This window comes from Taudactylus pleione, unplaced genomic scaffold (assembly GCF_031769625.1).
Source record: "Taudactylus pleione unplaced genomic scaffold, aTauple2 ptg000095l, whole genome shotgun sequence".
Taxonomy (NCBI): domain Eukaryota; kingdom Metazoa; phylum Chordata; class Amphibia; order Anura; family Myobatrachidae; genus Taudactylus; species Taudactylus pleione.
Genome location: NW_028284497.1, coordinates 25,094,582 through 25,166,670, shown reverse-complemented (window position 1 = coordinate 25,166,670; position 72,089 = coordinate 25,094,582). Strand labels below are relative to the sequence as shown.

General features: G+C 43.1%; 1 protein-coding gene across 3 annotated transcripts; it reads right to left on the bottom strand.

Moving 5' to 3' along the window:
- Nucleotides 1–56,584: 56,584 nt before the first annotated feature.
- LOC148526682 (teratocarcinoma-derived growth factor-like) lies at nucleotides 56,585–65,658 on the bottom strand. Of its 3 annotated transcripts, XM_088470265.1 has the most exons (7): nucleotides 65,458–65,475; nucleotides 65,301–65,370; nucleotides 61,693–61,742; nucleotides 60,053–60,199; nucleotides 58,889–59,003; nucleotides 58,701–58,801; nucleotides 56,585–57,522 (listed from the first exon to the last, which is right to left on the bottom strand). In XM_088470265.1, exons 2-7 carry the CDS (start codon nucleotides 65,312–65,314, stop codon nucleotides 57,407–57,409), a joined length of 543 nt encoding a protein of 180 aa, XP_088326391.1. In that variant the 5' UTR covers nucleotides 65,315–65,370; nucleotides 65,458–65,475; the 3' UTR covers nucleotides 56,585–57,406. The 3 variants fall into 3 exon arrangements, with proteins under 3 accessions (XP_088326391.1, XP_088326390.1, XP_088326389.1); XM_088470264.1 differs by having other exon boundaries at nucleotides 65,301–65,658; XM_088470263.1 differs by lacking the exon at nucleotides 65,301–65,370 and having other exon boundaries at nucleotides 65,458–65,658.
- Nucleotides 65,659–72,089: the final 6,431 nt, after the last annotated feature.

Below are 72,089 nucleotides of genomic sequence, written 5' to 3'. Positions count from 1 at the left end.
CCACACTCACCCACCCAGCTGCTAATAAAGTGACTCACCAAGCCGCTGCGCAGTGGGTAGCATCCTGCAAAGTGTCTCACTGCTGCTGTGGGTGGCTCTTGTCACTGTATCCAGGCTCTTGCTGCATAGTTATTTCCAGCAGGTCCCTGTTCGGGCACCAAATGTGAGAAGAATTACAAAGACCGGGTAAAATCCATCAGTAGCTTTATTGCTTATCACAGGCAGGTACACAGGATATGGCAGTTTCTCAGGCAAGATGTCACACAAAGTCTTCAAAACAGAAATATTTTTTCAGTGGCCTCGCAGGTCCAGGAGCCCTAACACTAGTCACCACCGGGCGACTATTTCACAGTCAGGCTCAGTTTCCCCAGTGTCTCTGCAGTTCATAAACCAGCCTCACACAGGTGTCTGTAATCAGCTGCCTTCCAGATCCTGATTGAAGCAACACCTGAACTGGACATTACTCATTCCTAATGCCTTAGCTCTGCCAAACCTGGGAGATCTGGATATTCCACATTTACCTCATGTGGAATTATGCTGACCCTGTCAAAATATATATATTGTATATACATATAGTTATATACACACACACATGGATGGTTAATGGCTAGCATTACTGCCTCACAGCACTGAAGTCATGAGTTCAATTCTAGTCATGGCCCATTTGTGAGGGGTTTGTATGTTCTCCCTGGGTTTCTTCTGGGTGTTCTGGATGCCTACAACACTTCAAAAACAACATACTGGAGTTTTAATTGGCTTCTTAAAAAAATATCCCTTGTGACCATATGGTAGGGAATTTAGATTGTAACTCCACTGGTGCAGGGAGTGATGCTAATGACTAGCATTCTCTTTAACGAGCTCTGTAATAGTTGTATGCTATATAAATATGTATGTTTCTTTGTTTAATTTTTTTTTTCAAGCAAGCCATTTTCTTTTCTTATGCTGGCCATACACTGTCAGATAAAAAGATCTGTCTGACCAACAGACCAATTTAAAAGCAACAGATATCTTGCCCATACACTGACAGATATTTTAACACAACCAACAGATTTTTTCAAACAAAAATCTGCCAGGCTCTGTCATATTTTTGTTCCCTCACAGGGGAGGGACAAAAGAATTTGCACTTTAGCAACTATAAAATATGCTGACCCCATTTTCAAGAACCCCAAATTTGCTGGGCATAGTTATTTTCACCCCCCAAAAATTCTAAATGCTCTTCTGCATCACTTTCTTCAAAGTCGCATTTATGCACTTGCCGCGGCAATTATAAACCACGACTTCGTTCAGTAGTTATAAATGGGGGACCCATAGTGATCCCCCATGTCTACACATCTTTAGGGGGGTCCCTAGAATATTTCCCAAAAATTCCCGTTTTTGTTGAACCTGTAAAAAAAAGTAGCAAAAATTTACAAAAAAAATGACATAAGGTCACCCCCCAAAAGGCAAACCAGCCCCAGGCTTGCCAGCCAGTGGTGGTTTCTAAAAATACGGGGAACAAAATGTGTAGGGTTCAACAGTATTTTAGAAACCAACACCAGGCTGCAAGGACTAGTGCTGGTTTTAAATATAGGGGGCAAAAAAGACGTGGGGTACCTCCTATATTTAAGACCAGCACCAGAGCCAACCGACCGGGGTGTAATGCCACAGCCCGGAGACCCAATCACCGGGACTCCAGGTCCAAAGCATTACACCCCAAGTCAGTCAGCGCAAGCCGGTGATCTCGGGGGAGTCGGGGACCCCCCAAAAAAAGGGTCCCCCCTCTCCCGAGCACCACAGGCTTACGATGAAGCCTGGGGCTCATCCCCATACCCCTGGAGCGGTGGGTATGGGGGTAATAGGGGGGCCAAATAATGTAGCACTATTGTACTTTACAGTGGAACTACAAGTGCCAGCATGCCTGCCATTTTGCACTTGTGGAACTACAAGTGCCAGCAGACATGCGGCACGTGTAATTTCACTGTAAAATAAATAGGTAAAAAAATCCAAAACACACACACCGTGCCCAGTATAAGTTTATTACATACACCTACCCATTCACACATACTTACCTATACCAGATGTTCTGTCCCCTTCTCCACGTAGAATATCCAAAAAAAATGGACCTGCAAAGAAAGATTTCATACTCACCTACATCCAGCGCTGGTCTCCGCAGTAATCCATGGGTGTTTAAAAACAAAACAACGTCCTTACCCGATCCACGAAACACAGCTATGTGTATGTGTGTTGTCACACATAGCTCCCGAATGGCAGCTCTCGGCTCTTCACGGGGCATTGCAGTCCCGTGAGCCAATCAGCGGCAGCGCTCACTGTAGAGCGCCCGCTGATTTGCTCCGGCAACTGACAGTTCCCACGTGGGCTGAGTCACCACGTGGGAACTGTCAGTAGCCGGAACCAATCAGCAGGCTCTCTACAGTCAGCGCGACCACTGATTGGCTCACGGGACTGCAATGTCAGAACAGCGCTGTCTTACCATCTACTCACTGCCTAGACTTCAACTAATCTATGACGCCGGAAGTGAACAGCGCCTACCGGAAGTTTGTCAGCTCAGCGCACAGCTCTGCAGTCGCTGGGGATAGAAAGGTGAGTACATGCACATGGAGAGAACTGGGGGAAAAGTTGGTCGCTCGGGCAGTGACCGCATGCACTGCCCGATGCGGCCGACTACAAACTTGCAAATATCGCATCAGTCCGACATGCTGGTCGATTCGGCATGCCAGACCGATCGATATTTTGATATTGGTCGCCCCCACACACAGTACAATTATCGGGGCGATCCGTGGATATCGGCAGGATCGGCCCGATAATTGTATAGTGTATGGCCAGCATTAGTCATACAAGATATTGTTGTGCATTTCCAAAGGATTAAAAATGTGTTCATATCCACAGTTTCACTTTGACTTTTTACACTGTAACGATGGGAACAAAAACCTTTATTTTTTACTTTATTTGTGATGGAGCACAGGCTGACAGAAGCTTCAAAACAATGCACACACTCTCTACGATATGGCTGGGAAATAGTCTGGTTAGTACCGTGTCTAGTATACCAATAGAATACCTGAAAATATAAATTCTCACCCACTCTCTCCATGCTACATGTCGTGGAACAGAGCAGAGTAATACTGAGAGAGAGGCCACTTTCTCCTCTCTACTATATTAGTCTTCATTGCTGGACTGGAGCCCTATGTAATTATTCCCAGTATGGTCAGACTGGCCATGTGGCAATTCTCTAAATGCCAGAAAGGACAATGGTAAGATGGGCTGGTCCGGCTATGAGCGAATGCCTGGCCTTCCTGTGCTTGGCCGGCAAATTAAGATGGGATGACATGATTCGTGGCACGCCCCTTTTCCCTTGGCTAAAGTGGTTAAGGTGGTAAGAACATAATGGTGCCCAGTCCATATTTTAGCATACGGGTCCTGCTTCAAATAAAACAGTTTGGTGACAAGATCCTCTGTAGTGGGAAAAATGCCTGGTTTTGCATTTATTTTCATTTCCGCTTTGAATTTTGGTGACAAGAAATGGTGGCTTATAAAAGCCACCACTTAAGGTGGGTACACACCTGACAGATATATCTGCAGATGTACACACTGAACGGCCATCATCTGCTTGTGCCCTCGGGTCCCGGCAACCGGGGGACGGGACCCGGTGGGCGGGTCAGGGGCATGTCCTGCCCCCCTACTCGCGGCTGCTGCGGTCTGCCGCCCGCCCGTACACACCTGCCGATGGACAGATATGTCTGCATACATTTCTGTACATCGGCTGTGCAGCACAGCACTGCAATATGTCGGTGAACGATGACGTTCACCGACATATCGCGGGTACACACTGGTAGACGTGCAGCAGATATATTGGCCGATCAATTGATCGGCCAATGTATCTGTCAGTGTGTACCCAGCATAAGTAAGCCTGGTCCATAGTCACTTATGGAATAGTGCCTCAGTGACCACATTATAACAGGAAACAAGGTGAAAATTATTTATTAGTATTTACTTTTAATCAGAATAGGCATTACTTAGAGTTGAACAGAAGTCTGTGTTTTATGTCTAAACAACGTATTGTTGTACTGTGCATACACATCAAAGAATCCATATTGAAGCGTCTTTGCACATACAGTAACTAAAATATTTCTCCTTAAATCTGGATAAATGGAACAATGGAGGGAAGGGGCATGCAAGCATAGGTCAAATGTTGTGAGGCCTTATAAATGTACATTATAATTAGAGGTTCACAAAAAAAAATTAGCCTTACCACAATCAAGGCTCTCTTGATAAAAGGAACCTCGAGTGTAATATCTGTTCTCAAACGTTGTATCATCAGATCATTGTAAAATGGCCTTTTCTGCAATGAAATTCAATTTGCACTGTAATTGGCTTGATTCAACAGTTGTTGGACTGGCCCATCCAATTACATTGGAACACTTTTGTTGTAATTACCATAGGGTGTACACTGGAGCACATTCAGACCCACTCGCTATGCTGCGCTCTCTTGCAGCTGTCAGGGGGCGGATATGCCAATTCCGTGTTTGCACGGCCTGACTTAAGGATGCCTTAAATGTCTTACCATGCGGCGGCAAAGCGATAGCAAGCTGATCTAATGCCGCCCCCTTTACCATTGCAGCACACGTCATCTCCAGGAAGTATATTAAACCATCTATACCATCGAGAACCATAACTAGCTGAAGTATGCTGCGTTGCCCGGGGTTGAATCTTCAAGTGATTAAGTTTTATTATGTGATATCGTCCAAATCCATCCAGTGAAAGGCCCAAAACAGGCTCTGTGGGTCAAAGTTCTGCCCGGCTCACATCACCGTGAGATCCGACTCGGACCCCAACCACTCCATAAGGCATCTCAGACCAATTGCCACCCCTCTGTGGAGTTTTCATCCAAATCTATCCAGTGGAAGGCCAAGAACAAGCTTCCCAGGTCAAATTTCTGCCCAACTTATGCCAACGGGAGGTCCAAGTGGGATCCTAACCCCCTAAAACTTGGCCAGGATCCAACTGGACCACATCACGTTGGTTTCATCCCAATCGGTGCAGGGGTGTCCGAATTCATTATTGGACAAACAAACAAAAAACAAGCAAACAAACAGACCAATGAATTTTATATACAAGATGGTCTTAATTTATGTCTAGCGGTTGCGCACTAGAGATGAGGGGAGGACCCGCCCCCTTCAAAAGTCTTCGTACTGCTAGACACACATAGGGCCACATGCCTACGGGGGACAGGGGAGAGAGGGAGAGATGGAGGAGAGAGATGGGACAGTGGTAGAATATGAAACCCTTCCCAATAAGTAGCGACTCAGCGAAGGACAAGGCCAAAATATTAGTTCCTTAACGGAATGACATAAGAAAATATTACAAAGTTTAATAATTCTGTCTTCTACATGAAATTCATCTCAAATCACAAATTTCCTCTTTGTAAAACCTATATAGTATTTCTACGTTAACAAATGTATGTATCCTAAGATATTAGCCTAACAGCTGTTTCCACTTTTTTATTCCCATGTTGATCCGCAATGTATTTAAAATGAAGTAATAATAACAAGGTATTTTTGTTGTGAAAATATAAAGAGCAAAGTATGCAAAATATATTGAACAAAAAAATACTGTTTTAAGTGAGTGCTGTTCCTTTATTTGAAATAAGATTAAAATGGAAATGCAGCAGATTATTATTACTACATTTATAGTTGTTTTACAGACACATACGGTTTCTGCAGTGTAATGCTATGCACAGCACCATTGCAAATAGTGCTAATGATTTCTGAAAGAAGACACATTTACATGTAAATAGCATGTCCGATTGTTCTATCATTGTCTACTGTCTAATTTACAAAGTGATGGCAATGAGGACAGGTTTTAAACTGTCTACACTAGGACAGATTGGATGGGAATAAAATTAGATGTTAATCACAGTAGTCATGATCTAATTTGATATTACATCTGTGTACATGTTTCTAGTTACATAGGGGCCTATTTATCATCACTTAAATTCTACAAAAGCAGGTGAAAAATATAATTTTCACCTACAGTTGTAGAAATTAAGTGTCTGGGCCATTCATCAAGAAGGTAAAGCAGCACATATCACAGATATCTCCTACTTACCTTTCTCTCACGGTGTGGCTCACTGTTCCCATACACTAGTATTTGGACAAAATTCATTCAGCTCCAGAACTACAATATTTTCGGAGCTTGACTGATGGCGTTTGCTCCCACTCGCAACTCGCTCCTTCCCTGCTAAACTCTCACATATTCTAAACTTTCACCCTTACATTTGGCCCAAAGTGTTTTTAACTCTTTCATTACCTCCATATCTGTTAGACAGAGTGCAGAGAAGAGCCCTGGTGCAATTGACATCAGGGCTAGTTATACCCAGGAGGGTGTCTGGCACACCTGCAGCACAACTTCCCTGGGTAAACCCGCCCTAGTTCCCACTGACCTGTGTCTGTCTGGAATCATTGTGCAGGGAAACACTCTAGGGATTCTAGCTTAACTGTTGCTGTGGAGTTCTAGAACCCTGATCAAATCTGCCAGAACACTGATTGTGGCCTTGGCTACAAACGAACACACACATGAAAATAATCTTTTATGTGTTGAAGCCAAAAACTTTGAATAACAACTGTGTTTCTATAGATCAATATAAAGAACTTTGAAAATGAATAACACTGCAACTATGTCATTACTACTTTCTCATAGAGCAACTGGTTGCAGTAAGCAGAACGTCTAGTAATAATAACATGCAAATGGCAGCAATGTTAAAAATGTATTTATATAGATAATTTTGCATTGATCCTACTGCCTAATTACCATAATTGCAGAATCTTTCCACAGACAGTTTAGTTTTTATTGCTCCTCATTTTGTTTCTTCTGTGCATTTGTCACAGAACACATTAATAAATAGCTGTTTGACAACAGTGAGTGGCACTTTTCTTTATCAAAAATCAATTAAATGTTCCTTTTTCATTTGTCAAAAGATACCTAACAACTATATGTAACTTAAGTATATCTGTGTGCACATATATATCTAAAGCAGTAATAATGCAGCACATAGCGATGCCACAGTGCATGACAATCCCTATATAGCAAAAGCTTCTGTTAATAAGTTTAGAAGAACAGATAAGGATTATGAGTCATCTCGAACAGAGAAGCTTCTCCTGAGTAACTTCCTGGCTTCACTGGTCCATCTACTTTCCTGCTGTGCACAGCAGGAGCCGGAGCCAGTATTTAGACTTCTGTGGAAGGGATACCAATAGCAGTTTGCTCATTCTAATGCATTACACTTATTTAAACATTTTTTTTTGAAAAACAAAACCATAAACTATATGTAAGCCTATTTATCATTCTAGCAGACAAGCGCACTCATCTAAAATATACATCTGCTATTGTGTTTCATCTGAAAGCTTTATAACAATGAAAAAAATCCCTGCACTTAAAGTGCCTGCAGCTACAATTTTAAGTAAATATAAGTGAAGTAATGCAGAGTTCTACAACTGTCACAATTTGGGGTGTGCACCGGCCACTTTTCGTGTTTTGTGTTTTAGTTTTGGATCTGGATCTTTCTTCGTGTTTTGGATCTGGATCGGTTTTACCAAAACCACGCTTCCGTGTTTTGGGTTCTGGATTTTGGGCCTGATTCAGAGCCGGAATCTCTGACCAGAGCGCTCGCTCTGAATCAGGGCCCTCCTCCATTAAAATGGAGCGTCCTCCTGGACGCTCGTATAGCTGTGGGTGACCACCCACAGCATATACGAGCGTCCAAAAAGATGGTCACGATGGTCTTGACCATCGCGACGATCGGACTTGCGACGGAAACCCTGCGGTAGGGTTTCCCAGCCACAAGCCCTGGAGTGATTTTGGCTCTATCAGAGCCAAAATCACTCCCACTGACATCACTAGTGATGTCAGTGGGGCCGGCTTCAGACGGTAGGCGTTCCCATGGGAATGCCTCCGTCTGGCAGGCACGCCCCCGGCACGCCCACCAAAGGGGGCGTGCTGTCAGTCACCATCGACAGCACGCCCCCTTTGGTGCGAGACCCGGAGCGACAGCTTGGCTATCGCAGTCCGGGTCTCTCGCATGCGCACGATGGAGCTCCCTCCGTCGTGCGCATGCGCAGTGGGGAACATCGACCCACTTGCGAGCGTACTGCCGCTTGCGAATGGGTCTGAATGACCCCCTTTGTGTTTTGGATCTGTATTTTTTTGGAAAAAAGCATAAAAACAGCTAAAAATCACAGAATGTGTGGGATTTTCTGTTCATATGCTATTATTAACCTCAATAACATTAATTTCCACTCATTTCCAGTCTATTCTGAACACCTCACACTTCACAATATTGTTTTTAGGCCAAAAGGTTGCACCGAGGTAGCTGGATGACTATGCTAAGCGACACAAGTGGGCGACACAAACGTGGCCCATCTAGGAGTGACACTGCAGTGGCAGACAGGATGGCAGTTTGAAAAACTAGGCCCCGAACAGTACATAATGCAAAAAGAAAAAAGAGGTGCAAGATGGAATTGTCCTTGGGCCCTCCCACCCACCCTTATGTTGTATAAACAAGACATGCACACTTTAACAAACCAATCATTTCAGCGCCAGGGTCTGCCACACGACTGTGGCTGAAATAATTGGTTCGTTTGGGCCCCACAAAACAAGCTGGCAATTAATCTGTCCCTGCACAAACTGGCTCTACGGAGGCAAGATGTTGTCCTCATCCTTCTCATCCACCGATTCCTCACCCTCTTCAGTGTTGTGTACATCCTCATCCTCACAGAGTATTAATTCGTCCCCGCTGTAATCCACCACCACAGTTCCCTCTGTACTTTCTGTAGGCTGGTCTCCCTGGAAGAATTGATAATTCATTTTAATGAACATCATCTTTGTGGAAGCAACCTCCTACACCTTTTGCTGACAAGGTTCCCAGCTGCACTAAACACTCGTTCAGAGTACACACTGGAGGGGGGTCAACTTAGGTAAAATAGTTTGTACAGGGGCCTCCAAATTGCCTCTTTTTCCTGCCAGTACAGGTACGACTTTCTGAAATGCCTACTTGGATGCTGTCACCGATGTAATCCTCCACCATTCTGCCAATGGCAGAAGACATGTGACAGTAGCCATGTCAGAAATTGTTGCCAGGTCCTTCAGTCCGGACCAAATGTCCAAACTTGGTCCTATCTGCCCTGCATCACCGTCAATGGGTTGCTTAGGATACCTAAGTTTTCTTCCTGGCAGCCCCAGTTGTGGCAGAAAATGAAGAAGGAGCTGTTGACGTGTCACGTTCCGCTTCAGCTGACAGTGTTTTCACCAACAGGTCTTTGCACCTCTGCAGGCTTGTGTCAGCCAGAAAGAGAGACACCACGTAGGCTTTAAACCAAGGATCGAGCACAGTGGCCAAAATGTAGTGGTCTGATTTCAACAGATTGACCACCCTCGAATCCTGGCAAAGCGAATAAAGGGCTTCATCCACAAGTCCCAAATGCCAAGCGGAATCACTCCATATTAGCTCCTCCTTCACTTTCTCCAGCTGCTTCTGCAAAAGCCTGATGAGGGGAATGTCCTGACTCAAGCTGGCAGTGTCTGAACTGACTTCACGTGTGGCAAGTTCGAAGGGCTGGAGAACCCTGCACAACACGGAAATCATTCTCCACTGCGCTTGAGTCAGGTGCATACCCCCTCCTTTGCCTATGTCATAGGTGGATGTATAGGCTTGAATGGCCTTTTGCTGCTCCTCCATCCACTGAAGCATATAGAGGGTTGAGTTCCACCACGTCATTACCAACCTCTTGCTTCAGGTGATGGCAGGGCAGGTTCAATGTTTGCTGGTGCTCCAGTCTTCGGCAAGCAGTCGCTGAATGGCAAAAGTGGCCAGATATTTTTCGGGCCACCCAGAGCATCTCCTGCACACCCCTGTTGTTTTTCAGAAAATTCTGCACCACCAAATTTATTGTGTGAGCAAAACATGGGATGTGCTGGAATTTGCCCAGATGTAATGCCCGCACAATATTGGTGGCATTGTCAGATATCACAAATCCCCAGGAGAGTCTAAGTGGGGTAAGCCATTGGGCGATGATTTTCCTCAGTTTCTCTAAGAGGTTGTCGGTGGTGTGCCTTTTACTGAAACTGGTGATACACAGCGTAGCCTGCCTTGGAACGAGCTGGTGTTGCTGCTACTGGTGATGCTGCTGTTGTTGCTGCATAAGGTGATACATCTACCCAGTGGGCTGTCACAGTCATATAATCCTTAGTCTGCATTGTTCCACTTGTCCACATGTCCGTGGTTAAGTGGACATTGGGTACAACTGCATTTTTTAGGACACTGAGGACACTTTTTCTGATGTCTTTGTACATTCTCGGTATCGCCTGCCTAGTGAAGTGGAATCTAGATGGGATTTGGTACCAGGGACACACTACCTCTATCAATTGTCTAAATTCCACTGCACTAATGGCAGATACCGAATGCACATCTAACACCAACATAGCTATCAAGGCCTCAGTTATTCGCTTTGCTTCCAGATAACTGATGTCGTACTTCATCCTCCTCGCTAAGGACTGTTGGAGGGTCAATTGCATATTAAAAGAAGTAGTTGTGTTCCTACTTTCTCTCTGGGATGATGAATGACTCCCAGAAGCAGGGCAGCAGTTGGCGTAGCAATGCAGGATCCTCCCGAGGAATCCCGGATAGGAGAGTCAGTCATGCCAGTGACATGGCCTGCAGGACTACTTCTGATCCTGACTGAGGAGGAAATTGATGAGCAGGGAGTTGACGGTGTGATTTGCAGGTGCTTGGATACAACAGGAAAAAGGGATTTAGGTGTCCCTGGACTGCTTACGGTCTTAGCCACAGTTTCTGAACTTGACAGTAACTTTTTATGAACGTACTGCAGGTGACATATAAGGGAGGATGTTCATAGGTGGTTATCATCCCTACCTCTACTTATTCCATCTTTACATATGGTACATATGGCAAGACAGTTGTTGTCCGGATTTGGATAGAAATATTGCCAGACCAAAGAGGTGGAATATTTGGTCTTCTGCCAAGGCATGACCGTTATGGGCTTTTTCATCCCATGGACAACAACTGTCTCCCCTGGTGCCTGATTTAAACAAACCACCTCACCATCAGAATCCTCCTCAGCGCCAGTTACACCAATATCCTCATCCTGTTGTACTTCAACAGTGACATCTTCAATTTGAATATCAGCAAGTGGACTGTGGGTGCTACTTCCAGCACTTGCAGATCGCGTGCAAATGGTGGAAGGAGCCACCTCTTCCCGTCCAGTGTTGGGAAGGTCAGGCATCGCAACCATCGCCACACTTGGACTCTCCATGGGGTTTGTGATATCTTCTTAGAATTACAAAGCACAGTTCTTTGATGTGCTCTTGCCAGCTTACTGTAACTCATTTGATTTTTGTAGTGTCAAAGTCAAATAATTGGATATGATCGCTTTACAATTATTGTCTGATGATATTGTCGTCTATAGTCTGATGACATGTTACTAGGATGCTACGTTGCATCAGTGCAATCCGATGCACTAACATGCATATTCACAACACACATACGCTGATGCACATAACGCACACATATAATACATATATACACACAGACACTCATATGCGTATTCACATACACATAGACGCTCATATGCGTGTTCACATATATACACATAGACGCACATTTGCTATTTCAATACACATAGACGCACATTTGCTATTTCAATACACAGACGCATATATGCGAACGCATACATATAAAATGGTTCCCACACATTATAGTTAATAACCAGTGTATTTAAAGGTATTGTTATCTAATAATTATGATGTGAGATGTACTTAAAAGAGATCTAAGGTTCAGAATACAGTGGACATGTCATGTTTGGTATCATACTAAATCCCTGTTTATTTGCAGACATCCGTTTCTATCGGCAAAGAAGTCACATCATGTGTCCACTAATTATGGATGATAGGGAGTTATTGAATAGAATGTCATTACTTGTATTCAGTGTTGTAGCCATTATTAACCAGTTCTTTGGCAGGAAGCTACACAATGTGACTGTTGGAAGAGTGAGCCATACCCCTGATGACACCATATGAACTGACCAATGACCAGATTGACCAGAAGCAAAAACCAATGAAAACCTGTCAATTTGTCCCTTTGTTAACTCTGAAACCTGTAAGGTGTATAGGCTTGTGTCCTAATCCCAGTGCACACACATCTTCTTTGCGACAACAGACTTCAGGACTGATGACTGTATACTGGGACCAGTGCGCACGCATATGTATCGGGCTGTACTATTTCATTGCTTTTTACCCTAATTGTTAACTCTTACATTGTGTTACCTTTTTTTACATAAATAACTTTTTGTGCTTTGGAACCACACGATTGGACTGGAAAGCAATTCTTTTTTAAGCGACTTGTAGCGCTAAATAGAAACTAAATGGTATTCATAGAAGCAGAAGGAGGGCTTCCATCATCATGTGAAGCTGAACCACTAGTCATGAACATAGGGGAGGACCTTAGCCGTTCCTTGCCACTCCGTGTCGTAAATGGCCTATTGGTAAGTTTACATTTCTCCTCAGAAGATTTCAATTTATTTTTTAAGGTAATTTTCCTGAACTTTGCCATTTGGGATTTTATATGCCCTCTACTATGACATTGGGCATCGGCCTTGGCAGACAACGTTGATGGCATTTCATCGTCTATGTCATGACTAGTGGCAGCAGCTTCAGCACTAGGAGGAAGTGATCTTTCTCTATTTTATTTTTATCGGACAAATTTTTTCCTCCATTTATGTGATATTGATGCACGTGCGGCCAAGGCGCACACAAACACAGAAAAAGATTTTATTTTTTTTTCGGCACTTTGGGGGTTACAACACTCTTCAACAGACGAGCTAGCCAGCCCTTTTAGTTATGACACAGGCGCACACTTGGCACTACTACTTTGTTGATGCACGTGCGGCTACTGTGCACACACTTCACAAACACAGAAAAGAATAATTTTTTTTGGAGTGCACTTTGGGGGTTACACCATGCTTTAACAGACGAGCCAGCCGGCCCTTTACTTATGACACATGCACACGCTTGGTGCTACTTTGTTGATGCTCGTGCGGCTACTGCGCACACAATTCACAAACACAGAAAAGAAGAATTTTTTATTTTTTTTGGAGTGCACTTTGGGGGTTACACCACCCTTTAACAGACAAGCCAGTCAGCCCTTTACTTATGACACAGATGCACGCTTGGTGCTGCTACTTTGTTGATGCACGTGCGGCTACTGAGCACACAATTCACACACACAGAAAAGATTTTTTTTATTTTTTTGGAGTGCACTTTGGGGGTTACACCACCCTTTAACAGACGAGCCAGCCGGCCCTTTACTTATGACACAGTCTCACGCTTGGCGCTACTTTGTTGATGCATGTGCGGCTACTGCGCACACAATTCACAAACACAGAAAAGAAGAATTTTTTTTTTGGAGTGCACTTTGGGGGTTATTCCACCCTTTAACAGATGAGCCAGCCAGCCCTTTACTTATGACACATGCGCACGCTTGGCGCTACTTTGATGATGCACATGCGGCTACTGCGCACACAATTCACAAACACAGAAAAGAAGAATTTTTTTTTGATGTGCACTTTGGGGGTAATACCACCCTTTAACAGATGAGCCAGCCAGCTCTTTACTTATGACACATGCGCACGCATGGCGCTACTTTGTTGATGCACGTGCTGCTACTGCGCACAAAATTCACAAACACAGAAAAGTAGAATTTTTAATTTTTTTGGAGTGCACTTTGGGGGTTATACCACCCTTTAACAGATGAGCCAGCCAACCCTTTACTTATGACACAGACGCACGCTTGGCGCTGCTATTTTGTTGATGCACGTGCGGCTACTGAGCACACAATTCACACACACAGAATAGAATAATTTTTTATTTTTTTTGGAGTGCACTTTGGGGGTTACACCACCCTTTAACAGACGAGCCAGCCAGCCCTTTACTTATGACACAGGCGCACACTTGGCACTGCTACTTTGTTGATGTACGTGCGGCAACTGCGCACACACTGCACAAACACAGAAACTAATATATATATTTTTTTTAAGTGCACTTTGGGGGTTATACCACCCTTTAACAGACGAGCCAGCCAACCCTTTACTTATGACACAGGCGCACGCTTGGCACTACTTTGTTGATGCATGTGCAGCTACTGCGCACACAATTCACAAACACAGAAAAGAAGAATTTTTTATTTTGTTTAGAGTGCACTTTGGGGGTTACACCACCCTTTAACAGATGAGCCAGCCGGCCCTTTACTTATGACACAGGCGCACGATTGACGCTAGTTTGTTGATGCACATGCGGCTACTGTGCACACAATTCACAAACACAGAAAAGAAGAATTTTTTATTTTTGGAGTGGACTTTGGGGGTTTACACCACTCTTTAACAAATGAGCCAGCCGGCCCTTGATTTATGACACAGGTGCACGCTTGGCGCTACTTTGTTGATGCACGTGCGGCTACTGCGCACACAATTCACTAACACAGAAAAAATTATTGGTTATTTTGCACTTGGGGGGAGCACCCCTGATGGACAGATCACCCCCTGGACAACACTACAGCACCCCTTTTGGACTACAGCCTTTATGGGACACTGCACAACACAGCCCAGCCAGCCCCTATAGACTTTGGAGTGGACACAGCCCCTATGGACAACTGACTGCACAACACAGCCCAGCCAGCCCCTATGACAGCAGCACAACACATCCCAGCCAGCCCCTATGGACAACAGCAGCACAACACAGCCCAGCCAGCCCCTATGGACTGAGTGGACACAGCCCCTTTGGACAACAGCAGCACAACACAGCCCGGCCAGCCCTAACTCCCACCCTCCCTCTTCACTGTCCACAGCCGGAGTGAAAAATGGCGCTGATGCGGGGACCTTTTATTGAATCCAAAACCCGCGAGATCCGACAGCGGGATGATGACCTTTTGCCTCGATTTCAGATCCGAGTCAGGCGTGAAAACTCGAGCCGGACTCAGTTCCCAGCTCGGATCAGGGGGACTCGGGGGGGTTCGGATTTCAGAAATCCGAACCCACTCATCCCTAGTCACAATACAGCTAAGTACTAGCGATGAGTAGTTTGGGTTTGGCTAAGTCTGGCAGAACTGGATTTCGTGGTACCATCAAAATGAGTCAAAGACCAATTTCACATAACAAGTCAGACCGAAAAAAAGGCAAAATTTTGATTTCTTGGAACTCACATTTTTGCGTGATTTGGATCATATATAAACTTTTCCTTTACACTATCAGCTGACATTTTACATGTGAACATGTGGGGTGTGGTTTTCTTGTTAGGATTGTGAGACATCGGGGCCCATTTATCAATGTATATTTGAGGTATAATCCCTGAAAACACCTGTTTTCGGGCGTTAACCACAAATATTTAATATCCCTGGATGTATGAAGGAGGGACCACAGCAGGTACAGTATCTCCGATACCTGCTGTGATCTCTCCATTCCGGCAAGCAGCCGCATTCCCCATTGGTTTCTATGGGGGATGTGATGCTGGCAGATTTACCAACATCTGGAATGCGATGAATTCCAGATACTGGCCCCCACAGCTAACGCCATCTGAATATGGGGAATTGGTATGAATTAGCGCTCTACACAATTCCGGCGGTTCAAATCCCGACAGCAGCTGCCCGACATGGGTGAAATCCCGATTGTCCCCAGGTAAGTATTTACCGGGGACATCATAGGAATGTGCCGGATGATACATCCGGGAGCTATGATCACATATTGCAAAGCAATCATGGGCAGTAATGTTATGCCCAGATCGTATTGCAATAGCAATCATTAATAAATGGGGGCCATAGTGAGAGAGAGAGAGAGAGAGAGAGAGAGAGAGAGACAGAGAGAGAGAGACAGAGAGAAAGAAAGAAAGAAAGAAAGAAAGAAAGAAAGAAAGAAAGAAAGAAAGAAAGAAAGAAAGAAAGAAAGAAAGAAAGAAAGAAAGAAAGAGGCTGCTTGTTTAATTGTTTCAGCAGTATTTTGGCAGAAAGATTTTATAGTTAAAATGTAAGTGGTTGCAGTTGGGTATTTGTGGGTGAGGAGCAGTATCATCACATCTCTAACAGCAAAAGGCGGCTGAGAACATGTGACCGTGCACATAAAGTGCAAACAATGTATTTTATAAATAAAAAGAAAAAAATCTCCAAGTACTGTAGTTGCAGTTGGGCAGAATTATCACATCTCTGACAATAAAAGGCTGCTGTGTATGTGTAACTGTGCCTTAAGCCTGAAAAAATTCCACAAAAAACAATAATTTGAAATAATTAAACAAATTGTATTTGAACTATATTGGGGGCATTGTCTGCCAAATTACAAGGCAGCAGTCCTTCCTTTCCCTATCTCAAAGTGTCTTCACCTGTTGTTGTAACATCAAATCACTTTACACCTGTTGTCAATGATGGATCAGTCTACAGAATGGGAGTATCACAGAACTAGTACTGACAGTAGAAGTATTTTTTCATCCTCTACTAGTAACAAATACTGTGTGGGAATAAAGTGTAAGAAAAGGGTGCTCCAAATACAAACACTGTTTAACCACCTGAAAGAAAGTATCAGCTCTTGATGATTCAACTATTACAGGAAAAGTTAGTGATGAATTTGGTGATTTGCCAAAAAAGGAAAAGTAGGAAATAGTGAACATACCATATACCCACAGTGGAAGGGAAGGATCAGACTATGCCAATGTTTTGCTCATAGTCGTTCTGCTATTGCTCTTACACATATTAGAATGACTTCTGTAACTTCCAATGTACCACATAATAGCTCCAATTGTAGTGTCACCTCCGAAATAGCTATATCAGTGCAAGAAAAGAACACTGAGACATATGAAGAAATTGGACATTGACAGAATCCTAAGAGTCTAAAGATGTCCATGGAAGTTCTAAGGGTCTGAGATATCAGTTTCTGATACTGCAATATTAGTGCAGCCTCCTTCCCCAAGGTCTCAATCATTTGGAAATGTGAGGATGGGTAGGATTGATGATGATTTAGAAATTGAGGATGTTACTGTGGAAGTTGACAATGTGCAACAGGATGAGAGGATAATTGTGGGTTTGACAGTAATGAGGATAAGTATGATTATGTTTTTGTAGTAAAAGAAAAACTAATGAGGATGATAAGTGCTTTGTCATGCTTGGTAAAAGACCAAACAAATCCACCTCTAACATGGAAATATTTTTACCCCAACTCAGACAACATTTATTAAGGCAATTGCAGCCTTTGAGATTTCAAATTGAGTAGAGGTAGCGACATTAACCATGCAGGAATTTCCTCCCTTTTACATAATTTGAGTTCATTCAGTTGGTTCTTAAAAAGCTGGAAAATCTGTGTATGGTAACATACAGACTACCATCAGCTACAAGCAGCATGGATAAATCCCTCTGCAATCTTCATTGACAATACCTTCATCACCTTCCTCCTCATTTGGGGGAATTCAATTCAGTGCAATTTTGAATAGCGATGGGAGGGAGCTCCCGCAGCTATTCAATTCTACATGCTGTTTGGGCTGGCTAAGGATTTCTTCTCGCACCCCCTAGGGATGCGAGGAGAAATCCAACCAAAGTGCCGGACGCGCAGCAGTTTTTCTGCTTAGCGCGGCGCCAACAGCCGCGCGCCCGGCACTTTGGTCAGAGAATGCCGGTTACCACACCTTAACACCCTTGTTAAGGCACAATAACCGGCATTCTCCAACCACACAGTGCACTGAATTGAATAGCTTCGAGAGCTCGCTCCTGGCACTATTCAATTCTTGTTGAAGTGAATTCCCCCCATTATTATTAAAATATAATGCTACTGTATTCAAGTTGAAATGCAAATGGACTACACTTATGCAATCCATGATTCCTAAGTAGAATCCTTTTGTACTAAGGCAATTCCTCAGCTGCACAAGTAGGTTACAGTCAAATGTCATTGTAACAACTATCCACTTAACTATGTATATGTATATATCTGTTCAAACTAAACACTACATGACTGTGGGTAGGTTAATCACTTTCAGCATCAGCAGCACCTGTACAATCATAATCATTCTCCTCATCCCGTGCTAACACACACGACAGATCATTCACCTTTATCAATGGCTTCACTAATGCTGGGCATACACGGCAAGATAAAATGTCTGTCAGACCGACAGACATTTTATCTGGCCGGCTACCAGCCGCTAATGTCCGCGGCATACACTGTGAGAGAAATCTCACAGTGTATAGCCTGACATCTGTCTGCGCTCCGCCCCCGGGGGAGGAGACATTTCCCTGTTCCTTCCGTAGGAAGGAACACAGGAAATGTCTGTCTGTCGGCTGCGCTGGGCATACACTGCCCGATGCGACCAACAGTTACCACACAGGACAATCCAGCATGCCCGACCGAGCAATATTTAACCCTCGGTCGCCCCCCCCACGCTACAATTATCGCGGCGATCCGCCGATATCAGGCGGATCGTCCCGATAATTGCAGCGTGTATGGCCAGCATTAGAAAGATACCAGTGTCATTGAAAAATCTTAGGAATGTCATAACAAAATGACTCACCCCGTTAAAGCTCTCCCAAGGATTCTTCTCTATTGATAATAGAGCGAACACTGTGAATGCATTACAACAGGGCCTGTTATGAATGGGATTTATTTTATCATCAAGTTATACCCCTAAACAAACATCTGAAATAGGGGGGTTAGATATCCTGAAGTAAGAGATTCTGCTAAATATGTTGGCTTTAGAGTTTAAGTTCTTTATTGCTTTGCCGGCACACACTGGTTTGCAGGATCTTGGTTAAATATGTTTAGGTGTAAGTTATATGTCTTCCTTTCCAACTGACAAAGGTCTTAAGCCACAAATGACACTCCCCATGTTTCAGCTTCTCCTACTATACTACTGCCATAACAAACTTACCATGGTGCGATTTGTAAACGATCCGATCTCGTAAACGATTTCCCTTAAAATTCTTCCCTTGAAATTCTTTATGATTGTGCCAACAAATGGAACGATTGTACAAACAAGCATACGATTAGATGTGTCGTAAAAACAATTGCAAATCGTTAACGATATATCGTTGCAGCAAACAACCTCTTCTCCAATGTCGTCTGTCACAAAATGGGGGGGAGGGGAGTGGCCAGGGACATCGTACATCGGATCAGTCAACACAACAGTGTCACATCGTACACGATAGGTCAAAATCTTACTGCAGATTCAGTTGATCTACGATGCCAATGCATGACGCCAGGGACGAGCATCGGCATCATAATCGTCCTGGAAAACGCAATTTTTTACACAATTGGTCGTTTTGATCTATCGAAAACGTCCAAATCATGTAAGAAATCGCACCGAGTATGGACACCTTAAGAGTCACACTGATGATAAGAGTGCAATATGATTCTGACATCTAGTCAAGCTTATAAAGAAATGCCTAAATATATTGACACTTTCATCTTTGCTCAATATGTTACATATTGTGGATTATTTTATGTTAATGTAGAAATTGGCATCTCAGACCATTTCTTTGAATTCTGTTAGAGAAAATAAATACATTTGGAGAACCTTCTAAAAAATAGCTATGGAGTACTTAAGCTGCCCACCCTCCAGTGTGTACTCCGAAAGAGTGTTCAGCATAGCCAGGAACATTGTGATTGTCATTGTAGGCCACATCCTAAAAGTGCAGAAAAAGTGAAAATGGACTACAAATTGTATCAGGAATACTGTGACTGCTAATTACGAGACTGATTCCGAGATTTAAGCTATTGCAATCACAATTGCAATCTCTTACAGCCTGCAATAGTGTAAATATGCTAATGCATTCCAAAGCTTTCCTGAGCATAGGGACGCCCACTGCTGCCTTCTCATATCCATCCGGATGACGTGCAACAGGTGTAAACATTAGTAACATTGAGGCAAAATGTGGCAGTCACGAAGCATGTAAGTCAAGTCTGATCTGCCTCAAACACTGCGGCTGTCCTAAACACACAAAGAGCTCTCATGCTGCAAAGGAGATTGCAATGGCTCATTTATGCACGCCCACAAAACAGCATTTAAATGGTCAGACACACCTGCTATTGCTTGGCCACCCCCTTTACCTCCCCCCAAATGCTAACTACCTGTCACTTAATTTGCAAGTGAATTCTCTGTACGAGTGTAATCGCAATACAATTGCTATATGTGCACAATGGAGAACAATTGCTTGATCTGCGTAAATACAGGGGCGTATCTATAATGGGTGCAGGGTGAGCAGGGAACACAAGCCAGGGGGGGCCCCGCACCACACACCCTGCACCCATAATATTACTTACCTCTCCGTCGGCGACGCAGGGGTCCGGAGCTGTAAAACAACTGGAAAATGGCCGTGGTGGCCATTTTCCCATCGTTTGCACATGCGCAGTACAGGGAAAATGGCCACCGTGGCCATTTTCCCGGTGACCTGTGCATACACTATAGACTCTAGGCACACTCTAGTGCCCAGAGTCTATAACTCTGGGCACTAGAGCCGGGCGGAGAGGAGGGGGCCCGTGTTGGAGACTGCACACGGGCCCCCTCCTCTCTAGAAACACCCCTGTGTAAATATCTGCATTGATATCAGCATAAGTAATGAGGATGATCACATTGTCAACAGTGATAAAGATTAAAGATGAGCACCGTTAGCGTAAAGCACATTAGTAACTTGCTAAAATCCAGATCTAAGCTATTCTGCAGTCCAACTAGCAGCACCAACAACAAATGTTTTTTTTTTTTCCTGTGAAGGCCCAAACACACCAAGCACTTCTGATACAAAAGTGACATCCCCTGAAGTACTTAGTTTGTTGAATTATGCATATCCTTAGAAAAAAAATAAAAAACAACATAAGGGTGGGAGGGAGGATCAAAGAATAATTCCATATTGCACTATTTTAATTTATGGGTTTTGGCCATCTTGTTAGTGTACTGTATCTTTTTTTTTTACAATGAGCAGTCTGTATAACCAGGCATATTTTGTGTTACATGAGCAGTTTGCCACTGCCGTGTCTCTGTTGTTCTGTAGCCGTACATGTTGTTCTTTGTTTTGTTTTGTGTTTGTTTTTTAAAAATGAGCTATGCTTCTGTAATCTGTATGCCATACCTATTGCTTTGTTTGGTGTCATATCTTGTATCGAACTGCCAGTGTTTGTGCCATTGTGTCTGTTACTAAAGTTTAAATAAAACATACAGCAGGGTGGATTTGTCAAAACCAAACCACAACAATGATTTTGGAACCAAAACAAAAACACAGAGGTCAGCACATATCTCCATTAAATACAAAAAAAACTTTGAAATAGCAGTCCACATCTTTAGCATTTGAGAGAAAGGGCTACACTAGTTACAACTTACGACGCCCTACAATTAGCTGCTTTTAGCTGTAGAGCACTAGTTACAGAAAGTCTCCTCTTTCTGTAACTCTAGCTGACTACAATATATAAGTCTTTCTCTGACTAGGTTTGGAATACTTTTCAACATTCATCATGTTTGCATGTATCATGTTGACATGATCATAATGTTGACATGCTTGGTGTATCGACATTGACTATGCCATCATTTATCATGTTGATATTGATGAAATGTTGACATGCTTAGAATGTCCACAAAATATTCCTGGTTGTCCAGTGGAGACTTAACTGTTCGGCAGTTCCAGTGGCTCCCATGGTGTCTTCCGGGTCTAGTCACCATAAGCATTCAGCTTATGGTGACTAATGGCTGATCCTCCGATGCTTCTGGTGGTGAGTTTCCCTAATGCCTAACCTTACCTCCCTCCCATAGCTGGTCCCCTTACCCTCCCCCTAGTGCCTAACCCTCCCCTCCTGTAGCCTATCCACTCCGCTCCATGCAGAATGTTGACATGTCACATGTCAAATTTGTGAACATGTTAACATTCTTCAAATGTTTACACTTCAACAATGTGGACAACATAACAGTCAACATTTTGGTCATATTAGACCAATATACAATACAGTGACCATTATACAATACAGTGTATTCTAGTGACTGATATACAACCAGCTACAGTCCCATACCGGGGCGTACAGTAACTAGTTTCTTTGTGGGTCTTATTGCAACATTTTGAAGGGGCCCCAATGCTTCTATTGAGACACACCTCTTCACAGAAGGTGATAATTTTATGCCCCATAGTAGTACCCTAGTTTATTTTATACTTTATACTAGTGTCCTAGTTCATTATATGAGTGTACCATAAGAGGGCGAATACTGACTGAATAACCGGCCATGGTACATGGTCTTGGCATTATTAGTAATGGGCATCTTATGTGCATTATGGTTAATAATGAGGGTTTGGTTTTGCAAGTGGTATCAATTATATTAGCTGCTGACTTTTCCGCTCATATTCATTGATCAGATAGGTTGCAGTCATTATGTCGACATTTACAATGTTGACAATCATGATGTTAATTTTTATATGCCATTAGAATACTATTCGTACTATATACTGATAGGCTTTGCTTTAAATATTAGTTAGATTTGTTCAGAATTGCATTTTATTATAGTGCTTTGAAATAACATTTTTTGATCTATTTCTTTTGAAGGTGTATAACCAGAGCCAAAATAAATAAACTACACCTGCATATTTTGCCATTCCATTCACTAGGTTGCACAATTTGCCAATACTTTAATTATCCCAGATGACTATATGGTGAATGCCTTCCGGATTTTGTCATAATTATTTTAGCACATTTAAATGCTCTACTGGTTTTATTGTGTCCTCTATGATAGCATACAGCTATACACTGGTCTATTGGATTTGCCTCGTGTAGCTGAATTGCTTAAATACTCCAGAAATCTTTGCATCAGTACCCAAGCAACTTCAATTGAAAAATCTAACAAAAAAAGAAAAGGAAAATAATGCAGTTCACAACGAAATCCAGCAGAGGAAACAATATAGACCTTAAGGTACACTTGATTGAACAACACTGCAAAATTATTAAATAGAATTTCCAATGAATCAATATGCACTATAATAGGTCAAACACACTATATTGAATCAAGTCTTAAAACACACATATGAGTAAATCAAGATACAAAAGTGTCTCAGAAAATCCGAAATCCATTTCAATTAGCAAAACAATTTGGTGAAATATGGATTTTTGGCCTTCTTTGCAAAGTTTCCAATGGATTGGTTTGCAATGGATTAACTCATCACTATATGAGTCACCATTCATTGTCTTGCTCTTGTACAGGCATACAATAGAGATTCAGTTTCTTCATTTTACTTAGATATTATTGTACAGTACAGTATAGATTGTTATTGTCTTTTCTAACAAAATATTGTAATTACTAAAACTGAAAGCCATACAGACAAATAATAATATAACTAATACACAATGTGAACAATTTTATAACACCCTAGCTATTAATGGGGATAACAGAAGATGATGACTCATGGACAAATATGAACAAACAAAACATAACTTGAAATCTACTATAGTAATCAAAATAAACTAGAAATGACATAAAAGCCTTGTGCTGTCAATCAACATCGACAGCCGCCCCGTCTTGTAGCGAGCCCGGGAGTAACTGAACTACAGTCGTTTGCTGGGGCTCACGCATGTGCACTCCGGACGCGGCGCTTGCGCATGGGGCAAACATCGACCCACTTGCGAACGCTGTGCGCTTGCGAGCGGGACTGAATCAGGTCCATAGTTCAGTGGTCACCAACCTTAATTGAGGTGTGAGCTACTTTAGAAAAATGAAACCTTCTGATTAGCTACTAAAATATTAAAAAATAAAAAATCTGGCTAATAACCGAACAATTGAAGGTCATTTAGTGAAAATGCTAAAAAGTGACTCACAGAAAATAACAACGCATTTAATTATTACTGTAATATTGTTGTAATTTGTAAATAAAATGTAGAGGAACAAAAGATATAGGCAGGGCTGCTATGTGATTTTTTTTGCAGGGCTGTGCGGGAGTCACTTACTCTGCCATAGATGCAGATAGACAAGAAACTGTCAAATCTTGTGGGAACTGGTGTCTCAACAGCATGTAGCTTTAAGAAGAATAACAACAGAAGGCTCGGAAGAGACTGGCATAGCTAAAACCACGGGCTGTTTGAGTGGTGATCACATGAACATGTTTAACCTTTTAGGTGTCAGGGGTGTAGCTTTTAGGGAGTCAATTTACACATATAATTTCAGGCTTTGGGCTTCTCTCTCTGAAGAAAATTCCCAAGGAAAGTGCCTGGATATTTGCTATGTTACTGCTGTGATTTATACTTGTGTTCTGAGGTCCTGATTTAGAGATGAAAGAAATGCCGCTGTTTACGCAGTTGAGTGATTATCGGTGGTCAGCACATGCGTCAAGTTTCATTACCGATGTCACTCGCAGTGAGGATAAATTTGCAAAGTGATTGACAGACAGGGAACATTTATGGGGAGGTGTCAACTAAATTGCAGGTGTGTTGTGACCATTCTTGGGGGCGTGTCTCTGCCAGAGACTTCAATCTTGTGTGCAGTCTAAATGGCTCAGGCATCTCAGTTACCATGGTAATTCTGCGCGGCCATAGGGTTACTCAGAAGGCCGATTATCGACATATCTGTGACCACGCTCCGTATTTGTCACTTGGATTTGCGAATGTGCCAGTGGGCAACTCCATACATTTTTTGGTGGCTGTGACATTTGCATATTTTCACACAGCCGCTGCATACAAACTTGCAGCTGTGACAACCTTAGCGTATAGCTCTGACTCAGGCCCTGAGACAGATGTTTACTATATTATTGTGTTTGCCTTTCTCCTTGTCACTCCTGTCTGTTCTCTTTCTGGTTATTTGTTTTTCCCTTTTCTTATCTTATTATCTCCATCCTCCCTCCTTCCATTTATTCCTGCTGCCATTCCTTTCATTTCTATTTCTTTTTATTGTTTTTAATACTTAAACACTTTGCAGTATTTTTCCTATGCCCCATCCGCACTGCAATGTGTGCCTCCTGCTTTTGTGGTCCATGCTATCCTGGAAGCCGGCGGCAGTCACGGGGGATGCTTTAGCTGCAGCCCTCACTGACTGGAGCTCTCAGATGGCCAGGGAGACAGCAGGTTGTGGCGGCTGTGATGTCCTGTTTGCGGCTGCCTCTGTAAGATACCTGGCATGGGCTGGAAGGTGGTCTCATTCTGTGGATCCCTCTGGCCTCGCTGCTGCTCAAACTAGGGGGATCTTTATTTTCTTTGTGAGTGGTGGGATCAGGAGGCTGAGTCAACTCCCTCTGTAACCCCTCCTTGCCTATGCCTGCTCCTGCTGTACAGGCTGCTGTTGTGCCAGGGAATTGTTTGCACTGCTGTCAGCATTAAGCCTCACCTTAACTGTGTCTGCTCCTGCTTCCAAGGCTGCTTGAACACAACCTGCACCTGCTGCACAGGCTGCTCCTGGGAGTGTTCCATTAACTACCCCTGTTTCAATACCTCCTCCCAGTATCCCTCCATCCCTAGACCCATCTTCTGTTATGGGGTTAAGGCTACTATGGCCAATGTTTTTCTCGCATTTTGGATGCCCTGGTTCCTAATGCTGTGGAATTGATGCCCCTGGCCCCTTTCTTGCCTATATCTGTACAACAGCATGTGACTTTGGCGCATAGATTTTTGCAAGTGCTGGCATCCATGGGTCCCGCAAATTATTTTGCACTGCCAACTGCTACAGTTGAGGCTGAATCCATGGACATTGCAACCATTGCTCTGTCTGCTATTGTCACTCCTCCCACTGGGGTTTTCCATCCTTTTGTAGTCCCCAAATGTCTGTTTCCCTCATGGGGAATGCCTCATAGGATCATGGCAATATAGGTGCTGCATTCTGGCATATTGGAGAGTTCTCACACCAGCACATCAGGTAGGTGTTTGCTGTCTCTTGATCTAGATTTAGAGATTATAGCTCATCCTCATCTTCTGATTTTTGTCCCTTACAAAATGCACGCTAAGCACAGCAACAAGCAGGGAAGTTTGCTAGGTTGGAAGTTGACAGACGGGAACATGTGGCTTTTGAGTGCTGGTTTTAGTTTTGGCTTTCGTTTGCCAGTTGTTGCCCCTGATCCATTTGGTTCAACCAAAACCTTCCATCAGCGAGAGAGCTTCCACTTATTGTTAAAGAGAAGGTGCTTTAGGAAGTGCGGCTAGGCCTCATGATTGGCAGAATTGGTCGCTGTCTCCTGTTGGCGTTGTCCCTAAAAAGTTGCCAGATTTTGGACAATCTGTTAATGAAGTCATGAAAGAACAAAGAAATTCAGGCGCATGAAATGAAAAAGAATAAATCTAAATATAGTGTCTATACATAAGCTGCTCCTAAAAGGTAGTACCTGTAAACACACCTATAACCAGCCAGAAAATGTAAATCTGGATAATGTCACTAGATAAATGTTGGATAATAAACCTAATAGTGTAGTATAACTGTGACTGAATCCAGACAAAGGGCCTGATTCAGAGCCGTTCGCTATTTGCGGTCGTTCGTTCAAAAACAACTGGTGGCTATTCAAATGATCCGTTCGCAAATTGTAGTTTGTTCACGCCTCTAAGTCTGAACGAGCGAGCAAAACATACGCTCGTTTATTTGTTAAAAACGCCCCCTGGCCGCTCGCATCCTACGTCATGTCCGCTATTTATTAGATTAATCGAGTACATCGACCAGCGTATGAACTGCTCGCTATTCTTGTGGTTGGTGTTTGCTACCACAAATTTGCGAGCAGTTCTGGCTATAAAATAACCCAGTGACGTGGTCAATGACGCTGCTGAATTAATTATGCACTCCCATAATACGCCCGTTTTGACCTTTAAGCACGCCTGCGTTCGGATCTCCACTCCCCATTTTCAAGCACCTTCCCCTGTTACCACCCACATACGCCTCATTCTGTCACTCAAAATAGCAGGCACTCGCTATATAGCGTACAAACGAATTTTGACCGCACTGACTGGTTCGCGCATGCGTACTAAAAACCGTACGCATGCGCAGATGTGCAAACATCGCTCGGAACGAGCGTACTGCCGCTAACGAGCGGCTCTGAATGAGGGCCAAAGAGCGCTAAATATACAATTTATTACATAATGCATAAAAGACAAAAATATAAAATATCAAAAAATCACACACAATACAAAACAATAACATACAGACTGGTTCAATGTAATTTATAAAAAGGCACAGCAGATAACCCCTGCAGAAGGTATCTCTGGTGTCTTATATTGAATGTAGCACTGTTCCAATGTAATTATCGGCCTCCAAACATATAGTTAATACAAATCGCCCGTTGTTTCAAGACTCCTTAACACATATATATATGCAGGTTTATATCAATCCCCGCTCCAATTGACCAGAGATGGTCTCCACTTTTATTTTAACTCAGAGTCACACACTGACGTAATCTCACCAAAATGAGTATTTTGGGCTGGTATGCTCAATTAGCACCGCATGGAGAAGCACTGGTATGTTGAATACATTTAAAAGTCTTTTTAACGCTGGTTCATCAATAAGGACTCACAGTCCTGATAATAGCAACAGCACTGTCCATGTACACAAAGGTGGGAGAATAATAGAGACTACTTGACATAAGTAGATCTCAATAATGATACATTACCGCCGGCCGGCTTATGATGGTAAATATACTGATCTGTCAGGTATAGAGAAATGTCCCAGACCTTACTCCCACAGGTGTCTTGGCTCTGCTGGCTGATATTGATCTCATGCATGCACTCCCAATGCTGTAACTGAACTGCTCATCAGTCTTAAGGCCGTCCGTTCTTTCAGTTTTTTAAGAACCAGCTGATGGTGAATAGGGATTCCCTTACGCGTTTCTCCGCTGTAAGTCATTGCGGTCTGACGAAACCGCAAGGACTTACAGCGGAGAAATGCATAAGGGAGTTAAAATAAGGTTAAAATAAAAGTGGAGACCATCTCTGGTCAATTGGAGCGGGGATTGATATAAACCTGCATATATATATATGTGTTATGGAGTCTTGAAACAACGGGCGATTTGTATTAACTATTTGTTTGGAGGCCGATAATTACATTGGAACAGTACTACATTCAATATAAGACACCAGAGATACCTTCTGCAGGGGTTATCTGCTGTGCCTTTTTATAAATTACATTGAACCAGTCTGTATGTTATTGTTTTGTATTGTGTGTGATTTTTAGATATTTTATATTTTTGTCTTTTATGCATAATGTAATAAAATGTATATTTAGCGCTCTTTGGGCCTGATTCAGAGCCGTTCGCTATTTGCGGTCGTTCGTTTAAAAACAAGGGGTGGCTATTCAAATGATCCGTACGCACATTGCAGTCTGTTCACACCTCTAAGTCTGAACGAGCGAGCAAAACATACGCTCGTTTATTTGTTAAAAACGCCCCCTGGCCGCTCGCACCATACGTCATGTCCGCTATTTATTAGATTAATCGAGTACATCGACCAGCGTATGAACTGCTCGCTATTCTTGTGGTTGGTGTTTGCTACCACAAATTTGCGAGCAGTTCTGGCTCTAAAATAACCAAGTGACGTGGTCACTGACGCTGCTGTTTTAAATATACACACCCTTAAAACGCCTGTTTTGACCTTTAAGCACGCCTGCGTTCGGATCTCCACTCCCCATTTTCAAGCCCCTTCCCCTGTTACCACCCACATACGCCTCATTCTGTCACTCAAAATAGCAGGCACTCGCTATATAGCGTACAAACGATTTTCGGCCGCACTGACTGGTTCGCGCATGCGTACTAAAAACCGTACGCATGCGCAGATGTGCAAACATCGCTCGGAACGAGCGTACTGCCGCTAACGAGCGGCTCTGAATGAGGGCCTTTGTCTGGATTCAGTCACAGTTATACTACACTATTAGGTTTATTATCCAACATTTATCTAGTGACATTATCCAGATTTACATTTTCTGTTAATGAAGTCATCCCGCAGGAGCTCTGCTTGGTAGCTTATGAATATTTTGACCAGACGCTGGAACTCTATTGGGTACATGGTAGTGGCACCTTAATGAGTAATGTAGATGTTGAATCAGCTTTTTATTTGCTGGCATTAAGGGCATTGTATTCCTCATTTAAAAGAAATATTAAAATAAAGACAGTATACCCACACCAAGGGTTGTAATATTTTATTACATATACACACACACTATAAATGCTTACTTTTGCTCTCTGATTCAGGTCAGTCCTCTTCTCCAAGTAGCTTCCCGTCTTTGAAAAAATAGAAAAAACAAAATACTGGGGCCCACAGATTCAGCCGCTGTGTTTTTCATAGAAAACTATGGGAGGACCATTGATTGGCTGAGAGAGTTGAGCCCCCGGTCTCTGTCTTAATTACCACAGCTATTCTAAGTGACCATAGACTAACTCGAGCTGTCGATGTTTTGAAGATCTGCGTATAATGCTGAGTTTGTGGTCGCAGTTGCAGGCAACTATACGAGGGCTTCGGTGGGCGTCTCAATACAAAATCTACCGCCTGTTGCATTAGTATATTTTAACTACTGCAATCCGTGATGCAGTTGCTTATGCATTACCGTCCACCTCTGAATCAGGCCCATTGTGTCAGACTTCTATTTCATAATGGGCTACTGGCCTCCCTGTACCATCCTGTGGCCTTTTATTATTCCTAGTCTATGTTGGAGCAGTTGTCTAGGTGTGTTGGATGAAGGTACAGTAGGAAGAAAATGGTGCAATATCCATTGATCCAGAACCATGATAAACATCTTTATTGGCCCAATGGAGTGCATTTAAAGCTGGGGTGGTGAACCTTTTTTCTGCCAAGGGCCATTTTGATATATATAACATTGTTTGCGGGTCTGGAGTAGACCATGCCCCCTCCATGTGACATCACCATGGGCAGGGCCATAATAGCCGGTGATTACAGAAATGCCTGGAGCATCCTGTGGATGCTCCGGGAAGCTGTAAGGACAGCGGTGTGACCATCTGAAGAGTTCTAAGGATGCTACAAGTAGCACTGCTGCATAGATTGTGGCTGCAGGGTGCCATTCTAGGCTAGCAGAAAAAAGGTCCGAGGGCCAGACCAAATGATTCCGCGGGCCTTATACAGCCCCCGGGCCTGAGGTTCCCCATTCCTGATTTAAAGGATGTGGGTCTTGTTTGTTGACAGCTTGTTTAGAAGTATAGTTAAGGTGGTTTAGGTTTTGTATGGTGACAGGCTGTGGTTCTGTTAAGCAGAGCCTAGCTTTGGAAGCAAAGTATGGCTTATCATTAGCCCAGGTGCAGTTGGGGTGTTGGGTGCACTCACCTTCATAGAGAATGTGGGGAAAATCTGTACCACAATTACGGAGGTGGTATATCCACATTTGGTTGAGATAGCGCTGTCACTGTCTGCTCAGGAAGATCTCCTTCTGAGGAACTGAAAGTTGAGGTCCCAGCTTGAGGAAGGAATCAGAGACGAGGGGCCTGTATGTATGTCCTCCTCATCCACAAGTACCGGATGTTGACGAGACCTGACCAAAGGCGCGTAGTCTAACTTGCTGAGAGGTATTCACCAGTGACCCCTCCAAGCAGGATATGGGTCTTTAAGCTGCACACAGCAAGCAGGACGCAGCCCTTTGGTCAGTTATCCGATACAAGTGGGAAATGGAGGAATGTAACACAGAGGAGGCCCAGGAGAATATACTTCAGTGTGAAGCACTAGAGAAATCCCTGTACCCTGCTGGTAGTGTATTGGCATGATGGAATAACTTCCCGGAATAGTATACTGGACGAAAATGGATAAGGCCCACTGCACACCTAGATGCACCACTGGCACAGGAGAGTGACACTTGAGCAGTACTCGGCCTTTGTCCCGAGTACACGGGTTAAGAACCCAGATGCACCGCTGGCACAGGAGAGTGACACTTGTGTTGTACTCGGGTGGTATACTGTGTACATGGGCTGAGAACCCAGATGCACCATGGCACAGTGGAATCTCTTTGAAGAGTAGAAATGGAACACCAGAAATGACTCGTGAGAGGAAAGGAGCAACCTGGAACGAAGTAATAGCAGGCATACACCAGCAGTAACAACGTTGTATAGGCAACTTCCTGCTGTCCGGAGCCCAGTTATATACCCTAAGATAGCAGTCCACTGGAGGACAGCGTCAGCTGACAGCAACCATGCTAACAATAACGACTGTCATGACTGCACCCATGATGGCAACCACAGTAACCAAGTCACCGGGCAGCATATGGAAGTCCAAGTGATCCTCAGGTATAATCCCCAGCGCATCACTCGCTGCCGCACCAGATGTCTGACCACTTGAGAAGTCAGGAGAAGTCGGAGCTGGGGTGAGTAACGGCCGATCCTAGGCGACAAGCGCTAGTGGAAGGTTTGAATTGAGTACCTTAGTGATTTTTGAAAGAACGAAGAAAAAGATTTTAATGTCAAATGCACTATTGGATTCAGTAATATTTTCCTTCAGAAACTCTCTGGAAAAATATATTTAAAAAGTAAATCTTTATTAGTTTTTATTTAAAATATGTGATTGTCCAAAAAGGTCTGGCGAACTATACTAAAATCAAAAATAAATTTTATCTATTAAAGATGTGTTTTTAGATATAATAAAAAGTTATATAGATTTAAAATTGATTCCTACTGCCGTCGTACTTGTTATAATCTGATATGAGTACTGCAAGTATCATTTATATGAGGTGATGTTAAATAGCAATCGGGTATACATTAATCCAGATTAAATGAGATACAGTAGTTTCACATGATTATAATATAATATTGTTTAATTAAGTTTATTATATATTATATTGTATAATGATATCATTTTGTAAACACTGTATCAATTTAAATGCCACTTTTTTTCCCTTATATTTGAGCTCTGAAGATCAGATCACTTTTCTCTCTTTATGGTTCAGAAAAAAGTATCATAATCTCTGTATGGATATCTCATCGGTTGTTATAGTAACAGAATATTGTTATTTAGCAACAGTATAAAACTACTGTATCTAATTTAATATGGATTAATTTAAACCCAATTGCTATTTAACATCACCCCATATAATTGATACTTGAAGTACTCATATCAGATTATAATAAGTACGATGGCAGTAGGAATCAATTTTAAATCTATACCACTTTTTCTTATATGTAAAGACACAGCTTAAAACTATAACATTTATTTTTGATTTTACAATATTTCTCCAGATCTTTCTGGACAATCACATTTTTTAAATAACAACTAATAAAGATTTAAATTTTAAATATATTTTTCCAGAGAGTTTCTGAAGGAAAATATTACTGAATCCAATAGTGCATTTGACATTAAAATCTTGCATTTTTCTTTGTTCTTTCAAATATTACTTTCAAGATTGTCGAATAGCACATCCATAGATATATTACCAATAATTAATAAAAAGAACTGACTATAGAACCTTTAAGAGTATACTAAAACTCTGGTTTTGTAATCAATTAATACAATAGGTGCAGGGCCATCTAATAGTGTTTGTAACCTTAGTGATTTTGTTTGGCACCCACTGGGCAGATACTGCCTGCAATGCAGCTGTTATTGTTGGTTGAGTTTGCATTGTTGAGCTGCACTGTCTATGGCCGTCCTATCTTGCCACTATACTATTCTTTATATTTAAATATATAGCCAACCTTTTTATTTCCAATTACTGCCTCTGTGTGTTTATTTTTAAGATACGTTTTGCAATGATGATCACACACTCAAGTCACACCTTAGCCTTTACTAGGTTTAAGGTCATCATGTCAATAAGAGACCATCAATACTGGGCAGTAACTGCACGCTGGGCCCTTTTATTTGTAACATTATTATTAACAATTACTTATATAGTGCCAGCATATTCCATTGCGCTTTGCGATTGAGCTCTTACCTTTCTGTCTGTTAATTGCCAGTCTTGTTTTATTACTGTGCTTTTTCCCAGTTGTGAGGCACAATGGAATTGGTTGGTGTTATATAAATAAATGTCAATAAATATACACACAGAAAAACACAGTAAGCTTATAGTAAATGCAGTAGGAAACACAGGGGTATAAAGAATTGTTACATTTCTATAAAGTATCAGAAAATATACATCATACAATATTACACTTTAGCAATACATTTCTGTAGAAAATAACATTTTGATTGGTGAGTTGTACTGTCAGAGCTTCCGTCCTGTGATGTTATTCTAAATGTTACCTGCTTCACTGCACTACTGAGATGTATCTTGTATTGCAGGCGTAGTTGATTTCTCTTTTGTCCTTTAAGGTGGGTTCTCTCTTCACAGATATCTGCAGATGAACGACAGTCATATGCTTCTGGCTGCGGGTCCCGCTGGCCGGGGATGTGAGTCTCGTCCCCCTTCCCGCGTCCTCTGCTGCATGTGTGACCGCCCAAAACACACTGCCCGATAGACATATATATCTGCAGATATATCTATGTCTGTGAACAATGTCGCTCACAGATATCGCTGGTACACACTGGCTGATGGCACCAGATATATTGGCCGATCAATTGATCGGCCAATATATCTGTCAGTGTGTACCCAGCTTAACACTCTGTGAATTGTAGTTACTTAAGCAGGGAAATAAATAGTGATACAGTAATATGTATGAACAAAATAATAACAGCCACTTACAGTACCTTGTTTTTTGATAGTATTTGTCCCCATCCCATAGACCCTAAAATAATTAGGTCATTTACAACACAGTGGTAATACTATACAGACTGATACTTAAAAACGCTGATATTGCCTTTGGTAAATCACAAATACAACTAGTTCATAAAAATAAAAAATAATAAGGATTATTAAAGTCACCTCAAATCTCATTGTCCTGTATTAAGTGATGCAATACTTCTGTGACATGTACTATACTTATTGAATACATGTTGCGTTATCTATGTATTTGAAAAATTCTTGTTATCTATCACTCTGGAGTGTTTTTTTTCACCAAAATTATTATTATTATTTTTTTTTATTTTTTTTATAAGGTACCACAAGGATTCCATAGCTCAGTACAAGGGGATACAATTGACAACAGAATACATAAGTACAGGCTAATATAGACAGAATATAAATTCACATCTACGGGCCTGATGCTGCAGTGCACCCAAGTGCACTGCTGATCGCAGACTCACGATTATTGGGAATCTTTGAGTGTGCAGGACCCATTCTATGCATGTGCAGTACAGGTCCTGCATGATTACACACAGGCCCCTGTATGTCTCTGCTTGCAGTGGCGTTTACAGGGTGGTGCAGGGACGTCCTGCGTTCCCGGGAATTAGGGCTATGTCTCCCCATTTTCTTGGAGTGGCAAGGCCAGGGTCTGCATACATGGATGCAGATTCCTGGCCTCGCGTGCCGGCCAGGTTAAAATTATGATCCCAGGGTGCGACTTGGTCACAGTGCTGGGATAGCAGATGCAGCAGGAGGTGTCAGACCCCTCCTGCTGTATTTGCCTTTTAGCAAGGATGGAATTGAAAAGCTGCTTGTGTGCAGCTTTGCAATTCTGTCCTCTGCTGAACCATCCATCATGTCCTGAGACCAACATACGCAGTGGGATAGTGAGCAGGCGCTGCAGCCTGCTCTCCCCTGCTAACAGCTTCCACATTCCATGAAGGTGGGGAGAGGAGAAATTGCAGAGTTAGGTGGAGGGGTGGCAAAGCTAGAATTATAAATATGAGCTTTAAGTGCATACGTGAAGACTGGGAGGCTGGATGAAAGTCAAATGGAGCAATGGAGTGCACTCCAAAGGCTAAGAGCGGCCTCGGATCAATCCTGAATGTGAAAGTAAAGTGGGTAGCTGCGGCTAGGTGGTTCCAGCCTCCAGGAGACTTGCCATTCCAGGAGTGTAGGCAAGTAAGTATGCATTGGGCCTAATTCAGGTTTGTATGTAAACCTGGGTGCCCCTAAGCAGCAGCATGATTAACATGCGGCGGCCATTTGGGGGCGGGGAAGGGATGGTGCTGGGCTGTATTCCAAAAAAGGTGGGAGTTGACCCTGTTTTCAAAGGAATGCCGAGGCCAGTGACTGTGTCTTCTAAAGCAAATATGCTGGCACCGGAATAATGAAAAGCCTGGCCATCTTTAGTAATCTAAGAGTTACTTAGATGCCTGTTGGTCACACAAGTGATCTGATGCTGCATCTTCGGATGCAGCACCGGATCACCAAAGCTGGCAGGAAGCATCTAATAATCCAGCATTACCATATTTCAGCACAGTAGTTTCGACCACAGAAGCAGCTACTGTGCTACTGCATCCATCTCTGAGTCAGGCCCATTGTCAGCAGAGAGGGAGAGTTTGGTAGTAGAGGTTCATGCAATGTATGGCTCATGGCTCATGCTGACCTGCAGAAACATAAATATGTTGGTTATATATGTCCATTAGGAGATGTATCTTTTGCACATACTACACGGTAGCTACAAATACACAATGCTGATAATAATCCAGATGCATATGCTGGACACAATCCCAGCTATGTGCGGCTTTCTTTGTGGGTGGGAATATGCTATTTTGTTTTCCATTTTGCAAACAATTCTGCATCAGTCTCCAAAGGCAAACGCAGGGGGGGTTTCCATCTGCCTGGAAACACCCCTCCCCAGCCCACACAATGACCACAATAGAAATAGTAATATAATAGATTGTCACTAGTGCTGCATGTTCTTCTCAGTATCACAAATGAAATAATTAGCACCACCTATGGATCTTTTAACATGTATCAGCCAGAAATAAATAACCTGTGCACCAACTAGAAGATCTGGAAAACATGCACTGTTAGAGATGCACTGCTATAGATCCCAATTTGTACATATATGTCCAAGGCAGTGCTAGGTTCTTCTGCTGCTCCTCCAGGCTCCCCTACTTGCTCTAATGCACTGGAATGGTGCTCACATCTAAAATAAATACATTTAGCTCAGGCAGGATGGCCTACTGGCACATCTAATGGCTTACTGTGATCACTGGTCCTGTATATGCTGGAATTATTACACACAATACACTTTGTATGACGCTTATTAAAGCTGGTTGAGTACTAATTCTGTCCTCTTCATTGACAGGCCACACTCGCTCTAAAATTAAGCATTTGGAAACCCCCGTCTGGAAATCCTGCGTTTGCCACTGGTCCCAGACAGCCAAAATAGACCTCTGGAAGAGAGCATGCAATAATTGTGTTATTGAACCATTAAATACAGTATATATTAATTTTTCTGCAAGTACCTGGAATAAAAATTGTGGAAAAACTGGAGTGAGCACACTGTTACCATGCAGACCCTAATAACATTTGCACATTGTCTGTGTTAGTTACTAAATGACTCACAAAACTCCTCTCCTTCACTTCATGCCGTAATATTCCCAACCCCGGAGGAGATGAGGACAGAGCGGTGCAAGAAGTGGGACATAATGTGAATTGAGGGCACTACTCTGTTACATAATATGGAATTCTGAAAATCTGCTCTTAAATGTAAGGGATTGTGATGCCCCTTTTTCCATGAGAGGAATATTTTTATTTAGCATCAATTTCTTTATGCCTAGCTCTTTTTTTCTGCAGTATCTTAATACTTAAATATATTTTGTATCGTGTTTTTTTTTTTTGCAAATGTAAAGCACTTAGGCACTTATTCAGAGATGTGTGCTAACCCGATTGTGCCATTCGCCGGTGCAAGACCCATACCGCACACGTGGCAGCAGACTGTCAGCAATTGACAGTCTGCTGATGTTTCTGGGAGGGTGGTGTCGGCGATGGACTCTGTTTCCCAAACTGAGGCGCGAGGCTGCCATTTTGGGGAGCAAAGAGGCCAGGATCATCGTTGGCTGATGGACATTTCCTGGCCTCTTTTGAGCAACTGAGTTCGCCGGCTTCAGTGACCCCATGGTCACTCAGACGGCAGAGGATCACAAAAAATGTAAGATACTGCATCCATGTAAGATACTGCATCCATGGGCGCAGCTCGGAACAGTACTGCATGCAGGAGGCGCAATGCTTCCTGCTACATTACCATAATAGTGCTATCGCAGCTGTTACCATGGTAGCAGCTGTGATAACAATACCATCGGATCTTGAATCACCCAATTAGAGGTTGATCTAGTTAGACGTGAAGGGTATGAGTTGCCTTTGCAACTGGCTGGAACGCTGCCAACGGCACCACAATTCAGCCCCCTCGCAGCCCGATCTCTACATTAATATTTTTATGTTATTATTGTTATTATTATAATTTATTATAATATGGGAAGGTGATCATTAAAAAATATATATAAATGTGACCTCTAGGTCAAATATAATTAAGCCTTGTATCACTATTAAAATGAGCTATTAACAAAGAAAAAGAAAAAAATGTCAGTATGAAATTCAATTTCAGTCTAAAACTGCAGTGTACCTTAAATGCAACTGTAGACTCACACACAAATGCGCAGATCTATTAGAATATTTTATGAGCTACTAATTGCAAGGGAACTTTGATAAACAGACTCTGAAAAGTGTACTTGTGTCATCTCAGTGAAGGCTCCAGGCTTTCCAAAGCAATTTGCACTGAATCTGAGTGACTGATCAATAAATGTCAAGATAAGAAAAGCAATGCAATTGGATCAGCCAGGCTGATGATATAAGAAAGACAAGACAGCGCTGACCTCAGAGTGAGACACTCAATTGTTATCTTTGGTCTTGTGCTAAATAAAACCCTGTAACTGACAGGAAAACCAAACATGTCAGTATCCAGCTTATTTCCAAGCTGCTCAAGTTCCAGAATATTTCATGTTAACTTCATGCTTATCCCAGCCCTGTTTGCTTATTATATAACAATCTTTTTGACATGAAAGTAATTGTCACTTTTAGAGAAAAAAAGAACATAAGTAATAATAAAACATAAGATGTGGCTCTGCTATGAGTGAAAATGAACAACCAATATATATGACAGTAAAAGGGTCATGTCAACAGTTATTAATCATGACCCATGTCACCTCATGCAGGAAAGCTATGACTGCCATGGTTTTAATCTATTTGATAACAGTGAGTCCTCTAAGAATGTTTGTACATCTTGTTGACTTACTGCTAAAAAAGTCAAACACATTTGATTGATCACTTTTCACTTTAAAAGGAGACTTTACATTATTTAAAACGATGGCTGTTCAATTGCTTTTCATGATAGAAATAGGTTTAGAAGCCATAGGGCACAAAGTTGCTGTTTTAGGATAGATGTTACGTCTTTATAGCGCAATAGTACATAGTAAAATTGTTTTATATGAATTTGGATCTGCTATTATTTAAAAGTGGTTTGTTGATAAACCACTTCACTAGGTTCCTGCATATCCATCTTGTGTATTTTTATACGCCTTTTGAGTTCTCCAACAAAAGTATGGAAAGTGCCACTATAGCAGTACCACTAAAGCAAGCTGCCACTTAAAGCTGTGTCTATGTATCAAACAGCATTGTCCAAGCAATCAGACACTGCTTGGTTTTGTAACAAGGACCTATCCTGTAAGAGGACATGATAGAAGGAAGAGAAAAACACCTTTTTGGGGGGCACTGTTATCTAAAAAACATTTTAAAACATAGCTCTTAATTTAATCTATATATCCAGCTATCATTCTAACGGAATACATACGAATTACCGGCAGTCCCCTGGCTGGCGTTTGGAATTCCGAAACCAGGAGGCCGTCAGAGGAGGAAATCCCGATCGTCTAAGGTAAGTATCTACTAACCTAATTTTAACCCCCTAACCCTAACCCTCCTTTAGGGTGCCTAACCCTAACCTTCCTCCCAGTGCCTAACCCTAATCCCCCTTCTAAGTGCCTAAACCTAACCCCCCCTTCCCCGCCAACTAAACCTAAGTCACCCGGGGAGGTGCCTAACCCTAACCCTCCCTTCCCCTAGCCTAACCCTAACCTCCGGGGGGATGCCTAACCCTAAGTCCCCCCCTGGAGCCCTGAACCTATCCCTCCCCCCCCCCGCGGCTGTCCACAGCGGCGCCCGTCATAACTTTGATCGGGATGCTGGGCGCTGGTCTCCCAGCGCCGGTAAAATGACAGCCGTCTACATCTAGACGCCGGTCATTTCACCCTCGCCGGGATTTGATAGACGGGAAGCCGGCTGTCGGTATAATGTCAGCCGGCTTCCGGATTGCATCCCATTATAACTCCCTGATATATGCTCCTTCCTCCCCATCTACCCTATCTGTGTCGAACTTGTTTGTCTTCCCCTCCCTTTTAGAATGTAAGCTCTTACGAGCAGGGCCCTCTACCCTCTTGTGCTTCTCCCTACTTGTACTATGTAATACCGGCAGTCATGATGCCTCCTGTCAAAATACTGTACCGACAGCAGCATCCCAATGGCCGGTATCCCGGCAGGGGTCCGGTAAGTATACTAACCCTCCCCCCTTCTCACCCTAACCCTCCCTTCTTGTAGCTTAACCCTAACCCTCCCCACCCCGCACCCTAACCCTCCCCGTTAGTGCCTAAACCTAAGTCTCCCGCCCAGAGGCGGATTTACTGCTAGGCGACGCAGGCGCGCGCTTAGGGCCCAGCGGGTCCCAGGGGACCCGGCCGCAGCCGCCCGACGGGGATGCATAATGGAGCAGGGCAGAGAGCACTTTGCTGGCTGCCAGGCTTCAGCAGACTGTCTATGCACATTCTGCCACTGGGAGCCAGTAGCACTAGAGCACCACTCTGTTCAGTCAGTCCTCTCCTGCACTGTGTGCATGTGACACGTACTCACGCAGAGAGAGAGTGGGAGAGAGGAGCCGAGGAGAACACAGAAAGAAAGGTGAGGACCTGCCATGCTGTGTTTACTGTCTGTCTGGAGCAATAGAGCTCACCAACATCCACCAGTGGGGGGAGAGGGTGCGCGTGGGGGGAGGGGGGCACGCGCAGGGGGTGAGGGTGGGGTGCGCGTGGGGGGTGGGGAGTGGATTAATTATTATTAGTAGTCCTATTGTTTAAGAATTTCTGGGCAGAGGGGGGGGAGTTGGTTATTATTAGTAGTCCTGCTGGGGGCAGTTATAGGGTGTGAGGGTTTTAGTTGCAGGAGAACAGTTACACTGTGCAGGGGTGGGAGGTCCAGGGGTAGGTAGTTAGAGAGTGCAGGGGTGGAAGTGCAACCTCTTATTCCTAAATATCAGCACCACCACCAGCCATACACTAACCCCCTCCATTCTCCACTCCTCCTCTACCTGTTGCTTCATCATATATCAGACGGGATGCAGCAATGGTACAAATTGTGATGTACTCCGGAGAAGGAGATGCTATTGTTACTCATTGCGCCAGGAATCTGCTGTACTGGGAGGAAACAGGAGAGGACAAGCTGTACATGGAAGAGCTGGAGATTAGGCATCCAAATGGTGACCAGAGCGCGGAGCTTTTTCTCGGGAGAGGTCAGTCTCTTTTCATGAATTCAAAGCCCAGAGCATCTGTGCACTGTGGGATGCTGACAGGTGCTGGTGGGCTGCCAGTGCCTGTCATGCAAGAATGGTAGGAGAGTGTTGCGTGACTGGGGGCGTGGCAAATGGGTAACATCCCGTTAAAGCCCAATCAGCCTCTGTCAGTGAGAATGAGCTGCCGGGCGCACCGCTAGTAAAAATATAATAGCCGGAGCACGACAAATGGACTTTGCGGACGCGGCCATTTCCCCCCTCAGAGTATTCTGTGCTCTGTGCGGCGGCACCAGCTGTACGGCCCTAGTTACGGCCCTGTACCTGTGTGACAAGAGCAAATTTCACAATACTTCCATTTAAATTTAACAGAGAATAACATTTTGGGCCTAATTCAGAGGTGGACACAGTGTCGATGCTGCATGAAAATGGACAATGGGCCTGATTCAGAGCCGGACGCAATTAGCGCTCGCTCGTTCAGAAAAAGGGGGTGGCTATTCAAATGAATCGTTCGCTCTTTGCGGTCTGTTGCCGCCTCTATGTCTGAACGAGCGAACAAAACATGCGGATGTTTATTTGAAAAATACGCCCCCTGGCCGCTCGCATCATACGTCATGTCCGCTATTTATTAGATTAATCGAGTACATCGAACAGCGTATGAACTACTCGCTATTCTTGTGGTTGGTTTTTGCTACCACTATATTGTGAGCAGTTCTGACTATAAAACAACCAGGTGACGTGGTCAATGACGCTGCTGTATTTATTATGCACACCCATAAAACGCCCGTTTTGACCTTTAAGCACGCCTGCGTTCTGATCTCCACTCCCCGTTTTCAAGCACCTTCCCCTGTTACCACCCACATACGCCTCCTCATGTCATTCAAAATAGCAGACATTCGCTATATAGCGAACAAATGATTTTCGGCCGCACTGACTGGTTCGGCATGCGTATTAAAAACCGTATGCATGCGCAGATGGGCAAACATCGCTCGGAACGAGCGTACTGCCGCTTACGAGCGGCTCTGAATCAGGCCCAATGTTTTTAGTATGGGCGTGCATCTCAGTTGCACTGCACATGGGAGTTGGGTGGGTTCCCACTGTGCATGCTCCATAGCCAAGCTCACAAATCTGCTGGCAATTCAGAGTTGTACGTATTTTAGCCAAACCATGTCTGTGGTATACAGTATGCTGCAAATAAGAAAGTCTGCTGGAGTGATTTTGTGTTGTCCAGGGGGTGCTCTGTCTGTCAGGGGTGCTCCCACCAAGTGCTAGAAAAAAAAAATTATTTTTTCTGTGTTTGTGAATTGTGTGCACTGTGGCTGCACGTGCATCAACAAAGGAGCAGTGCCAAGCATGCGCCTGTGTCCCATAAGTAAAAGGCCGGCTGGCTTGTCCGTTAAAGGGTGCTGTAACCCCCAAAGGGCACTCCAAACAAAATAAAAATATATATTTTTTTGTGTTTGTGAATTGTGTGCGCAGTAGCCGCACGTGCATCAGCAAAGTAGTACCAAGGGTGCGCCTGTGTCCCATAAATAAAGGGCCAGCTGGATTGACCGCTAAAGGGTGCTGTAACCCCCAAAGGGCACTCCAAACAAAATAAAAAAATATATTTTTTTGTGTTTGTGAATTGTGTGCGCAGTAGCCGCACGTGCATCAACAAAGTAGTGCCAAGCGTGCGCCTGTGTCCCATAAGTAAAAAACCATCTGGCTTGTCCGTTAAAGGGTGCTGTAACCCCCAAAGGGCACTCCAAACAAAATAAAAAAATATATTTTTTTGTGTTTGTGAATTGTGTGCGCAGTAGCCGCACGTGCATCAACAAAGTAGTGCCAAGCATGCGCCTGTGTCCCATAAATAAAGGGCCGGCTGGATTGACCGCTAAAGGGTGCTGTAAACCCCAAAGGGCACTCCAAACAAAATAAAAAAATATATTTTTTTGTGTTTGTGAATTGTGTGCGCAGTAGCCACACGTGCATCAACAAAGTAGTGCCAAGCATGCGCCTGTGTCCCATAAATAAAGGGCCGGCTGGATTGAACGCTAAAGGGTGCTGTAACCCCCAAAGGGCACTCCAAACAAAATAAAAAAATATATTTTTTTGTGTTTGTGAATTGTGTGCGCAGTAGCCGCACATGCATCAACAAAGTAGTGCCAAGCATGCGCCTGTGTCCCATAAGTAAAACGCCGGCTGGCTTGTCCATTAAAGGGTGCTGTAACCCCCAAAGGGCACTCCAAACAAAATAAAAAAATATATTTTTCTGTGTTTGTGAATTGTGTGCACTGTGGCTGCACGTGCATCAACGAAGGAGCAGCGCCAAGCGTGCGCCTGTGTCCCATAAGTAAAAGGCCAGCTGGCTTGTCCGTTAAAGGGTGCTGTAACCCCCAAAGGGCACTCCAAACAAAATAAAAAAATATATTCTTCTGTGTTTGTGAATTGTGTGCACTGTGGCTGCATGTGCATCAACGAAGGAGCAGCGCCAAGCGTGCGCCTGTGTCCCATAAGTAAAAGGCCGGCTGGCTTGTCCGTTAAAGGGTGCTGCAACCCCCAAAGGGCACTCCACACAAAATAAAAAAATATATTTTTTTGTGTTTGTGAGTTGTGTGCACTGTGGCTGCACGTGCATCAACAAAGGAGCAGTGCCAAGCATGCGCCTGTGTCCCATAAGTAAAAGGCCGGCTGGCATGTCCGTTAAAGGGTGCTGTAACCCCCAAAGGGCACTCCAAACAAAATAAAAAAAGATATTTTTTTGTGTTTGTGAATTGTGTGCGCAGTAGCCGCACGTGCATCAACAAAGTAGTGCCAAGCGTGCGCCTGTGTCCCATAAATAAAGGGCCAGCTGGATTGACCGTTAAAGGGTGCTGTAACCCCCAAAGGGCACTCCAAACAAAATAAAAATATATATTTTTCTGCGTTTGTGAATTGTGTGCACTGTGGCTGCACGTGCATCAACGAAGGAGCAGCGCCAAGCGTGCGCCTGTGTCCCATAAGTAAAAGGCCGGCTGGCTTCTCCGTTAAAGGGTGCTGTAACCCCCAAAGGGCACTCCAAACAAAATAAAAAAATATATTTTTCTGTGTTTGTGAATTGTGTGCACTGTGGCTGCATGTGCATCAATGAAGGAGCAGCGCCAAGCGTGCGCCTGTGTCCCATAAGTAAAAGGCCGGCTGGCTTGTCCGTTAAAGGGTGCTGCAACCCCCAAAGGGCACTCCAAACAAAATAAAAATATATATTTTTCTGTGTTTGTGAATTGTGTGCACTGTGGCTGCACGTGCATCAACGAAGGAGCAGCGCCAAGCATGCGCCTGTGTCCCATAAGTAAAAGGCTGGCTTGTCCGTTAAAGGGTGCTGTAACCCCCAAAGGGCACTCCAAACAAAATAAAAAAATATATTTTTCTGTGTTTGTGAATTGTGTGCACTGTGGCTGCATGTGCATCAATGAAGGAGCAGCGCCAAGCGTGCGCCTGTGTCCCATAAGTAAAAGGCCGGCTGGCTTGTCCGTTAAAGGGTGCTGCAACCCCCAAAGGGCACTCCAAACAAAATAAAAAAATATATTTTTCTGTGTTTGTGAATTGTGTGCACTGTGGCTGCACGTGCATCAACGAAGGAGCAGCGCCAAGCATGCGCCTGTGTCCCATAAGTAAAAGGCTGGCTGGCTTGTCCATTAAAGGGTGCTGTAACCCCCAAAGGGCACTCCAAACAAAATAAAAAAATATATTTTTCTGTGTTTGTGAATTGTGTGCACTGTGGCTGCACGTGCATCAACGAAGGAGCAGCGCCAAGCATGCGCCTGTGTCCCATAAGTTAAAGGCCAGCTGGCTTGTCCATTAAAGGGTGCTGTAACCCCCAAAGGGCACTACAAACAAAATAAAAAAATATATTTTTCTGTGTTTGTGAATTGTGTGCACTGTGGCTGCACGTGCATCAACGAAGGAGCAGCGCCAAGCGTGCGCCTGTGTCCCATAAGTGAAAGGCCAGCTGGCTTGTCCGCTAAAGGGTGCTGTAACCCCCAAAGGGCACTCCAAACAAAATAAAAAAATATATTTTTCTGTGTTTGTGAATTGTGTGCACTGTGGCTGCACGTGCATCAACGAAGGAGCAGCGCCAAGCATGCGCCTGTGTCCCATAAGTGAAAGGCCAGCTGGCTTGTCCGCTAAAGGGTGCTGTAACCCCCAAAGGGCACTCCAAACAAAATAAAAAAATATATTTTTTTGTGTTTGTGAATTGTGTTCGCAGTAGCCGCACGTGCATCAACAAAGTAGTGCCAAGCGTGCGCCTGTGTCCCATAAGTAAAAGGCCGGCTGGATTGACCGCTAAAGGGTGCTGTAACCCCCAAAGGGCTGTCCAAACAAAATAAAAAATTATTTTCTGTGTTTGTGTGCGCCTTAGCCGCACTTATATATCAATATAACATAAATGGAGGACCAAACTTTCTCTGATAAAAATAAAATAGGGAAAGATCGAGAACCACTTCCTCCTAGTGCTGAAGCTGCTGCCACTAGTCATGACATAGACGATAACATGCCATCAACGTCGTCTGCCAAGGCCGATGCCCAATGTCATAGTAGAGGGCACATACAATCCCAAATGACAAAGTTCAGGAAAATGACCTTGAAAAAAACATTTAAATCATCTGAAGAGAAACGAACGTAAACTTGCCAATATGCCATTTACGACACGGAGTGGCAAGGAATGGCTAAGGTCTTTCCCTATGTTCATGACTAGTGGTTCAGCTTCACATGATGATTGAAGCCCTCCTCCCACTAAAAAAATCAAACGAGTTAAGCTGGCAAAAGCACAGCGAAGAACTGTGCGTTCTCAGAAGATATCACAAATCCCCAAGGAGAGTCCAAGTATGGTGGTGGTTGCGATGCCTGACCTTCCCAGCACTGGACGGGAAGAGGTGGCTCTTTCCACCATTTGCACGCCCCCTGCAAGTGCTGAAAGGAGCACCCACAGTCCACTTGCTGATATGCAAATTGAAGATGTCACTGTTGAAGTACAACAGGATGAGGATACTGGTGTAGCTGGCGCTGAGGAGGAAGTTGGCGAGGAGGATTCTGATGGTGATGTAGTTTGGCGCCTCCCCCCCAAACCAAACCAAACCAAAGCTGTGAAGACCTAGTACTGGTTGTGGTAAATACAGGAGACAAATGATGTAGGGGTCCTCGGTATTAAGCACAACCAGCACCGGGCTTTTCAGAGCCAGTCCTGGTTGTCAAAATACAGTGGACAAATTACATAGGGGTCCCCTGTATTTAGCGCAACTAGCACTGTGCTTAGCTGAGCCGGTACATCTTTTGGAAATACAAGGGACAAAAAGCATAAGGGTCCCATGTATTTACCATAACCTGCACCGGACCCTTTCTAGCGGGGAGATAATGCCACAGCCAAGGGAACCCTTTCACCAGGTCCCCTGGCCAAAGCATTACCCTTGACCGCTAGTCAGCCAAGGCCAGGGATATCTGGGGAGCTGGGGACCCCCAATAAAGGGGTCCCCATCTCCAGGGCACCCCAGGCCTAGGCCGATAGCCCGGGGCTATCGCCGGCACCCCTGGGCGGTGGGTGCTGGCTGGTGTAAAGTGTAGTGTTACAAAAATATTGGCCCTGATTCAGAGCCGGACGCTCTCACAGAGCGCTCACTCTGAATCAGGGCCGTCCCTGCTCTTTTTTGGAGCGGCCTCCTGGCCGCTCGCATAGCTGTGGGTGACCACCCACAGCTATAGCGAGCGGCCAAAATGATGGTCGCGATGGTCAAGACCATTGCGACCATCGGGCTTGCGATGAGAGCCTGCGGTAGGGTCTCGCTGCTGCAAGCCCAGGAGTGCTTTTGGCTCTATCAGAGCCAAAAGCACTCCCACTGACATCACTAGGGAACGCCTTTGTCTGGGCAGCCACGCCCCCCACGTCCACCAAAGGGGGCGTGCTGTCAATCACCATCGACAGCACGCCCCCTTTGGTGCGATGCCCATAACGACGGCTTTGCCGTCGTTATTCGGGTCTCGCGCATGCGCACGATGGAGGCACCTCCGTCGTGCGCATGCGCACTTGGGCACCATCGACCCGCTTGCGAGCGCTCAGCGCTCGCGAGCGGGTCTGAATCAGGCCCATTGTCCTTTGCAGGTGAGCCACAGGTCCCAGCAAGCCTCCCCTGAATGCTGGTAATTGTAGAACCACAAGTATTTATTATTTATTATCAGTTATTTATATAGCGCACACATATTCCGCAGCGCTTTACAGAGAATATCTTACCATTCACAACAGTCCCTGCCCCATTGGAGCTTACAATCTAAATTCCCTATCACATACACACTAGGGTTAATTTTATGTTTTGGAGCAAATTAACCTACCAGTATATTTTTGGAGTGTGGAAGGAAACCGGAGTACCCGAAGGAAACCCACGCAAGCACAGGGAGAATATACAAACTCCACACAGTTAGGGCCGTGGTGGGAAGTACATGGCATGCATGGCATTACGAGCCCCCTGGCACCTGTAGTCGACCTGTAAAAAATATATTAAAATATACACAATACACATTAATATTTTATAAGTTTATTTTACTGCATCTTCACCTGGGGGCAGCGGCCCTTAAGCTGTTTTATGTGGCCGTCGCTGCCCCAGGACTTCCAGCATCTTCACCTTGCGGGTGCCAGGGCTTCCATCATCTTCGCCTGGCGGGCGCCAACCCACGAGGGCCTCTGACATATTTGCCTGGCAAGCAGCAGCCAAGTTGCTCTTTTACAGGGCCGCCACTGCCCCAGGGCTTCCGTCATCTTCGTCTTCACTCGACGGGTGCCAACCCACCAGGGCTTCCATCGTCTTCACCTGAAGGTTGTAAAAAAAATCTGACAGTTGGAAATTTAGATTACTCCCAAATTCTCATTTTTTATTTTTTGCCCTGAAATTTGGAATGCAGCACCGACCGACAGTTCTACCCGTCCATACCAACTATCAGCTTGGTACATCCAATAGCTTTTGAGGTGTAACCCCTTAAGTACCATGCACCACACTGGAATTCTCTATGGGAGAATTAAGTTGTTTTTTTTTCAGTCCTTATAATATGTGGAGGGCACAGTATATCACCCCCAGCACACAGCAGCACCTCTACCCTATGTAGTGTATAGACATCAGTGACAAAAGCATTGGGGATATGAGAGTATTAAACTTCCTCTGCTGCTGATTTCCTGCTGGCTCTGGGCGACCTGGAAAATGCTTTGAGCTGTGCAGCCAAGAAAACCCAGAGTTCCAAACTTCTACAGCAGCTGCAGAATGTGCCGGTCTTGTTTTCCTCTCTCTTAGATGGAACTGATCCCACCAGAATGTGGGCAATTCAGGTGAGAGACCACCCCTCTCACCACATATCCCCCCCTTTCACTTTTCCAAGCTTGGGGAAGCGCACTGTTCCCTTTGTGACAGCCGAGACAATTCAGTCTTTTCAAACTTTCTGTATGACAAACTTGTATTGTTGGAGGGTCAAGAACCAACGTGTAACACTGGGGTTGACCTCTTTGTTAAGGTGCATCCACCTCAAGGATGTGTGGTCTGTGACTAGGAAATACTCAGTTCCCAGGAGATAATACTTTAGGGCTTCAACTGCCCACTTTATCGTGAACATTCCAGCTCGACTATAGCATACTTTGTTTGATGTGGCAACAATTTTCTGCTTAAGTAGAGGACCGGCTTTTCTTCTCCCATAATATACTGTGACAAAACAGCTCCCAAACCTGTCGTGGAGGAGTCGGTTTGCAGGACAAAGTGTTTTTCAAAAATCAGGTGCCTGCAGAACCAGTTTGGAACACAGAGCCGTCCTCATATCTTCCCAGGCTGCTTTTGTTCCAGAGAAGGGAGGTTAGGTTTAGGCACTAGTTGGGGATGTTAGGATTAGGCACCCCTAAGGGAGGTTAGGGTTAAGGGGGAGAGGGGAGGGTTAGGTTACTTACATGCTGCTGTCGGGTTTACCTCTCTTTGGCCAGCTGCTGTCGGGATTTGAACCGGCAGCTAGCTGCTGGCATTTCAGTCCCACTCCATGTAAAACAGGTACTTGAAGTAAGGACTCGGTAGGCAGATTTCCGGTGAATACAGTGTCTTTTTACTGGCAGTAGACATTGAGTAACAGCATACATAGGCTTTGGCCTGGAAACACAGGTAACTACAAAAAAAAGTAAATGAACATAAAAGGTCCCAGCATTCTTCCTATTTACAATCGGCTATGCTATTTTGGCATAGCCTTTGGTCCCTGGCACTTGGGGCCCCTCGATGGTCGCTATTCAGCATCAGTGCCCAGAGAACTGGGTGTATTAGAGTTTTAAAACTCATCTGCTGTTTATATCTTGCTGGCTCTGGGTGACCTGGAAAACCCAGAATTCCATATTTCCACTTTGAGCTGTGCAGCCCAGAAAACCCAAACTTCTACTGCAGCTGCAGAATGTGCCAGGCTTGTTTTCCTCTCCCTTAGAGGGAGCTGATCCCACCAGAACATCAGAAACATTATGGTGATAGATTGCCCCACTCACCACAATATATGATGAAATATAGATATGCTCATGCTGTGATCAATCAAATATCGTAGTAGGTCAATTCCAAAAAATGTTTTTTAGATTGTTACCAGGACATATTAGCAACGTAACAAACTGTCTATAGTCAATAGGATATAAACCAAATTTTATATTTATGTTAAAAGGAAGACCTAGTGTGCAGAAGTTGCAACAAATGTAATAAATGCACTGTAACATGCAACTCGTTTTCCTCCCTACTGGATTCTCTTCTTTCCCCTATCCTTTCTCTCTCCTGCCCTAAACAAGCCACTTCCCAGTAAAATGCCTCTCTTATGTCTGCTCTTGACTCTTGCGATCACTACTCGCCCTCACAGATTCACACCACAACCCTGGCATTCCAAATGCACCAGACACCTGCAAAAGTGTTCATGAATCACTGAGTGTCAGTGGAGGATATCACGCTCTAAGGCAGACTTCCTCCATTTCAAATTTATGCTCTCATCCTTCAGTGCTGCTCTGTCCCTCTCCAAACAATCATATTTCAAGCACCTCATCTCCTCCCAGTCCTCAAACCCCCAGCGTATATTTGCCACTTTCAACTCTCTCCTCCCCTCCTCACTCTCTATCTATGACTTTGCCACCTACTTTACATCTAATATTGACTCCATATGTCAGGACATCATATGCCACCGGACCCTCAGTACTCCTCCCCCTCCATCCCCAGACCACCCCTTCCCATCTATCTTACTGACTCTGACATCCTTCTCCCTTGTATCTGTAGAGGAAGTCATGGCCCTCATTCGGTCCTCCTCCCCTTCCACCTCACCCCTTGACCCTATCCCTTCCCACCTCCTCCGCTACCTCTCTCCTTTCTGCCTGTTCCCATAATGCCCACCTCCCCAATTTCTCCCTATTATCTGGCACTGTCCTTTCTGCATTCAAACATGCCCTTATCTCCCCCATTCTTAAAAAACCTACCCTTGATTGTAACACACTCTCCAACTACCGATCCATCTCTCTTCTCCATTTTGCTTCCAAACTCCTTGAGGGTAATGTCTACAACCACCTTACCACCTTTCTTTCCTTCCACTCTTTCCTTGTCTCATTTCAATCTGGATTCCATTCCCTTCCCTTCACTGAAACTGTTGCTGACAAACCCAAGGGCCACTACTCTCTGCGCATTCTTCTTGACCTCTCTGCTGCTTTTGACATGGTGGACCACCCTCTCTTCTCTACAAATCTTCAAACAGGCTCTCAAGACCCACTACTTCATCATGGCCTCCAGCTCTCATCCTAACCCACTTCATGCTCTTTTCTCCCTATCTACCCAGTGTCGGAACTCCCGGAGACAATGGAGTCAGTTGCCGCCGGGCACCAGCCCTGAAGGGGGCACCTGGCTCCATTGTCACCCGGGTCCTGGCCATTATACCCACTGTCTTGAGTTCTAACTAGTAGTAGAGGAGCCGCTGAGTGATCAGCATCAGCGGCGCTCCTCCTCCGGCTCCTCCACCACGTCTGCACTGATTGTAACGAGTCAGCCTGCACCTCCAGCAAAAAACGGGCGTGTGGTCCGTGAGGCCACGCCCCATCCATGAGGCCACGCCCCTTATTTACCGGAGCCTTGCAAAGTACACGTCACTCCCTCCCTGCCCCCTCCGGGTGCAAGCTGAGGAAGGGACGCCCCTGCAGGTAAGTGTTCTGGTGCTGCAAGGGGGAACAGTAGGCTGTTTGGGGGGGGAGGGGGCAGCGAGTGCTGCAAGGGAGGACTGTGTGAGCTATGAGGGGGTTAGTGCATTCTATGATGGGGTCATAATATGTGGGGGGAGCAGTGATCTATGAGAGGGAGGTAGGCTGTGTGAGGGGGTCAGTTTGTGCTATGGGGTTGTAAGCTTTGGGTGGGGTCAGTAAGTGCTGCAAGTGGGTGGGCAGTGAACTTTGAGGGGGAGTTGAGCTGTTAGGGAGTCAGTGTGTGCTATGAGGGGGGAGTGAGTGCTGCAAGGAGGGACAGTGATCTATAAGGGGGAAGTAAGCTGTGTGTGATGGTTGCAGTGAGTGTTGTGTGGGGGCAGTGAGCTGAGCAGAGGTAAGTGAGTGCTGCAAGGGGGGCAGTGACCTATAAGGGGGGCAGTGACCTATAAGGATGGCAGTGACCTATAAGGGGGGCAGTGACCTATAAGGGAGGCAGTGACCTATAAGGGAGGCAGTGATCTATAAGGGGGGCAGTGATCTATAAGGGGGGCAGTGAGCTGAGCGGAGGTAAGCGAGTGCTGCAAGGGGGGCAGTGACCTATAAGGGGGGCAGTGACCTATAAGGGGGGCAGTGATCTATAAGGGGGGCAGTGACCTATAAGGGGGCAGTGATCTATAAGGGAGGCAGTGATCTATAAGGGAGGCAGTGATCTATAAGGGAGGCAGTGACCTATAAGGGGGGCAGTGACCTATAAGGGGGGCAGTGACCTATAAGGGGGGCAGTGACCTATAAGGGGGACAGTGACCTATAAGGGGGGCAGTGATCTATAAGGATGGCAGTGACCTATAAAGGGGGCAGTGATCTATAAGGGGGGCAGTGTCAAATGAAGGGAAATAAAATTGTAGAAAAAAAATACAGTGCTAGTAAAAATATGCTAATTTGCAGAATATGAAGTGCTTTTTACCAGAAATTTCTTGTTGTATTTAAGGGTTCAAACATGTTATGATTGGTGCAGATCAGACAAGCAGTTTTTGAATAGACATTAGAATGCAGCTAGTTTTATATTACCATGGGTCAACTTCTGATTCTTCTACATAGTGTAGTCTTATCGGGGACAAGTAGTAATATGTCCATTATATTGTATATTTAGGGACATCATTAGGCCCGACATCTGGCAGGTTTGTGCTCGTTGTCATCTCAGGAAATTCATTGAAGGGGCACCTCCTCCTTTGCCCATAATATATTCACCATACTTGCCTACCCTTCCGATTTGGTCGGGAGCCTCCCAAAAATCGGGTGCCAGGCAAGTCTCCCAGCTGCCGCCGACCCCTCCTGTCCCACTGCAAGTCTCCCGGCAGCTAAGGGGGCGGAGACTTGATTCGCGTCATTTTGGCACCGCCCCCCGCTTCACACTGCCTGTAATATTGGCAGTGTGTAACGGAGGCGTGGCCAAAATGACGCGCTCGTGTGGTTCCGCCCCAGCCCAGCCCCGCCCACAAAAACTTCTCATCTTGCCGGCCCGCCCCCTTCTGTTGGCCACGCCCCCCAGTAATGCCGATCTGGCTGCTCCCTCCCGGAAGGGGCAGCCAGATAGTCGGCATGTATGACATACACCCCACTTAAAGCTATTTTATAGGAGTGTTTTTGTGTATATGTAATAGGTAGATTAGATAGATAGATATGGCTATATTTATTTTCCCTATTTTTATAGGGGGGGGGCACCAAATTATAACTTGCCTCCGGGATTCTGGGATGAACTTACACCACTGTATCTACCTCATCTGTGTCACGCCTGTTTGCCTGCCCCTCACGTTTAGAATGTAAGCTCTCACAAGCAGGGCCATGTTCCCTCATGTGCTTCTCCTTATACTTTATTCCACTCATTTCTCCTCACAAGGGCACCTAACATTTGATTGCTGACTCCCTGCTGCTCATTTTGAATGTTTTAATTGCTAATGCAGCAATGTTTATAAACCATTTCTTTGTCCTGCACTGTATTGTACAATTAGCCACTGGATTCTTGTTCACTTATTTGTTTATGTACTTTGTAAGGTGCTGCAGAACACTTGTGGTGCACCACCACCCTTATGGGATGGGTTACTCAAGTTTAGAAAAGAAATTGGAAACCACGGTTTGTGTTGATAAGGACACCCAAGGTAGTCTCGGCCTGCAGTGCATGTTTGTTATTATATTATTTAGTGGTGCTTTCATGGGCTGTGCTGATTTCTGTTTGTCCTTTCTTTTAAATATTGCCTTATAAATACTGTAAATATTCAACCTTTATTTGCTAATTTCCGGTCTGAGTATATTATTATTATGATGATGTTAAGTCTTTGTTATGTGACACCCCTTATCCAATAGATTTATTGCTTACAGTATGGATACATATACAGAACTGTGAAATCTGTACTCAGATGGAACTATAAATCAGGCACTACATGTCCAGTCTTTGTTATCTCCCTGTTACTCCACCTACTGTATCAATCAACAGCCAAGGGGCTCACTGCCAACAGGCAGCGAATGACGTTACCCACGAAGTCTCTGTCATTTGCCAGGGAAGAGATGTTTGTGGAAACAAATACATTTCTTCAATGTCCGCACTGGTCCACATTACTCGGTTTGTTATTTTGTATGACCGACCTGCGCCAGAAGTAGGTGTGTATTTTTTTATTTTTTTTTAGGGATAACTGGATTACTACTGAAGGGGACAGATTATGGGGGATAAGGAGAGTATGTATCTGTGTAATAAACTTCTACTTTACATCATGTGTGTGTACTGTAATTTTTTTACTATTTTTATTTACAGTGGGGGGTACCGATGCTAGCCACCTGCTGACACTGGTAGTTCTACAAATACCAAAAGGCAGGCACTCTGGCACCTTTAGTCCCACTGTAAAAAAAACAATAGTCGCCATTAAGTATTATCACTATTACCCCTGCACCCACTGGCCAGGGGTGCAGGGAAGAGCCCTGGGCTTCAGCCCAGGTCAGGGGTGCTTAGGAGAGGAGGAACACCTTTTTGGGGGGTCCCCACCTTACCTGGGATCCCTGGCCTTGGCTGACTAGTTTGGGCTGTTAATGCTTTGGCCGGGGTGACCCAGTGAGAAGGTCCCCTGGCTGTGGCATTACACTCCAGCTAGTTTTAATCCGGTGTTGGTTTTAAATATACAGGGAACCCTACGCCATTTTTTCCCCATATTTTTTTTAAAACCAAAATAGCTCACAGGACCCATTGTTGATTTATAAAATACAGGGGCCCCCTACTCATTTTGTCCCCTGTATTTTTAGAACCAGGACTGGCTCCCGGAGCACAAGGCTGGTTATGCTTTTTGTGGGGAACCCCATGTAATTTTTTTACTTTATTTTAATTATTAGAGGCAGAAACAGAGATCACACTGATCTGTGTATGTTTCTGCAAGACACGCTGCACAGGAGGAAGTGTATTAAAACTGCTATTTTTTTAATCGTGATTATAATCACGATTCTCAATAAATTCCCATGTTGTATTCCTGTCTACGGAAAGTACTGCTGTGCTTAGACAATGGTGTATTCATTTCTATTTGTATTTACAGGTGTATTTTAAATTCATATTTGACAGTGTTCACCTCTGAAAATATAGAACATAAACCCGTTTTTGCCATAGTAAATTTCTGTGTTTGTAAAAATGGCAGTAAATACCAGCAGCACTCCCATGAAATACTTCCATCTGCTCCAGTGCCCTCCTGGATAACCTCAGCCAGAGGTCCAACACAAGTGAACCTAGAGGCGGCACTTGGATAAATCACACTTGGATAGCATGATAATAGATCAACGTTTCGAAGTGTATTCACTTCGTCATCAGGATAAACATACTGCCAAAATATACCAGTGACTGCAAATTTGGAACCACACGGAGCTTAGTAAATTTACCTCTATCTATGAAGTAATCTGAAGTTCAGAGTAAAAGGTTCCATACATCAGTGACAGAATGGCGCAATTCCCCAATCCCCAGACGTCAGGGCATTGGTGAAATCAAACGTGTTGGATTTCTCAGATTTGCCGATACAGACAAAAATATGATCATAACCGGCAAATCAGGGATTCTTTTAAACATTAATCATTTCCCACCACGGCCCTAACTATGTGGAGTTTGTATATTCTCCATGTGTTTGCGTGGGTTTCCTCTGGGTACCTCGGTTTCCTCCCACACTCCAAAAAATATACTGGTAGGCTAATTGGCTCTTTACAAAAACTAATCCTAGTGTGTATGAGCATGTGGAAGGGACTATAGATTGTAAGCTCCACTGGGGCAGGGACTGATGTGAATGGCCAAATATTCTCTTTAAAGTGCTGCGGAATATGTGTGCGCTATATAAATAACTGGTAATAATTCCCTGACAAATTGGCTATCATCGATGGCAGCCGATGGGTGTTAATGACCGCCGGTTCTGGTCATATCAGGGAATCATCCACATGATGTATGGGGCCCTTAACAATTTGTGGAGTGTAGCAATTACATGGGATCTGGTCTAAAAATCGACAGTAAAAAGGTGGTCAATGTATAGATAGACACCAGATGCTAGACAGTCAATAGGTCGACAGGGACAGAAGTCAACACACTAAATGTCGATATATAAGAAGGTCGGCATGTACAAATGGTTGACAGGGTCATAAATTTGACACAAAAATAGTCTACACAAGAGTGGTTGACACAATTTTTTGTTTGTTTTTTTAGGGTTAGGTTTAAGCACATACCGGAGGGTTAGGGTTAGGCACTTATCGGGGGGTTGGGCACATAACCCAACAGTTAGGGTTAAGCACTAGGAGTGAGGTTAGGCACTAAGGGGAGGGTTAGAATTAGGATTAGGGTGAAGATTAGGGTTAGAAATAAAAAAAATAAAAAAAGTGTCAACCATTTTTGTGTCGACCGTTTGACCCTGTTGACCATCTGTATCTGTCGACCTTCCTACATGTTGACAATTAGGGTGTCAACCTTTTGTCCATGTCGACCTATAATATCTGATCATGTGTAAGTGCATAACATCTAACGTCGACCTATAAATCTATACATTGTTGTTCTTTTTACTGTATATGTTTCAATCCACACCCATAACTAGCAAGGATATGTATATATTTTTGTTTTCAGTGTCATAACCCAGGTATTCTGCAGGAATGGGGATGGATATGTAGATATTTTTCCTTTACCATTTTGCAACAAAGTAATGGGAAGGAAAAGTTATTTAATAAAGAAAAAAAATATTTTGTAATAGAGACAGGCTATTATTGTATTTGCACTGCACAACCACCACATAACATCACTTGTGACCAATCAAGAAAATACTTTACTGTAAAGCCTGCATGAACGGGGACCCATTTGGGCTATTTTCTCGGCGGGTTCAAGCTGAAAATTTAAAGTGGTACCAACATTCAGTGTTATGCACGCCTGGCCATGCAGCATTAAGCTAGCCACGGTAGAGAAATGCATCAATGAAGAGATGAGCATTCCACTCATGCACCTCATACCAGCTACAGTGTGACAAATGGGTAATAGTAATATGATTTGGTCGCTTTCAATTTATTATATTTCATATACTGTACCACCTCATGCAGTTTTACGTAAAGTACAGTAATAGGGTTTCTATGGGCACTCCATATTTTTATGGAGAAAACATTACTACATTTGTATCCTAGGTTCTAAAATTATGGAAACTCAAATGTTATTGTTTCTTAAAGTCCAATTTGCTTTTTGTTTTCTCTTTCTCAGAGAATTGCTTCATCTTGACCCTATCCCCTATACAGAAATCTGCAATTCCCTGGAAACAGTGTTTAGCTGCATCTCCCCTCTGGAAACTCTCCTGGGGGTGAAGGGGGATATTTTAAAGATCACAAGTACTGCATTGCACTGTCAGGAATTTCCATTAAAGTAATTTACTGTATAAGGAGAATGGGGATGATCATAACCTTTATCACATTATTATTACAGTCATGAAAATTTGTTGTTAGCCCTTACATTCGATTGCCATGGAAATACTACCAAATGTTAGTGTGAAACTATACAAAAGTACACATACAGTACATAATAAAAAAACACTTTATTATAAGCTACATTAAGAAAACAGAATGATATTTACACATACTCTCACTGAGATTAGAAAAAACATTCCCAAAACACATTCTATGCAAAATACACATAAATTATGTGTGTGTATATGTAACATAATATCCTCAATGGTGCCAATTCATAGTTGGGAGCAAAGCAAAAAAGAAAAAGCAAGTTTGCACCTTTGAAAATCTGTGATGCACAGCAGTGGTGTACATTTCAAATGTGCGCATAGCTTTATTATTGGGAAGCCTGTTCTAGCTGAACTTTGGGGTTTCCGAGCTAAATAGAGTCCCGGCTCAGAACTTCTTTGAGTTTCTGAGTAGAACAGAGTCCCAGAACGGGTATGCCGTTAGTTCAGAACTTTGATTTAAAAAACAAATCTCAGGTTTTGAATTGCATGTAGACAGGTCCAAATTACATATTTTAGCTGTTATCAATTTTAATGAAATCCAAAAGCATAACCAGAAAAAAAAAAAAAAACACTATGGTGGTTTTGCCAAAACCACAATATTTGAGGGTGGTTTTGCCAAAACCAAAACACGGCTCTGCCACATCTTTAGTATTTGCCCTCATTCATGAATAAAACAAAAAACTAAAGAAAATGCATTTGCACCCCTTTCATTGCAACATGGTTTGTCCTGTTGCAAAGTTGCTGTGTGTTTTTTTTTCTCCCAACTTTAACTTAACCCCAATGGGATTTTTAGGCTTTAAACACAACATATTCTATGGAAAAAAATAAAAATAAAACAATGGTATGTGCAATATTAAAGTGCTACTTTCAGCAATAAGTTAAAATTGAATAAGATTATTAATACAGAAATTCATTTTAAGGTATTAGTATCATACTAATTGCAATAACTGCAGGCATCACAAAATGTAAAGGTGTCTTTGTAGGTGCTCCAGAATGTACCATTTCAACATCTTCTTTATATTCTTTTGCATCTATATGGTAAAAAAAATTAAATAAAAGGAACAATAATGACAGTTAGGTCAGTGGGATGCTATAGGGAAAAGGTGAATGGAAGGTGTGGAGACATCACACAGAGAATGCAAAGTCTATTTGCATATGATACAGAACCTAGATCTGGGATAATGATAGGCGTCATTGTCTGTGAGTACACACACAAAGAAACCCTGTGCAATTGCAAATTAAAATAACAAATACTTCCTGCTTTGAAAATAAAGCAGAACAGGATGTAATTCTTATTTTATTCCTAAACCTTTATAGAAGCTTTGGGGCCTTTATGTGAGGTAAAACATGTTAAATGTTTGCAGCTGATTTCTGATGCTCCCTTTGTAGTCATAAAGGACATATGATAAGATAACTAGTGCCTTGTCATTTTCCTGCTATGAAAAGGGCATAAAATGCATGACAGCAACGATTGCCTCCATATGCTCCTATTTTCTCACATAATCTAGTTTATCTGTCCATCTTAACCCGATCTGCTAGGTGACAAATGGAATCCGAGACAAGTCATTTCTGAGTGACATTATATTGCTTGCAATATTCAGGTGCAGGACAAGTCTGTCAGATGCATTCCAATTTCACTGTACGGTCAAAGTTTATTTAGCTTCTTATTTTTTCCTATATCTACACGGTATCATGCAATCAATTTAAAAGCAGTTTATGTGTATAGGAGAATGGGAGGGGCAGCTAGTATTTCAAATAATTGAAATATCTGTATAACATAGGATCACTTGCAAATGAATTTAATTACTACTTAGTCAATAACGCTAATCTTTATATTGCTTTTTTTTGCTATCCCTCCCACCCTTCTTGTAAATGTAAGCTGTGTGTCCTACATGTTTGTAATTCTTGTAAAGACTAACATGTTCCTTCTAAACACACTTTGGATCAGTTGGATTTTCTGAAATGACAAAAACAGAAGGCAATCATTTTCTGCTAAGCAGAGAAGATTGCCGTAGGCACAATTTAATTCCAACAGCTTATTGCTACAGCTTCCCAAGAAACGTGTACTTATTTGTACACTTTGTTATTTTTATGTGTATATAAATGCCTGCACTGTAAACGGTGGTGTTGTTACATGGAATGTATTGCAACCTGGAGAGCCAATCATTTTATGTAGCTTATATTTGCAAATTTCTATGTTTAGACTTACCACAGTCCCCAGATGGGAAACAGTACATAACGCCATAAAAACATCTGCATAAAGCACACTTTCTGGGCAGCCAGTGGCTGTGAGCTACAGAACCACAATGCCTGCATGGAAGAAATAGAGCAAAGATCAGTTTGGTTTTCAAAGATAAAAATAGTGCATTGTCTATAATTGGCTTGCATAAGACATACCTGTTCCGCACGTCAAACTCGCAGTATCGCCCAGTGAAATGCTTAGGGCAGGCACAGAAACTGCCAAGCATACAGGTGCCTCCATTCTTACAGCAGTGTTTGTCCAGAGTACTTGCTGAAAACAAAGGACATATTAACAGAATACATAAAATATTACCAAGAAATCAGGGAAGGGATGGACAGAAAAAAAAGAAGAAGCTATATTTGACTAGTTAGCTGCCCCTTTTTTGTCTGAAAACCACAGAGCCTCATGCAAGTTGGACCAAAAAATTTGTCTTTTTGAAGCCCATCTCCTGGCAAGAGCTATTCCATAAATTTGTGTGAAATATTTATCACATCCACATTAAAAATGTGAATTGTGATAAATATGCCTCAGAGACTGAGAAGGAGTGGTTAGAGAAGTAGGAGGACTACCAGGACTGGAAAGAGTTATGAAGACCAAAGGACTGGAATGTCTGAAGGAGGATTAGGTGGTCTACAGTATCAAAGGCTTCATATAGGTTCTGGAGGATGAGTAAAGAGAACTGACTAAGAGTTTAGCAATAAGAAGATCAATAGTGACCCTAGTAATGGACAGAAAGACTAGGTAAAGGTGGAATTGGGAGGATCGGAAAGAGGTGAGGCAGCTATAGGACAAGAATCTTAACAGAAAAGGAAAGGAAAGGAAAGGGAGAGGGAGAATGAGAGGAGTCAGATTCAAGAGGGAGTTTTTAAATGATGGGTGTGATGAGATGCTAGTGGGTATGAAGTGCCAGGGATGGTGTGTGGACCGACGGTGGCTGTCAGTGACAGCTGGGGCAGCAGAGTTCAAGGCAGAGGTAAAGTTGTAGTTGTAAAGGGATAAAACCAGGTCAGTGCAAGTTAGTATGGAGCTGGGGGAGAGAATTGCATCAAGTGAGGAAGAAAACAAGGCTGGAGTATGTGTGCTAAGGGTGCACTTGGGAGGGGGAAGAGGAGACGGGAATGAAAGTCTAAAGGACAAGAGGTGATAGAGAGGGAAGAGAGCTGGTGAAGTCAGTGATTTCATAGTGATGGAAAAAGGGAGTGACCACTTGAGTATATACTATAACGTGTATACTATACCATGAAGTTTATACAAAAGCTATAACATTTTGGAAGTGTGACAATAATATGTAGGTGACAGACTGGAAAAGTGTGACTTACTTTTTGTGAGCCCAATAAACGGAATACTTTCTCCGTGGCTTTTTTGTTTGCGAATCGCGGTGTGGTTAATGTCCCTCACTGGTCTCTCTAGATGGGTTTCTAAAGGCAGCAGGGTCATATCAGTTTTCAGATTTCCATGCTGAATTGCTGGTTTGAAGTAAAAAAAAAAAAAAAAAAAAAAGATGGTTTTATTAAACACCTGAATCTTTGAAAAGCTCCAATATTGAAAACTGGAAAATATAAATTTATTTGGAATATGTACCCGCTTACTGATAGGTGTGGGGCATTAAAGTATGGTTAAATCCCAATTGTAAAGTGCAACGGAATATGCTAGTGTTATACAAGTAAATGTTAATGAACAGATAAGGCAGATGTTTACATTATTTATTATTATAACTGAACGATCCATCTTAAAAGGACAGTTATAGTTAAGATACGGGTTTATACTGCGGAATCATTTCAACTATATATCAATCATGGTTTTTCCACTTTCATGCTGCATGTAACTATGGATAGCTGGGCAAGGTAGTGGCTTTTCCAAATAAATAGGTGTATCTAGCAGCAGTAGGTACAAATGAAGGGGTTATTGCTGGGAACCTTCTGGGTCAGAGGTGGAGATAACTAACTTGTCCCCACTGCTGGATACTATGCTTTAAGGGTCAATAAAATGAGTGAATTAATATTATCTGAAGGTCAAGCTGATATACATGGAATGAATATGTAGAAAACAAATTCTCTCATATATGTTTACATACAGAATCTGCTAATTAGGTTGTAATGTGCATTACTTGAAAAAGAAAATAAGTTGTGTTTTCCTCATTGGTCTGTAATATTAATATAATAATCATCCTTTATTTATATGGCGCCACAAAGGTTCCGCAGCGCCTTACACAGTACATAAATGAGCACACAAGAAAAACAGTTAATAGTAATACAAAACAATGCAGGACAAAGACATGGTTTATACACATAGCTGCATAACACAAGCAGCAGGACCTCAGCAACCAGGTGTTAGGTGCCAATTGGGGAGTTAGTAGTAAAAGATACTATAAGGAGAAGCACGTGAGGGACGAGGGCCCTGCTTGTGAGAGCCTACAGCCTGCGAGTTGCAAAAACTTAGCCTGTAGATATACAGTGGCATCAATTTACCTAGTCTTCACTTTTAAATGATTGTCTCTTTAAATCTACAGTCTAAATCACAGGAATTGCACCAGTCCCTGCAACTTGTAGGATATTACATATGGGCCATTGTGACCCATAAGCAGTTATAGGCAGTTTTTGAAATTGAGAAAACAGATGAGATAACTGCATCCATTTAGAATTCAGAATGTGAAAGTTTTCCACACTTACAGTACTAAAGATGCTGTGATATTTTCTTACACACAGTACTATAAACAAATAGTGAATGTTTTAGAAGATATTTTGAAAGGCAACTTTTTTTAGTTGTCCTGTTAGAAAGCTGCATGTGTATGGGCAGGGTTTGCTTGTGGCCACATAATATGTATATTTGTCTAGCTTATTAGATTTTGTTATGGGTACCTTCAATTTAACCTTTCCTCCATAAGATCACCAGAGGTTCTTCTCTTTAATGAGATATGTAGAATAACAAACATTCACCATAGTACACTGTAAATACTCACTGATTCCCAGTTGAATGGCAATAAGAAGCTGAACAGTCAAGTAGGAAAGTCTAGTGAAAATACAAAAAGAACATAATTCATTTCATATACAAATGTCAAAAGCATGTAAATGTGAGAAGCATGTAAACATATCAATTTGGAATTTTAAAATGTCAAAGGCCACACAAGTAAGTGCGACACTAATGGAGCGTACACACGGTCAGATTTGTCAGACTTGTCAGATTTGTCAGATGAACGATTAAACGATTTGAACGATTTGGACGATTTGACCAAAGTTTTGAACGATTTGAACGATTTGAACGATTGAACGATTTTTGACTGCATTAAAATGAATGGAATCGTCCAAGTCTGACTGCAAACCCATCAGATGTCAGATATCGTTATCTGACAAACGGGAACGCGCATAGTTGATCGTCCATCGTTCAGGCATGTCAGATATGAACGATTTTCCTTCAGATATGAACGACTGAACGATTTTTAAATCGTTATCGTCCATATCTGAAGAAAAAATCTGATCGTGTGTATGCACCATAACCCCCAATCTTTCTTGTGTTTACTTCAACTACCACCGATAACAAATATTTATTGATTTTTGTAAATTAAAATAACATTTTCATTTGGCCAGACTGTTTGTTTACACCCAAACACAAAGCTGCATTCCAGACCTTTTCATATTCTGGCATGACCAACCCCCTCCACCTAGGCATCTCATGTCTTTGCAAGTAGCCCAGTAATCAATGATTGGTTTAAGATACTGAGGGCCTTATGTATTAGCCTGGAAGATTTAGGCATGGACGCAACTCCAGCAAGTTAGCTCATATTTTTAAAGAGGCAATAATTTAAAAGGCAAAACCAGCCTGGTTTTGCCTTTTAAATTATTGCCAGTTTAAAACTATGGGCTAACTCACCTGAATTACAGGATGCCTGCATCTCGCCGGCTAAAACATAAGACACTAAGGGGCCCATTTATCATTGATCGCTTTTGCAATCAGGGCATACCAGTAACGCCCCTGATCATATTGCAAAAAGCGATCTCTTCAGTCGGATGTATCATCCGGGACATGCAGGGACACGGGCTCCGAAAGGTGTCCAGAGAGTGGCCAGCCACTACAGGGAGTGGTGCGCATGCACAGTCTCGTGGACTGCACATGCACATCCGCCATAGCTGGGGAGGCTTCCGGCGGATCCCTCCACCAGCTAATAGTGCGCGTTGTAGCCCATAGGCTACAGCGGCTAACATCTTCTACAGAGATACCTGCTGTGGTCCCTCCTTAATACATCCGGTGGAAATTTTATAAAATCCCTGAAAATAGTTATTTTCAGGGATTTTACCTGAAATACATTTCAATACAAGGGGCCCCTATGGCATATACAGATCACTTGTGTGTAAGTCCTATTTAGAGCAAACAGCCTGTTCAATAATTCTTTGCAGAGCAGGCTGGTTGTTTCGGGCATGGTGACTGCTGAATGTTTCATACTGTAGGTGCTGGGTTCAGGTCACAACAACCTGCACTAGTGGTTAATGTTACTTAGGACTCCATTTATTAATGATCACTATTGCAATGCAATCTGGGCATGACATTACTGGCATTGCAATGTGCAATCATAGCGCCTGTATGTATCATCCGGTACATGCAGTGACGGGGGCTCCGAAATGTGCTTGAAGAGCTATGGGGGCTGCCGCGCATGCACAGTCCTGCTGACTGCACATGCCCGAGTGTTATTGCCAGGGAGGGTTTCCCGGAGGATCCCTCTGCCGGCTAATTATGCAGAGGTAGCCCGTAGGCTACAGCGGCTAACACCATCTTCAGATGGCATTAGCTGTGGGGTCCAATGTCCGGAATGCATCGCATTCTGGATGTTGGTAAATTTGGCAGCATCGCATTCCCATAGAAACTTATGGGGGATGCGGCAGCCAGCGGTAATGGAGGGATCACAGCAGGTATCGGAGATATCTGCTGCGGACCCTCCTTAATACATCCGGGGGAAACTTAATACTTGAGGTTAACCCACAAACGGGTGTTTTCGGCGATTATACCTCAAATATACAATGATAAATGAGCCCCTTAGTGAGTAAAACAATTCTCATGACGATTTATTGAAATGGCTACTAATTAAGCCTTAAAAAGTAAATACATATTAAGTTAAATCTGTAAAACACATACTGCAATCTATACACTTATGTGTTGTAAAAATTGACTATTAGATCTATTATTGCCCATTTCATTATACCATATAAAGAGGAGTGCAGTGTGCATGGTGAAAATATCTTTAATTACTGTATACCTATATATCTTTCAGCGGGAATTTAAACCCTCATGCAATTGCCTATTTGAAAAGTGATATGGAAAAAGCAGAGGCACCATAGATGGTAGAAAAAAATTTAATTAACAAAAAAAAAAAAAAAGTATGTAGAAGAGGAGGAGAAAATATTTACAGAATGAGAAACTGTGGATAACAGACTGGTAAAAGGAAAACTAAAGAGCCAGCCAAGTGGTTTGTCCAGATGAGCACACTGAAACAATGTATGCATTTGCAGTTAGTGACGCTCTGTGAGCTAATCCTCTTAAACTGCTCACCAGAATAAGCTTTAAAACATTACTTTACTGAAATCATAGTAGAGGCTTGTAACACATTGATATAATAACTGCACAGGGAAATTATGCTAAGCTAAGGAGAGCAGGTTATGCTTTAGGCCACAACTTTGTTTTTAATAACGCTAGAAAAAAAATGCGTATTAAACACAGTCACATAAATGCATTTTTACTAGCATTTTAGGGATGATTGTATGCTTTCTAATAAGTAAAAAAATGCTACAAAAGCACAACAGAATAAGTAGTATCCAGAAAAACACTACTGCAACAGAAGCAAAAACACAACAGGCTATGATCACACTAGGAACAGTAGGTTTTTAATGTATGTAACACCAAAACCTATGTAAAACTCAATTAAGATTTCAAATGCCAGTGATATACGTGGCCTTAGGCAGGAGTTTTCCTCAAGTCTAGAAAATGTTTCATTGAATCAAACAGCCAATCAAGTAAAAAAGAAACTATTAAAATAAATTAAAAAAAAACCTACATTGATTGACAGTCTGATGCAAATATAGATCAGTCACGCTGGGAAAACCTTTGCCTTTAATAAATCCATCAAATAAATGGCAACATGGGGCAAATTGCCCTTAGTCTAAGTGTTTTATGTACAGTATTTAAATGTTTGAAGTTGTGCTTTAGGCGTGAAGACAAATGATGCACTATTATAAAAGGAATTATGTTTTTACACCTGCTGAGTAAAAAAAAAAGAACAATTTTAAAAATATATTCCTGGAGAAGCCCTATAGTGTATTCTGCATGCTTCATTATAATTGACCACTATGTGGCGCTCTTCTACTGATGTCTAGAAATAATAAGTCACTGCAAAATTTCATTCATTATGAATGCTCACATTTTTAAAGAGGTTCTCTTTGCCATTTAAGATATTCCCATCTTTTACCAAATATTTTAAAATCTTTAACTATAACTCCTAACAATTAGAATATATGTTTTCTTTATGATTTTGGGATACCCAATATTTTCAAGAACATTTAAAGCAATAAAGTAGCATCTTACCTGTTAGAGCACATCTTCTATGATCACCGAACCAGCTTCACAACTAAGCTGAAATTCAGCACCATGCAGTCTAAAAGGAAAGGCGGCCCCTATTCTTTAGGCTTTAAGTTGCATATCAATTAAAGAAACATTCAAATTCAATCACACTGGAAATCACCTTAGGTCACACCCAGGAAACAGAGGTATTGTACAGAAGAATGGCATTTATTCAGGGAAAGGCTGGTTATTCACCTTGGCAAATGGAAAGGTGGGAACAACCTGAGCAAATTCATGCTATTATATTTCAATGAGGTGTGCTCACAGGCTAATTTATTTTCTATGTGGATATTATTGCTGTCTATCTATCCAGTGGTTTGCAAATGCAGTCATCAAGGCACCCTAACAGTCCAGGTTTTAAGGATATCAATGCTCAAACACAGGTGACTTAATTAGGACCTGATTGGGTTTGATTACATCATCTAAGTATGGATAGCCTTAAAACCTGCACTGTTAGGGTGCTTTGAGGACTGAGTTTGGGAAACCCTCATCTAATGTATCTAATCCAGAGGTTCCCAAACGCAATCCTCAAGGCTCCCCAACAGTTCAGGTTTTAGAGATATCCATGGTTAAGCACAGGTGGTTAAATCAAATTGACTGAGGTACTAATTAAGTCACCTGTGCTCAACCATGAATATCTCTAAAACCTGAACTGTTGGGAAGCCTTGAGGACCATGATTGGGAACCTATGATCTAATCTATTTAAAACATTAAAGAAAAAAAAAAAAAACTGAGTACCCATTAAGCAAATGAGTGTTGGTGGTGATGCAGTCTAAAGCTGGCCATACACGCTACAATTATTGGGGCGATCCGCCCGATATCCGTGGATTGCCCCGATAATTTTAGCGTGTGTGCGGGTGACCGAGGGCTAAATATTGCTTGGTCGGGCATGCCGGATTGTCCAGCATGCCCGTCCGATGCAATATTTAGGGGGGTAACCTGTCGGCCACATCGGACAGAGAATGCGTGGCCGACAGACCAACATTTCCTGTGTTCCTTCCCATGGAAGGAACAGGGAAATGTCTCCTCCCATGGGGGCGGAATGCAGATGTCGGGCAAATACACTGTGAGAAATCTCAATGTATGCCGCGGACATCTGCGGCTGGCAGGCTGCCAGATAAAATGTCTGTCGTTCTGGCAGACATTTATCTGGATGTGTATGCCCAGCTTTACATGTATGTAAAAGACAGGCCTGAGGTTCAGGTTTGGCTCCCTCAAATACTCTAGTGGTGCTTATTGTATAAACACAATAGGATAATGGAAATGCACAACACATATCTAGCTAGTCCCATAAAATATAAACATGCTCCTATTAGACTTTTTATTTGTCTACATTTGCCCAAGCTGGGTAGGGTCAGGTACATGATTTTAAATAAAAGGGTTACAAGATCAACTGCGGAAATCCTCACACATACACAGGAAATTTAGCATCACTGCAAATAATTTGCATGCATTATTGCTTTTTTATTTTACTATGCTTGTGAACTAAATATATTTATTTATTAGATGCAACTTAAGGCCCCCATACATCAGAGATTGATTGCAGCAATCGTGCAGTTTGCAATCGATTGTGTATAAAAATCTTTCCCTTTTTCAATCGATTGCAGAGATGCCACAATCGATTGAAAAAGGGAAAGATTTTTATACACAATCGGTTGCAAATTGCACAATTACTGATGTATGGGGGCCTTAACATGTATGTCTGGTTAATCTGATAAATGCATTTAAACAGTGTATTGATTCATCAGATGTGGCAGGTGAAACATATTTTATTGACAATGTAGTTGAATGTTGCGCAAACATGTGCTTCTAGTACAGTGGTTCTCAAACTCTGTCCTCAGGACCCCACACAGGTCATGTTTTGCAGGTCACCCAGCAGGTGCACAGGTGTAATCATTACTCACTGACACATTTTAAAAGGTCCACAGGTGGAGCTACTTATTTCACTTGATTTAGTGTGGATACATGGAAAACATGCACCGTTTGGGGTCCTGAGGACCGAGTTTGAGAACCTGTGTTCTAGTAAATGGAATATATATGTAGCATTTTCATGTATGTATGTATGTATGTATAATCAGGCTTGCAATATCATCCCTTTAATTTGGGACACATGAAGTACACAGAGTATGTGGCTGGCTGACTTTAAGTTTCCAATTCATCTGAATTTAAACAGCCACAGAGCCTGTGTAATTCACATGTCCAGAGTTAAAGGCATGATATGGCAAGTCTTTGTATAATATGTGGGTATGTACATAAGAGATAAACTGTACACACTCTTCTAATGCATAAGTGTTCTATCTGGGTGGTGTAATCAAATACAGGTACATAATTCATCTCAACTGAGCCAAAACGAGACCAGCATACCACCATAATAATGTTTAAAAAAAATGATTCACATAGTAGCTGCAAAGAGTTTCAGATCAAGCAATAGCAGCATAAATACGCATGGTTCTTATCACAGCCACACAAGGTATGAATCATCTGCCACTGGCATGCATATATATATATATATATATATATATATATATATATATATATATATATAAAATACACATTATTATTTTTTTCAAGCATATAACACAGTGTTGGCTAACCTTGACACTCCAGCTGTTGTGGAACTATATATCCCAGCATGCCCTGTCACAGTTTTAGCATGCCCTAATAGCAAAACTGTAGCAGTGCATGCTGGGTTATGTAGTTCCATAACAGCTGGAGTGTCAAGGTTAGCCAATACTGATATAGCAGCTACATAATGGGGTAAGGTGCAATCAGGGAGATTGCTATTATTTCAGGGAATCTCCCTGACATTCGGGGAGAGTAGAAAGTATGAACACTACTCCCATGGAAACCGGTGATCTCTATTATCAGGTCCATTTAAGCTGAAATGTGGAAGCCACATTTAATTTCTTTGTACATATATACCTTTTACAGTGAGTGGCTGTAATAATACAGGCATGTTGTGCCATTTCTGAGGCATGTATCTCCCTTCATCTGTGATCCCATATGCAGCAAATCTAGCGCCAGCATCTGAGTTCCCTAGGCCATCAGATCATACAATGACAGTCATTTTCCCAGCTACCGTATATCTTTAAAATATAAATGCCATGTAATTTGAATTTATAAATATACAATATTGTGAAGTGAGCCGTACATGGATTGGAAAAGCAAAAGTGGAACTGTGTTGCCAGAGATTCGCACCTCTTAAAAATTGACTGTTCCGTTGCAACTTTGAGTTATCACAACTGCCTTTATATATCTGTGTCATTAGCGGAACTAAACATTTGTTCATGGGTAGTCCCAGCAGGGCCTCCAACTGTGTGTGGGCACTATAGGGGACATGGTTACGATGGCACATACCAAGACGGGGTATAGTCCATGTACTGTTGGGTCATAATTACATCTCCCCTGCACTCCCAGGCCCCAAGAGAGGCCCAGACTTCGGTACTTTTTACATTCCATACCCCACTCTCAGCACCTCAGTGACTCCGTTACAAACTCATGCCAAAATGATTGTCACCTTGAACATACCTCTCATCCATTCCAAATTTTTTGGGATACTCCCACTTTTGGACACTGTGCCACCATCCAATCTGCAGGCCACAGTGTCCTGTGGTGGGGGAGATTGTGAGGCCCCCTCTCGCATGCTGCTCTGCTTAGCAGAGCAGCAGTAAATCGTTACTCTGTGCATGTGCTCGGCAACTACTCCGTCATAGAGGGACTAGGGGCATGCCCAGCGGCTTCCGGAGCACTGGGCAGTCCCCTAGCATGACAGAAATGGTGGGCATGGCTTGCGGTGATGGCATTTCCTGCAAGGACACCCCCTCTGCCACAAGGCCACACCCCCTTTTTGGGCACACATGTCTTACGCACACCCCAGAGTCCTGATTACCATTTACAAGAACTTGGGAGGTATGCTTTGAATGACTAATTAGGCAATAAAGTTTTCTAGTTTCAGCTCTAATTTTCTAATTTTACTTTTGATTAACATCACCATCGATCTCAACTTCAAGCATCATTGTAGTTCCCACAGTTCATAATAGGCCATAATGCCACACCGAACAAAATGCCTCCAGTTCATATTATGCCACACAGAACTAAAGGCCTTATTCAGACCCGCTCACGAGCGCTGAGCGCTCGCAAGCGGTTCGATGGTGGCCCAGTGCGCATGCGCACGATGGAGCCGGCTCCATCGTGCGCATGCGCGAGACCCGGATAGCAACGGGCAATCCGTCGCTCCGGGTCTCGCACCAAAGGGGGCATGCTGTCGATGTTGAGTGGCAGCACGCCCCCTTTGATGGGCGTGCCGGGGGCATGGCTGTCCAGATGGAGGCGTTCCCATGGGAACGCCTACCGTCTGGGGCCGGCCCCACTGACATCACAAGTGATAGAGCCGAAAGCACTCCAGGGCTTGCGGCAACAAGACCCTACCACAAGGGTCTCGTCGCAAGCCCGATGGTCGCGATGGTCTTGACCATCTTCCTGGCCGCTCGCTATAGCTGTGGGTGGTTACCCACAGCTATGCGAGCGGCCAGGAGGCCGCTCTAAAAATTAAGAAGGACGGCCCTGATTCAGAGAGAGCGCTCTGTCAGAGCGTCCGGCTCCGAATCAGGGCCTAAATGCCTCCAATGAGCCAATGCTCATAGTGTGTGTGTGTGTGTGTGTATGTATGTATGTATGTATGTATATATATATATATATATATATATATATATATCAAACTAAAATGTAGTGCTAACAGTCCATGTTTTAACAAATAGTAGTCCGCACAATTCACATTAGGTCAAAAAGTAGTGCCCACAGTTCATATTATACCAAAATGTACTGCCAAATAAACTACTTTATGGCCATTTAATCCTAGCCATTCAAATCTAGTTTCTCTAATTTCACAAAAATATCATAAAACATAGACACTGGATTCATTTTTAGAAAATTATTTTTTATTACACGCAACAAAAAGAAATGACGTGCATGAAATGAATGCGAGTCAAGTACACGCATTGTCAAGTACATGCATTGCAGAATACTGACTGAGAATAGGCCATTTTCCATCAATTAGCAATCACATTTTATGTCACTGAATAAAAATAGATTGTTAGAATTACCTCTTCCAAGAAAAAAAAAGAGCGAAATTGTGCCGTGTAATCAGCTTGTATTGGGGATACAGCTTTACAGTCCTAGCACCATCCTTGGTAATTAGGCACAGTGGTAACCACAGTATGTTTTCTGGCAATCTTTAGCAATTCTAATAGCAAAACAACATGAACTCTGCAACATTTATACAAAAAATAATAATAAAAAAACACTAGTGTTTGCAATGCGGAAAGCTGTTAATTGTGTACACACCCACCTTTTGCATACACACTTTAGTTCATTTCCTATGCAATTTGCTTAAGTAGAAAAATGTATCCTCCAAACAAAAAATACAATTTAGCTTTTCACACATCATTAATGCACAACTTCTCTACAAGTGATTAGTGATGATAATAATGGCTTTTATTGTCTGACTGACATTGATTTAGGTAATGGAATTGTCATTAAGATTATGGTTATGTTGTGTGTGTGTGCAGTACAAGTTCAGCAGTAGACGATTACTGCTTTTTTTTTCTTAAAATGGTTTATGAATTTAAAAATTCATATTAACTAAATCCCTTCTTCAATGATAGTACTGTAGCGGTATTCCCTTCTCAGGGACCCCCACCAAAGCTGTATCTAGTGCAGTGGTGTCAAACTCGGGCCATCCAGCTGCAGTGTAACTACACATCCCAACATGCCCTGCCACAGTTTTAGCATGCAGAGCACAACTGTGCCAGTGCATGCTGGCATCTTTATCGGATCTCTTCTGCTAGATAGTGTCAAACAGTGCCAATGGTGATCAGAAGAGATTGGAAGGGTAATATATGTATTAGAATTGGACCTATGGGCCGGATTCTAAGTTGGGATGGTAATAATAAGAGCATATATATTTGAACCTTGGTAAAACCATGCTGCACTGCAGATGGGGCAGATACAGTATACAATGTGCAGAGAGATTTAGTTTTGGGAGGGCTGTGGCCAAACTGAAATCTGAATTGCAGTACAAGAAATAAAGCTGTACCAGCATTTGTGGGTTACAATTAGGGGTGTGCATCGGCCACTTTTCGTGTTTTGGATCTGGATCTTTCTTCATATTTTGGATCTGGATTGGTTTTGCCAAAACCACCCTTCTGTGTTTTGGGTTCTGGGTTTTGTGTTTTGGAACAAAGCATAAAAACAGCTAAAATCACAGAATTTGTGGGTTTTTCTATTCCTATGCTATTATTAACCTCAATAATAGTCATTTCCAGTCTATTCTGAACACCTCACAATATTGTTTTTAGGCCAGAAGGTTGCACCGAGGTAGCTGGATGACTATGCTAAGTGACATGAGTGGGCAGCACAAACACGTGGCCCATCTAGGAGTGACACTGCAGTGGCAGACAGGATGGCAGTTTGAAAAACTAGGCCCCAAACAGTACATAATGCAAAGAAAATAAAGAGGTGCAAGATGGAATTGTCCTTGGGCCCTCACACCAACCCTTATGTTGTATTAACAGGACATGCACACTTTAACAAACCAATCATTTCAGTGCCAGGGTCTGCCACACGACTGTGGCTGAAATGATTGGTTCGTTTGGGCCCCCACAAAACAAGCTGGCAATTACTCTGTCCGTGCACAAACTGGCTCTACGGAGGCAAGATGTTGTCCTCATCCTCCTCATCTACCGATTCCTCACC

Excerpts from the sequence above, each read along its gene's own strand:
- LOC148526682 (XM_088470263.1), bottom strand. The coding sequence starts at position 65,504 with ATGCCATTCTTCTGTACAATACCTCTGTTTCCTGGGTGTGACCTAAG. Across the intron at positions 61,743-65,457 it reads TTTCCTGGGTGTGACCTAAG|ACTTTCCTACTTGACTGTTC; the intron begins GTGATTTCCAGT and ends TATTTTCACTAG. Across the intron at positions 58,802-58,888 it reads GAGTTTGACGTGCGGAACAG|GCATTGTGGTTCTGTAGCTC; the intron begins GTATGTCTTATG and ends TCTTCCATGCAG.